Source organism: Benincasa hispida, chromosome 2 (genome assembly GCF_027475165.1).
Source record: "Benincasa hispida cultivar pf3 chromosome 2, pf3_genome.v1.1, whole genome shotgun sequence".
NCBI lineage: Eukaryota > Viridiplantae > Streptophyta > Magnoliopsida > Cucurbitales > Cucurbitaceae > Benincasa > Benincasa hispida.
Window position 1 is genome coordinate 54,495,626 of NC_143479.1, and position 50,748 is coordinate 54,546,373.

The 50,748-nt window shown below is 34.3% G+C and overlaps 1 protein-coding gene across 1 annotated transcript; it reads right to left on the reverse strand.

The window, feature by feature from the left end:
* Positions 1-30,797: 30,797 nt before the first annotated feature.
* Positions 30,798-38,057, reverse strand: LOC120070567 (transferases/nucleotidyltransferase). The gene is made up of 13 exons (XM_039022357.2): positions 37,771-38,057; positions 37,532-37,627; positions 37,360-37,437; positions 34,427-34,507; positions 34,126-34,345; positions 33,993-34,051; positions 33,627-33,676; positions 33,430-33,517; positions 33,076-33,336; positions 32,876-32,968; positions 31,571-31,675; positions 31,295-31,411; positions 30,798-31,193 (listed from the first exon to the last, which is right to left on the reverse strand). The coding sequence occupies exons 1-13, from the start codon at positions 37,834-37,836 to the stop codon at positions 31,122-31,124; spliced, it is 1,386 nt and encodes a 461-aa protein (XP_038878285.1). The 5' UTR covers positions 37,837-38,057; the 3' UTR covers positions 30,798-31,121.
* Between the last annotated feature and the right edge of the window lie 12,691 nt (positions 38,058-50,748).

Here is a 50,748-nt window from a genome sequence, read left to right on the forward strand (position 1 = left end):
AATATCATTCCTATTCCTAGGGGGCATGCGATGCAGGTTAACAAATGGAGCTTATCTCGAAGTTCCCCGTTCTTGTCTATGCGTTCCAATCCGCTCTCTCGAGTCTTAGATTTAGGTTTTAGACTATCTCCCGAGTATGCCTAAATGATGAATGATGCGCTCATAGGACAAGGTAAACGCATGAACTTGGCTACCTAAGTTTATTCCTATCTTTAGTGAACAAAGCATACATTGCTTAATGCGACCAACCACTTACCCTCTCGGGCAGTTGGTTGTTGCTGACTTTACTCATAGATAAGCAATGCGTTAGCCTATAAACAGGCGTTGCTGTAGCTTCACACTAAGCAAATAAAGTTACTCACATACTCATGCAACGCACACCTCTCGGTAGGTTGCTACATGCTTCATATCCACATGACTAAGTATGCAATACACAAGCAATCTCACTAAGTGTTGCAATGAAAGTAAAGATGCTAAGAAAAGAAGATGGAGATGGAGTCGAAAGAACAGAGAAATGCATTGAAAACAGATTGTATTAATTCCTTAATTCAAAATGTCATACAATACAATATAGGAAAAGAAAGGAAAAAGAAATGACCGGCTGGAACCAAAGATTTGCTCCTAACAGATGTGCGTCAAGGCTACTGGCGGTGCCATGGATGGGCGAAGAAGCTGACTCTCTCGAGATCTAGCTCCAGTCGAAGGCTCCGGTAGTCACTCGGAATGGATGAATGAGGTGAAGAACTTTCAAGCGTCTTCTCATGCATTTTTTCTGGATCGCAGGAAAAATCCTCGGTTGAGGGATAATCTCCAGATAACTTGAATTTCAGTGTCGACTTCTATTTATAGAGCTTGGATCGTCGACAGCATTAATTGGACTGCTCTAAGTCTAACATTCGGCGCGTTAGTCCTTTTTTGAACCTCTGCCACCAACGGCATGGTAGGTGAAATGTCAACATCATCTTTTGAATTTTCTCGAGGTAGATGCGTTCATTCCACCTACCTTGCAAACAAAACTTTATTAGATTTTGCTAAACCACTTTTAAACCAATTAGTTTTGAAAAATAGTTTCAAGTACCCTAAGTTATAGACTTCTATTTTGCAATGATGCCCCAGTGAGTTAGGACAAACGCCACCGGTGGGGTGATCAGTTGCCTCTTCACTGGGATGAGACATTCTCAACCATTAGGCAGAACCAACTCTTGGAACTGAACCTAACAGCCACCATTTTTCGGTCTAGAATCGTTAACCTTTAACTATTCTGTTTAAGTGTAACCCCTCATTTTCGGTGCCAAAGTCCCGCCCTAATGCGCTTACCGTAGGGAAAAGACAGATTAAGACAAGAGACTAAGTTACCTTATCCTCTTTTAGGAGATCAAATAAAAAAACACGCAAAACTGCCATCCTTTAGGGGGACACTCTTAGGGTGCCTCGAGGCGATGCGCAGTAACTTTATACTTCCCGCTCCCACTTACTATGAACATTCTCTCCATCCACCTTGATATTAACCTACCCAAACACCATCCGTTGGGGGAACACGCCAAAGGTGCCGCGAGGCCGAGGATAGATCTCACGGTGTGGACTATTTAGGAGAAAAGTGAAAGGTTTAAGTGAAGCATCTTATGCCCCAAGTACTTCCCACTAAATGTTCTACCTAGGGATTCATTAACCTTGACAATTAGGCTACTGATTTAGTCTAAGTTGTCTTTTTAAACTCTACTCATAAACACTGTTTGTCTATGAAATATGAACAAGTTCAAGTAGTCACATTTATACTCTTTAATGGATTATTCTTAACTTGCTTGCATACATCAAATCTATCTAATTCACCTTTCCAGGTAAGTTCCCAGGTAGGGGTGTTATATTTCCGTCAACTTAAATACCCCATCCTAGACAGAACCCGCCTTAGACAAAAGGTCCCTTATAAATATATTTGCTACACTTTAACCTTTTATTAGCCAATTTAATCCTATTAAACTGATTAAAGGATTAAAGCCTTAGGGTTGCTAATCATATTAGAACCGTGATCTTAGGTCTATGTGATTCAAGTTTTAAACATTTTAAAACCATGAATTAAACCTAAGTGAGCATGTCTTTCTTATTTCTTTTAGTTCTAATTTCTCTTTAACTCTTAAAAAAAAACAAGTAAAAAAAAAATTTGCGCATAATGAGGCGTTTATAACATTTATAAAGTAACCTATGTGTCATGCTTCATGCAATGTCCGGTCATTACTTTATAACTTTTATATTATGCGTAATAACCAAGCAAACATGCTATCATTTACCTTTATACTATAACAATTATAATATAAAGATGATGCATGTCAATATTTTTTATGCATGCATAAATATAACTCGTATATTATATGATGCATGAGCATACTCTTACATAATTAAATCATGCTTCTCTAAATTATAATAAATACAATAAAGAGATGATGCATGATCATTGCATAACCTAAGGTGGAATTTACTATATGTGCATATCATATGACATATAAAACATACATCGCATGTAATAAACAAAGGATTAATGGACCATGATGAGCCTTTAAACCAAAAATTGGAATGAAAAACCCTATCTATTACATTTTTCATCGAGCAAACTGGTTCACAGGCGAACCGGGTCTTGAACTACCAGGAGGTCTTCATCGTGTAGCAAACTCCAGCAGGTAGACGATCGTTCAGCGTGCACTAAACGATAGAATCATTAGCAAACGATCGCGTAGACGACAACGAGGCTGCGAAGCCTGATCGTCCATGCGATCGTGTAGCGCGATGACAGGTAAATGATTTACCTTGAGTTACTAAGTGATCGTTTAGTCAGTTACTAAACGATAAAGCTTGTTGACCTAAATGATCGCCTAGCGCGCTTTAAACGATACGCGAGCTTCTCATTGTCTAACCGATGCGTGCAACTTAGTAAACGATTTACCTTGCGATGCTAAGCGATCGTTTATTCAGTTACTAAGCGATGAAGCTTGCTAACCTAAACGATCTTCTAGCGCGCGCAATTAAACGATACTCAGTGATCGCGTGCTCGATTGTCAACCCGATACGACTAACTCTTAATCTCATACCCCATCGTTTAACTGATGCGTTCAACCACGATCGCGTACTCCTTCATTTTCATGATGCGATGGACAACGATTGCGTAGAACTTCTTCTGCACGATGCGATCAACCCTAGATCGCCTCCTTCCTCGAAGAGCCGCAACGCTTGCCCAGAACTTCGACGAATGAATCAAGACTTCAAACACTTTAAATACAGACTCGATAACGATTATTTATGCCCAAAAATGCAGGGGCCTTTACAAACAACCGCAAATGTAAAAGGAATTAAACAAACCAAGGCGATTCATCCCGTAAACATCCATTAATTTGGCACATCCACAGCAGATTTCACAACTAAAACAGCACCCACCATAAATGTATATGTTATTTCGTTGCAACAGATGAAATCGAAGTATCAGTAACCTGGCTCTGATACCAATTGAAGGATCTCATACCGAGAGTTCCATGAGCGGGTTCAAATCGCTCCAATTTCACAGTGACCGAAACACAAAAGATATACATTCAACACTAATAGTTATGCATATAAACCTAATTATCGGCATGCTCAGAACACAATGAATAACAGGGAAAGGGTTCATACCAGTTGAAGACTCTCTTCGAACGTCTGAACCCTAAGCAGTGGAAACTCTCCAACGGATCTACCAACACTCGACTATTATGTCAACTACAACAGCACGATCAGTACGAACACGAACACTGCAGCAGGGACGACACCACCACAAGTGAAACCTAGGTATCCTCAGCGTAAAAACCCAAAGAGTGGGCTTTAGTGAGTTTGGTAGAGAGCGGAAGACAACGCGTCGTGTAGACGATAAGCAAGTGGGAGATGAAATTGTGCTATCATATAGCAAAAATGCTTATCATATAGAAGAGCTACACGATCGTGTATGGAAGGCTTAATGATCGTTTAGGAAAAACATATACGATCATTTAGACGAACGAGCTTCTATCGTATAGGTTCTCGCAATTGCTTTCACGAATTCTTTTGGGCACGGAAGAAAATATGAATGCACGATAGTGAAAAATGAAAACGATTTTCATTTTTAACCCACCGGTTACCATAACCAACGCAACCCACTTCCCACGTTCAAACGTTGATGAATTGGTTAATTATATAATTAATCAATTAATTAATAAATAAATATAATCATATTATATTTATATCCTATAGTTTGATATCTACTATGTATTTTCTCCTCTATTTGATATAAATCATATTTATATCTAATTTCCTCCAAAATAATGTATCTCATACATTTAGCCAATTATATCATATATAATTAACAAATCCAATTATATCATATATAATTGAACTTCCTCTTGTAAATTTGAACATTTCAAATTAACCCAAACATTGGTTCCCGACTTTATCCAAGCTACTCAGGTGACCTAATGGACCTGTGGCTTGAAGCTCCAACGGTATGTGAATAGCTGACTAAACTCTTTAGCCACGAGATCCACCATCCATTAACTGTCAGTGATTTCACTAAAGACCAATAGTTGAACTCATCGGATATAACCAATCATGAGTACAATGACCCTTCACAGATGCTCGTAAGTACAGCTGGGCCAATTTACCGTTTTGCCCCTGTAGTTACATCTCACTCCTTAAGTACCACTGATTCCTCTATGAACAATACAACATAGTCCAACTATGTGAGAACACCTCTCGGGCCAAGAGAAGGTGTGTGGCGCCACATCGTTCAAGCCTCGGAATCAACCCTTAAGGGAGCCATATATCTACTTACCCTTGCCTCGAGGAAGGAGTGAATTCCATCTTGTGTAACTGAGTTCCCAGCTCTCAAATCAGACGAATCCCCAAAATTGTAGGTTTGAATCGGCGACCTGGCCACTCGCACCCATACAAATCAAAGGACCGCCCTCAATGGCAGGAGTTCCCAACTCACTCAGGATTGAGGTCATGTTACCTATGGTCATCCTAGTGAACTGAAGTCTCTTTCATGAATGGTATTATATAACGAGACATTAACACTTCGTGGTCAAGTCTTATACAAACTCTTTGTATAGGACGCCCCCGCTCGCGTGTCCCCTACATGAATGATCAGGATCAGACCATCTGTGACACGATACAACACTTGTGACCATTCCACAAAGCGGGTCGCATCCGTAGCATTACCAGGATAAGGTTTCCCTCCTTTATCCGTTTACTACATACCACATTTTGGTTATCACTCAAGACATGATCTACTTGTATGTCACCACATACATGCTTGAGTCACAAACAGATAACCAGGGATTTTATGTTTATTGGTTTGTGGTAAAGAAAATAAAACAAATAACGGAGCAAAAAACAAGATGTGAAGTAAATATCATATATTAACAACACAGGTGTTCGTATATACTGTTTACAAACTACAGAACACGAGACTTTAGGGTATCAACCCCAACAAATTTCATGTCTGAAAGGTAACAAACCCTTCTTGGAATTTTGCATCGAATATTTGACAAGTACTTTGTCAATATAGGCTGCCTGAGACAAAACTAGTGATTTGTTCTTTCAATCCCTTATAATTTGGATTCCTATAACAAATTGTGCTTTACCCAAATCTTTCATTGGAATTGAGCAGCTAGCCATTCTTTAATGGTAATCAAGTAACCAACATCATTCCCAATGAGTAGGATATCATCCACGTACAACACAAGAAAAGCTATTGAATTGTTGATGATCTTCTTGTAAACACAAGGCTTATCAACATTTTGGTCAAAGCTATAAGATTTTACTGCAATATCAAACCTTATATTTCAAGATCGATATGCTTGTTTCAATCCATAAATAGACCAATTAAGCTTGCAAACTTTTTGCTCTTAACCTTGTTCAATGGATCCCTCTGGGTCATGTAAATGGTTTTGTCAAGATTACCATTCAAAAAGGCAGTCTTGACATCCATTTTTCATATCTTATAGTCATAATATGTGGCAATGGATAAAAGAATCTGAATAGACTTAATCATAGCAATAGGTGAGAAAGTTTCTTCATAGTTCACTCCCTCAACCTGAATATAACCCTTTGCTACTAGTCTAGCCTTAGCCTTACAGGTTTGCACCTTTCCATCTATACCTAGTTTCCTCTTGTAGATACATTTGCAACCTATGGGTTTAACTTCAGTAGGTTGATCTACAAGTTTCCAGATAGAATTAAAATACATAAACTCCATTTCTTGATCCATGGCTTAGATCCCTTCATCTTTGTCAACATCAACCTTTACCTTCTTGTAAGACGATGGATCCTCAACCTTATCATCTACTATGACTATTTTAGATTCTGTTAAACTCAAATAGCAATTAGGTTGGGTTACAATCTATGTCGAGGCTCTCTCAACACTTGAGAATGATGTGTTTGACTAGATGAACCAATATCAACAACTTTTGTTGAAGTTTTAGTAGTTTCTTTAGAAATTTCATTTAATACGATTTGGCTCCTTGGCTAATGTTCACTAATGTGGTTTTCTTTTAAGAAAGTAGCATTTTTCGATACAAATACTTTGTTTTCTTTTGGATTGAATAACAGACCACCTTTCGTTTCGTTAGAATAACCTACAAATAGGCATAATCTTGAACGTGATTCCAATTTCTTTGGATTTGACACAAGCACATATGTTGGACATCCCCAAATCTTGAGATGCCATAAACTAATTTTACAACCTCTCCATAATTCAAAGGTTTTCCAATAACACTCTTTGATGGAACTTGGTTTAAAAGGTAAGCTGCAATCTCCATTGTATAATCCCAAAAGGAGATAGGTAGATAAGCATAACTCATCATAGAGCGAACCATGTCCAATAGTGTTCTATTTTTCCTTTCTGATACGCTGTTTTATTGAGGTGTATCAAGAACTAAGAGTTTAGATGTGATTTCATGTTCTATCATATAGTTTTGGAATTCAATATCCATGTACTCTCTACCTCAATTTGATCGAAATGTTTTAATCTTTTTACCTAAGAAATTTTCAACTTCAACCTTTACTCTTTGAATTTTTTTCAAGTGTGTCAGACTTATATTGCATTAGATAAACATGCCTATATCCTGAATAATCGTCCGTAAAAGTGACAGAATATTTAAACCCTCCTCTAGCTTTTACACTCATCGGACCATAAAGGTCTGAATGTATAAGCTCCAAGGGTTCTATGGCTCTATAACCTTTTTCAGTAAAAGGTCGTTTTGACATTTTTTTTTCTAAACAGGATTCATATACAGGTAAAGAATTTTCTTCTAACTCGTTTAGAAGTCCATTCTTAACCAACCTCTCAATCCTATTAAGATTAATGTGACCTAGTCTTAAATGCCAAAGATGAGCATTATCTTTAGGAGAAATTTTTCTCTTCTTAGTTTTAGTAGTTGCAGTGTTGAACATTTCTATATTGTGGAGCATTTTAGATACTAACGGTCTTAGTACATATAAGTTGCTTTCGTTTGTTGTAGGACAAATATCAATACCATTTTTTGAGACAAATGGTTTATCTCAATTAAAAGATATATTAAAAGATCTTTCTAATAAACATGATGATGGAATAAATATACATAATGCAGAAGGAAACAGAATCAATAAGCACTCTAATTACACTTAATTTTAGTTTAAAAGCATGCAAAGACAGATTTACAAAAGAAAGGGTTTCACAAGAAGTATACCTTTGTTAAATCTCTTCAAAACCTTGTTGAATCCCACGAATTTGATCTTCAAATCAATAGTAGACTACCAAGAGAGTATTCTCTACTATTCTCAGCCTTGGATTGAGTGGTGGAAACTCTCAATTAAGTTAGGTTTCAAAGAGTTTGATAGAGAGTTGAAAGTGAAAGGAAATTTCTAAAATTTCCACTAATTTTCTGTTGCATCAATAGAAAAAAATCAAATAATGAAGCTTTTAATAAGCTTAACCATGTAAGCACTATACTTATTCAGCAAAGTGACACCTCAAAATGCACTAAATGAGTGGCCTAGGTGTCAAGAAATGGAAAATCCCACTAAAACTCTAATGTCGGACTTTTCCACTAACTAATTAAAAATTCAAATTTTTTATTTAAATTAATCATAACTATTTTAAATAATTAATTCAATTTCTAAAATTGAATTAAATTTGAAAAAATATTTTATTTAAATAATTAATTAAACAAATTTAGTCAACTAATTAAATAACAATTTAATATCAAATATTAAATTAATAAGAATATATATTTTAAACATGAATCTTATTCATGTAACCAATATTTAAATATTTTAAACTCTCCAATTTACGTTTAATTTTGACAAATTAAAACTTTTAATTATATTGAATATAATTATCCAAACCCTAAAAATAAATTTTGAACACTTTAAAATTTGCTTAATTTTTCTAATCTAAGGTGTTAAAGTTTTACAAGCTAGTAGAGGGACCTTATGGACCTACAGATCATGAGCTCTAACGATTTAATATTAACCAGTTAAACTCTTTAACCCGAGTTAATCAATATTCGTTAACCACCAAGACATATCACTATAGCTCGATGGTTGCACTCTCCTCACTATAGATATATTTCTGTCCACTTTATTTAATCATAATCAATAAGTTAAACCTTTACAGGTCGTTCGTATTTACAGATAGGTCAAAATTACCGTTTTACCCTTGTACATACATCTTGCTCCTTAAGCTCCCACTGATCCTATATTGAACAATTGGTTTATAGTCTAACTAATAAACCATGTCTCTCTCGGTCATGAGAGGGCGGAGCCCCTTTGTTCAAGACCAAGAATCAACACTTAAGGGAACAACCTATCTGCTAGCTCAAAAATGGATAGGAGTGAATTCTATCTTGAAGGACTATGTCCCTAGCTATCTATCCGGTCTTATCCCTAAAATGGGAGGCTTGTTGAGCAGTGTTGTTAAACTACTCTCACCTATGCAGATCAAAAGGATAATCCTGAATAAATAGGAGTTCATAGTTAGCTTAGGATTAAGATCGAGTTACCCTAGGTCATTGAATTGAAATAGTCAGTTTTAACATTAAACGACCGTTATAAAGAAAAGTGACTATTTCATGGTCTGGTCTTATGCAGAACTCTTTTGCATAGGATGCCCCTACTCACATGTCTTCACATGAACGATTTTAGCATTACGTCATTTGTATCATTATACAAAATAGGCCGCATCCATAGTGTCCCCAGGATGAAGTACCCAATCTCATCCATATACTTATAGACCTTTTTGGCTATATACTATAACTTGATCCTCTTTTATAGCCATGTATTCATTATTGGATTTTTATTACATAATGCAATTTCGATAACACTTTTATTGAATAAAAAATTCAATAAAACTTTCATTGATAAATAGAAAATGTTTCCATGACTACAAACTGTGAGCTTTTAGGACATTCCTAACACATGAAATATTGTCTAAAAACATAAACATTGATTCAAAAAACAACTTCATACTCCCAACTGCAACCGTCTAGACAACCTCTCCTATTCTAACCCATAGAGTCATCTCTCCTACTGCCAGTTGTTTTCAGGAACTAGTTTCATGCAAAGAAGTACAAACGTGGTTAGTGGCTCCTAAATCAAGTATCCAGGTACGGTTATCATTTTCCACCAAACACGTTTCCAGAACCAGTAAATCATATTTACCTTCTTATTCTTTCTTTTCCTCGACCAAATATGTTGGGCAATTCCTTTTTCAATGCCCATCTTGGTTGCAATGATAATAAGTTTCTTTTGTAGCTTTGACCTTTTTGCCCTTTTGGGTAGCAGTAGTGGTGGTGGCTTTATTCCCTTTTCCACCCTTCTTCTTTTTCCACTTCTTCACACCAGATGAAGATGGAGGCACATTTTTAGTTCTAGAGGTCGAACCTCTAATGAACTTTTTCTTATTGGAGAAGGCAACATTTGCCTCCCCATTATTTCTTTTGGCTTTCACTAAAGACTCAAAAGTATATAGCTTGTTAAGGAGGATGGTGAGGTTGTAGTTAATTTTGTTCGTAACACAATTGCTACGAATGTAAAAAGTTGTCCGGGAGCGATTTCATGATAAAGCTCACCTAAGTGGGTCATTTATGAGACTTTCATTCATCTCAGCGGTATTGAAATGGTTTATCATGTTAAGGGCATGTTCCCTAACAGACGATCCTTCAGCCATCTGCGCTCTAAAGATGAACTTAAGAGTATCATACATGGCTTGTGAGGGAGGTTTTCTAAAAGTTTCACGCAATAATTTCATGATCTAGTGTGCAATGATTGTGGTCTCATGCTTTTTGGCCAGGACTTCATATAAGCCTGCCAAAATATCGACCTTTTCCTTATCATTGGCTTTGGTCCACTTCTCATAAGCATCACGAACACTTCATGATGCGTTGTGCCTAAGAACTTGAGGGTATTTCTCCGTGAGAACGAATTTAAGGTCATCCACTACCAATTCATCGTATTTTTTTCAAGTTGTATAACTTTCTCCAGTTAATTTTCCGGCGCCAAACAAAGTAACGATTGAGCTAGACATGCTAATATAAAAACAAATTACTTATATTAGATACTTGAGCAAAAATTCATTTTTTATTTTAATCCAATTAGTTTAGCAAAAATTAATCCCAACATCATTGAATTTTGCAATGATATATTCAGTGATTTGGAATAAATATCACCTTAGGGTGTACAGTTATTCCTAATCACCGAAGTGAAACACCTCAATAAAATATTATCCCAGAATAACTCCTTATTCATATAATATTTAATTACCATTCGTTTGGTCAACAAATTATTAACTGTCTTAATGCTTTATTGTAAGTCTAACCTTCCATTTTCAATCTTATAACTCGCTCCAATCAGTCTGTCTCGGGGAAGAACATAATTGATGCAATTGGTTATAGCGGTCTTATCCATTTATGGAGTTTCTAATGTCCTTCCCCCATGCAAATACCTTCCTAAGGGAGGGTACGCCCAAGGCACCACGAGGCCGAGCATCAATCTCACCCTATGAACTCTTTAGGAGAACGTGGGTGAAAAACAACATATCATATATATCTTTTTCTCTCATTAAGTTTTCTACCTTTTGGGTTTATTAACTTAAAAAAAGTAAGGCTAAATTATTTTAACTAAGTCCTTGTTAAATTTGCTCAATATAACACTTATATTGAATAGTTTAACAATATATGTTTTTGTTCATAAAACTATGTTAATGAAATTAGTCACTTATTGCATGCTTATAAATTATTTGCCCAATTCACCTTCCAGGTTTGTTCCCAGATAGAGGTGTTCCATTTTCGTCAACTTAAAAATCTCAACCTAGAAAAAACGTTCCTTAGACAAAGGTCTCTTATAGGCAATTATTTTATAAATTTAATCTTTTAAACAAGTTCGTTTTAATCCTATTAAAACAAATTAAAAGATCTACCTATTTCGAATCTCATTAGAAATGCGTTTAATATAAATCTAGGTGAATCATTTTTAAACGATTGAAAAAAATTGAACTTATATTTACATGCAACTCTTGATTATCGATTTTAATCCAATTCGTTGAACTTATAACCTTTATAAAACAATGAAAATTTGTCCAAATCCTTTCTTGTTTGTGATAACTTTGATTTAATATAACAATGTCATGCTCAATGCAAAGTTCATTTTTCATCTAATTACAATGCTTATAATAATCATTCATGAAAAACAAATATGCATATTCATCATACATTATAACATTTATGATGCATGAATATGCTTACTCAAAACATGCATTCAAATAATATAACAGTTATATTATAATGCATAAACATGCTTATAGTAATCATGTAATCATATAACATTTATATGTTTCATGAACACGTTTATCCTAAGGTAGAATTTTAAAACTATATGGCATATATTATGCAATATATACAACATATAGTTAAATAATGCATCACATGCATACTGTAAAAAGCTATGATAGACTAAATATTAGCACCCTAATTTTAACAAAATTAAAAAATACAAAGAAAGTTGTCATCCTTGCGTTGGAAGAGACTCTTGCGATCAGCTATCTGCCAGGTAACTTCCATGACGAACAAACTGAGATGGACAAGGGGTTTCCACTGAACTCCATGCATGGCAGACGAAGTGCAAGATGCACGATGCCTCGCTTGATCAATGGATTTCGAGTACCTCATGCGTTGGATAATGAAGTTCATGCATCATCCCTCCGCACGCAATTGTGAGCATTGCATCCACCGCCCTAAGTCCCTTCACCGCATGGGCATCGACTCACTACATGGGTATGCTACTTGTCGCATGGGTTTGCATTCAGCCTTGTAAGTGTCGACGCATGGTATGCGTTTGATGCGCTTATCTTCAAGCTCCTCTGCTTTGCAAGGCCATCACCCCATCTCATGGAATGCATTTCGTCGCAAGCCATAGTCACATGCCAAGATACCAGATGCCGCGAGATAGAAGACAATCCTCTGTTTTTCTTTGAAAATATGGGCACTGGACAACTTTGTTTCTGACCCCAAACGACCCAAAAATGCAGATTCGATTGCAAAAATAAAATGCCCAAATAATAGGCACTTACATTGATTAAATCAACATAAAATTTTACAATCTATGGTGCCAATAAATGAAATTATCTACCAAGCAAACCACATACATTTTCAAGAAAAATGTAGAAAAATAATCCACCTCATGAACTTATTTTTGTTTTAGAAAACATTGGCTCTAATACCATTGAAGGAATCGAATTCTGCAGAAGCGTGTGAACGCCTTGCATTTAGACATTCATTTTTATGGAAACAAAAACAATAAAATAAAACATGCATTTGTAGAATAAACATTCAAACAAAACTATAAGCATGCTAGAAAGGGGGAAGAAGAGAAGAAATCAAAACTCACATTTGTTGATTCTTCTAGCTTTCCTCTTCCACCGTTATCAACAATCTCGAACTTATCCAATGAAGAAGGACACCACCAACAAAGTTACCTTGCCATTCTCTAGGATTCCAAAGAACTTGGAAGAGTGGTTTCCAAGAATTTTTTAAGAGGAAAAGGGTGGAGAATTTTTAGAGAGAAGTTAGAGAGAAGGTAAAGGCTTGAAGGCTAGGTTTTTGTATAATAAAAAACTTGTTTGACCTAAATAGGCTATAAGGATATATTTATATGGAGAAAGATTAATCCCTGATCCAAGAATTTCCCTTTATACCTTTAGTGCTAATTAATTAAATAACCCTTATTTAATTAATTAACACGTTAGTTAAATAACCATATATTAAATCCTATTTAATATACATTTAATTAATTATCATAAATATCATATATTTAGACTAACCTCCAATCTCCATTATTTCTTAATCAATTAAATTAACCATTAATTAATCAATTAAATAATTATATTAAATCATATTTAATATGAAGTTAATTAACATAAAAATATCACATATTTATATGTGTGCATCTCTTTATGAATCCAATTCATATAAATCTAATATTTGAATCTTATTTAAATATTCTCTCTTACATAATTTGGATTATAAATCATATCTATAATTAACCATTATATATTAATCTCATTCATATAAAATTCCCTCGTTTGATTTGAACAATTTAAATCTTTACAGTCGTACAGAAATAAGCAGTTATACAATTAGTACAGAAATTACAGCATGAAAACTCAAATGAACAAAGAGAATACTCTACGAACATTTGAAAATGCGTCTCCACGCTCCTTTGCGCACGATTGCTCAAACAACAGCAACCTCGAACGCTCGATCTACACGACCACAACACAGCACGAACACTTCGTGCTTGTCCTCAACGATCGCCTCGATCGCGAACTCCTCAGCAACAACACGAACGACCTCCACAGCACCTCGACGGTATCGAGTTGAGTATGACACCACCAACAAGGCTACCTTGGTATTCTCGGTGTGAAAATCCAGAGGGTGGGCTCTGTTCGGACTTGGAATGCAGCAGACGAAGGAGGAAACATCGATCGTGTACACTGCTTCGGGAAAGGAGTGAATTCCATCTTGTGGATTGAGTTCCCAGCTTCTAGATCAGACAAGTCCTAAAAAAGGTAGGCATGTTAAATTGGCGATCTGGCCATTCTCACCCATACTAATCAAAGGATCGCCCTCAAAGGCAAAAGTTCCCAAAACACTCAGGATTGAGGTCGTGTCACCTATGGTCGTTTAGGTGAGATGTAAGTCTCTAGTATCAATGGCGTTATATACAGAGTCTAGTCATCTTGTGGTCCAGGTCTTATACAAACTCTTTGTATAGGACACCCTCGTTCGCACGTCTTCACATGAATGGTCAGGATCTACCATCTATAGTAGTTTACAACATTTGCAAATCTCTACAAAGTGGGTTGTATCCGTAGTGTCACCAGGATCAGGTATCCCACCTTAATCCTTATACAATAGACTTATTTAGGTTATCACTTAAGGCATGATCCACTTGTATATCACATATACATACTTAAGTTCACATAAGATAACCAAGGAGTTTTGTTTATTGGATATGAGTAAATGCCAGAATTAAATAACACTTATTTTATTCATTAAACAATGTGTATCTTTACAAAACAACGAGACTCCGAAAGAATTAGGACACCAATCCCAACAATCTCCCACTTGTCCTAATGACTCGGGAGAATAATGTACAATACAATATAAAAATGTAAAATATATAATAAACTAGGGCATACCCCAGTATCATCTCTCACTTTTCCTAGACAAAATGTCGCATGTCCCGCAAACCCAGACTCTCCAGGTGACCCTCAAACACTTTAGCCGTGAGGGCCTTTGTAAAGAGATCAACAACGTTGTGCTCCGATGCGATCTTCGTGACTATCACATCACCGCGATGCACAATCTCCCTAATCAGGTGATATTTTCGTTCTATGTGCTTATCTCGACGATGACTTCAAGGTTCCTTCGAATTTATCACAGCCCCGCTGTTATCACAATAGAGTGTGATATGCAAATCCATATTTGGAACAATTTCCAAATCTGAAAGGAACTTCCTTAGCCAAATAACCTCTTTAGCTACTTCACAAGCCGCTACGTATTAAGCTTCCATAGTGGAGTCCATGATGCATTCTTGTTTGATGCTTCGCCAGACTACAGCCCCTCCATTCAGAGTAAACACTGACCCCGATGTCGATTTACGAGAATCTCTATCGGTCTGAAAGTCAGAGTTCGTGTATCCTGTAAAGATCAGATCCTTATCTCCATACACAAGCATGTAGTCCTTCGTTCTCCGAAGATACTTGAGGAACGTCTTGACCGCCATCCAGTGATCAAATCCTGGACTGGATTGATACCGACTGACAATCCCTACTGCATAGCAAATGTTGGGTCTAGTATACAACATTGCATACATCAAGCTTCCTACAGCAGAAGCATAGGGAATCTGTCTCATCTTCTCAACTTCTTGAGGTGTCTTAGGACATTGATCCTTACACAGAATGATTCCATGCCTTAAGGGTAACAAACCCCTCTTAGAATCCTACATCCTATACCTGATCAACAATTAATCAATGTGCGATGCCTAAGACAGAGCTAACCGTTTGTTCTTGCGATCTTGAATAATCTGGATCCCGAGAACATATTGTACCTCACACATATCTTTCATTTGAAACTAGGCATCTAACCAACTCTTAATGTCAGTCAAATACCCTACATCATTCCCAATGAGTAGGATATCATCCACATACAATACCAGGAAAGCTACTGAGTTGTTGATGATCTTCTTGTAAACACAAGGTTCATCAACGTTCTGTTTAAAGCCTAACGACTTGACAGCAGTGTCAAATCTGATGTTCCAAGATCTAGATGCTTGTTTCAGCCCATAAATGGACCTATTAAGATTGCAAACTCTTTGCTCTTAATCTGGAACGATGAACCCCTCTGGTTGAGTCATATAGATGGTCTCCTCAAGATTACCATTAAAAAAAGCAGTCTTGACGTCCATTTGTCATATTTCATAATCATAAAACTGTTGGGGTTTGTGCCCTAAAGTCTCGAGTCCTGTAGTTTGTAAACAACTTTGTACGAACACTTGTGATGTATAATATAAATGATATTTACTTCACTACTTGACTTTGCACATTTAGATTTTACCACAAACCAATAAACTTAATATCCCTGGTTATTTGTATGTAACTTAAGCATGTATGTGGTGACATACAAGTGGATCATGTCTTGAGTGATAACCAAAATGGTCTGTAGTATATGGATATAGGAGGGAAACCTTATCTTGGTAACGATACGGATGCGGCCCGCTTTGTGGATTGGTCACAAGTGTTGTGACTTGTCACAGATGGTCTGATCCTGATCATTCGTGTAGGGGCATGTGAGTGGGGGCATCCTATACAAAGAGTTTGTATAAGACCTAACCACGAAGTGTTAACGTCTCGTTATATAACACCGTTCATAACTGAGACTTCATTTCACTAGGATGATCATAGGTAACATAATCTCAATCCTAAATGAGTTGAGAACTCCTGCCATTGAGGGCGGTCCTTTGATTTGCATGGGTGTGAGTGGATAGAATGTCCACTCAAACTTACCATTTTGGGGATTCGTCTGATTTGGGAGCTGGGCACTCAACTACACAAGATGGAATTCACTCCTTCCCCGAGGCAGAGGTAAGTAGATAGATAGCTCCCTTAAGGGTTGATTCCAGGACTTGAACGATGTGGCGCCAGAGAGGTGTTCACACATAGTAGGACTATGTTGTATTGTTCATTAGAGCGATCAGTGGTACTTAAGAAGGAAGATGTAATTACAGGGGCAAAATAGTAAATTGGCCTGCTATAATTACGAGCATCTGTGAAAGGTCATCGTACTAATGATTGGTTATATCCAATGGACATAGAAATATATCTATGGCAAGAAGAGTTCAATTTTCGGTCTTTAGTGGAATGCCTGGGAGTTAATGGATGGTGGATATCATGACTAAAGAGTTTAGTTAGCTATTCACGTACCGTTGGAGCTTCGAGTCATAGGTCCATAAGGTCCCCTTGGTAGCTTGGATACAAGTTAAGAGTCAGTTTTGGGTCAATTTGTAATGTTCAAATTGACAAGAGGGAGTTTGATTATATATGATATAATTGAACGAATTAATTAAATATGATATAATTAACTTTATGTATGAGATACACTAATTTGGAGGAAATTGGATATAAATATGATTTATATCTAGTAGAGGAAAAATATTATAATTAATATATGATATTAATTTATAAGTTATGAATGTGATAAGATCACATTAGTTGGACGGTTATAAAGGAAATGGGAAGGCACCTCTTTGTTCTAAATAATAGATGAGTGCATTATAAATAGCAAGCGGTGCGTTGATCTTGGTGTGCGCGTATATTGTGAAAAAGATAGCATCATCGTTTAGAAAATCAGTGTCTATACGATAGTGACTGCACGATCGCTTACATATACGATATTGCTAAGCAATCGCATACCGATTACAACGACACGTGCTATTATCTAAAAGATCGTTTACCTTTTTCCTAAGCGATCGTTTAGCTCCTAATATTTACTAAACGATTGTATAGACGATTGCTTAGTTTTTTCTACGCGGTCGTTTGGAGGATTGCTCACCCTTTTCCTACATGATCGTTTAGACGATCGCTTACTTTTACTATACGACATATACTTCACCTAAATGATGAAGCATATTGTCTATGTGATAGATGAGCGCATCACCCACTTGTTTGATCGTTGTGTATAGTCTCTCTTCCTTCTTCCTTCTACCAAATCCGAACAATGCCCACACTTTGGATTCTTACTCCAAAAATACTGAGGGCTCTAAGTGGTGTTGTCTTCTCCGTTTCCTTATGTCCGACTGGTGATTTTTCGAGGTAGACGATTGGGCTTCAGACTCGCTATGAAGAAGAAATCTTCATCTGGTATGATTTTTTGATCCTTTTAGCATTATGAAAGTATGTTTGAATGTATATGTGGTAATTATGTCACAATGAATTGGAAAGATCCGCTTCCGCTCATAGGTACTCTTGAATAAGAGTTCCTTAAAAAATGTGGCTATGGACAAGAGAATCCGGATAGACTTGAGCATGACAACAAATGAGAACGTTTCCTCATAGTTAACTCCCTCAACTTGGGTTAACCCTTTTTCCATAAGTCTAGCCGTAAAGGTTTGCACCTTTCCATCTACACCTCTCTTTCGCTTATAAATCCACTTACACCCAATAGGTCTTATCCCATCAGGTAGATCAACAAGCTCCCAAACATTATTGAAGTACATAGACTCCATTTCCTAGTTCATGGCCTTAACCCATTCATCTTTGTCAACATCCTTCATTGCTTTCTTAAAAGACAATGGATCCTCGACCCTATCATTCGTAATGACGTTTTGTACTTCAGTCAAATCCTTGTAGCGATCCGGTGGGTTCATAACCCTCTCACCACGTCGAGGCAGTCTCAACTCTTAAGCCGGTTGACTAGACGTCCCAACCTCAACAACTCTTATTGATCTATCGGTTTGTTCAACAACTCTTGTTGAACCCTCAGCAGTCTCAGTCTCACTAGAGATCTCACATAAAACGAGCTTACTTCGTGGCTTATGATCCCTAATGTGATCTTCTTCCAAGAAGATAGCATTTGTGGAAACAAACACTTTGTTCTCACTTGGATCACAGAAGTATCCACCTCTCGTTTCCTTGGGGTAGCCTACAAAGAGGCAAACCTTAGAACACAGTTCTAACTTATTTGGGTTAGTCACTAGCACATGTGTCGAATAGCCCCAAATCATGAAGTGGCGTAAACTACCTTTATGGCCTCTCCATAACTCAAAATGTGATTCAGAAACACTTTTCGAGGAAACGTTGTTCAGGATATAACATGCAGTCTGAACTGTATAACCCCAAAACGAGTCTAGAAGATGAGTATAACTCATCATAGACCAAACCATATCCAACAAGGTTGTGTTTCTCTTTTCTGATACACCATTCTGCTAAGGTGTACCAGGGAACGAGAGTTGGGACGCAATCCCATGTTCTATCATATAGTCTGGAATTGGAGGTCCATATACTCTCCACCACGATCAGATCGTAGTGTTTTTATCTTCTTACCTAACAAGTTTTCAACTTCAGCCTTATACTCCTTGAACTTGTCAAAGGTTTCAGACTTTCGTTGCATTAGGACGAGATACCCAAACCTTGAATAATCATCTATGAAAGAGATAAAATATTCATACCCACCTCGAGCTCTAACATTCATCGGACCACAAAGGTCTGAATGTAAAAGCTCCAAGGCTTCCTTGGCTCTGTAACCTTTTCCAGTAAAACGTCATTTGGTCATCTTGCCTTCGAAGCATGATTCACATACCGGCAAGGAGTTTTCTTCTAAACTCTTTAGAAGTCCATTTTGCACTAACTTCTCAATCCTATTGAGGTTAATGTGACCTAATCTTAGATGCCAAAGATGGCCATTTTTCTTTGGAGAAACTTTTGGTCTTTTAGCTGTTGTTTCCGTACGAAACATTTCATTGTTAAACAAGGCTTTTATGACTAACGACCTTAGTACATATAAGTTATTTTCCATTGAACCATAACCAATCTCCATTCCATTCTTGAAAATAAACACTTTATTCTCAGAAAAGGAGACGATATAGCCTTGTTTAATGAGACAAGAAACCGAGATTAAATTCCTCTTAATATGAGTACTACAAAAACATTATCCAATAACGGATAATGTTTCTTGTCAATAAATAACTTCAGCCTGCCTACAACAACAACTAAAACAACCTCACCAGTACCGACTTGAAGATCCATTTCTCCCTGTGGCAATGTTTGCCCGGAACTGAATCCTTGGTAAGAGGAACTGACATGATTGGTAGCACCTAAATCAAGGATCCAGGAAGAATCATCATTCTCTATAGATATGTCTCCAAAATCAATAAATCATATTTACTATCTTGTCTCCTCTTTTGGAGAGTAGTGGGATCGAGGTCATTTTCCACGAAATTCATTTCACACGATTCTTTCCACTGTAAATAGTCGATCATTTTAAAAGCTTTAAATGGAAATACTAACGATTTGCCGAAAAGAAAAACACATCGACCTACGTTAGGTTCTAAGAAAATACCCGTTGTATAACAAAACAATATCCAATAAGGTTTTGGCAAAACTAACATAAACCCCGTGTAACATCTAGTTTCGCAATAACGCTTCAAATGTTTAGGACAAAAGCCACCGAAGGAAGGTCAGTTATCCCTCCTTTGAATTGAGAAGTTCTCAACTAGGCATTAATACCAGAACAACTCTTGCTCCTATAACGACTAGCCATCATTGATTTGGCCAAGAGATCATTAACTTATTTAACAATCTCCTGTAAGTGTGACCCGCCATTTTAAGCCCTAGAGGTCCGTCGCAAAAGGCCAATCCGAAGGGAAAAATCATTTTGGGGCAAAACCTAAAGCGACCCTATCCATTTCTGGAGTTCACCTTGATATTGACCAACTACACAAAACTCATCCGATGGGGGACGCACCAAAGGCGAAACGAGGGAGTATATAATGATCTCACGGTGTGAACCAATGACAGGGACCATAGAACGTATTGACACACACCCTTCACCCACTTACTATAAATACTCTCTCCGTCCACCTTGATATTGACTCATGCAAACATCATCCGAAGGGGGATGCATCCTGGGCACCACGAGGCCAAGCATAAATCTCACAGTGTGAACATACAGGGAGAAACATGAGTGGAATCATAGACTTATCTGATACGCCTCTTCCTCCCACTGAGTATTTTATAACCTAGGGTTTAGTTTACTTAGAAAAAGCACGGCTAAGGATTTTAACTAAGTGACTTTTAGGTTTTCCCAAGAGTAACTTTTACCTTGGATAGTGAAACACTTTTAATCATCATCCATTAAACTTTTTAACGGAACCTTTGACCAAATCGTCGCATACTTGTTGAAAATCTATCTAATTCACCTTTCCAGGTAGGGGTGTTACATTTCCGTCAACTTAAGAACCCCAGCCTAGCCAGAACCCGCCTTAGACAAAATGTCCCTTATAGATAGGTTTACAACAAATTTAATCTTTTATTCAACCAATTTAATCCTATTAAATCGATTTTAAAACATTAATCTAGATTACTAAACTCTTTAGAACCACTTGAACTTAGGTCTATCTCAATCCAATTTTAAAACCCTTTTAAAAAACTTAAGCTCACTCTAAGTCCGCATGCAACTCTGAATTATTGATTTTAGGTCTAATTTCCTTTATAACACTTATAAACGGAAACAACCATCACAATGCGAAGCTAACACATGCAAAGCATTCATAACGCTTATAGACAGCCTAAGTGTCATACTCAATGCATTGTCCATTCATTGCTACTTCTTTTATATAACACTTATACAAGGCCGCAATGAAACAAGCAAAACATGCTTCCATTCACCCTTAGACTATAACACTTAGAATAAAAGGATGAAGTATGAGAATGCTCACTGCATGCAAAATATAACTCTTATATTTCATGATGCAGGCGCATGCTTTCAAGTAATTTCTTCATGCAATATTATAACATTTATAATACATGATGCATGAATAATTGCACAACCTAAGGTGGGTTTTAACTATATGGCAAACACTTTGGCATATAAGTACCATACATCACATGTATAAACAACCAATGTTGATGAACCGGGTAAAATTGCCTTAAAATCACAAAAATAAAGCCAACTATTATAAAGACAAGGAGTCTCCAGTTCAAACAGGCGAACCGGGTCTTGAACTGCTCGGACAAAGCATCGCTTCTCCAACCATCGTGTACTAAGCACCTCGCAATCGTCTATACGATAAAACAAACACTTTTCTCTATCATTTACCAGCGCTTCCAAAGCTAAACGATCATTTAGCATTTACTATACGATCGTCTAGACAAATCTAAACGATCGTTTATCTATTACTACACAATCGTGTACCTTTATTAAGCGATAAAGCCTGAAGTACACGATCGCTTAGCGTGCTCCGCACAACAACCGCCTTCCGCGATCGTCTAAACGACTACGATGCCACGAAGCATCATCGCCTAAGCAATCGCTTAGCTAGCGCCTCCGTATCGCATATGCACGATCACATAGGTAGTAACTAAGCGATGAATCTTGCTAACTACATGATCGTCTAGCGCGCGCCTTCTACTAAACGACTAGAATCGCATGCTCCCTACGATCGTCTACATCTAGCGCCTATGTGATCGGCAACCAACGCTACTCGATATGGTAAACGATTTACCCCATCACTTAGCATTAGCTAAACGATCGTTTAGAAAATACTATACAATCATCTAGAAAAATCTAAACGATCGTTTACCTGAGGCTACACGATCCAACCAACACTTGGTCTTCTTCTTCGTTGAGAACCGCATCTTCATGCGCCGAAGCTTTATCACGAACGACTCGACGAACTCAAACTTTTTGAAATACAGACTCGATTGCAAAGTTAATTTCACCCAAAAACACAGGGGGCTCTTACAATTAATACTTTATAATACCGAAATTTTTAACACAAAGGAAATTTAAACCTGAAACATTCATCAACGCAGCCACCGATGTAGAAAATGTTAACCACAAATGCAGAAACCCATCGCGACTGTAAAATGAGTTCAATTCATAATTGTAATTTGGAATATCAGAAAACCTGGCTCTGATACCAATTGAAGGAAATCGGACTCGAGATTTCCATGAGCAACAAAAATAAGATAATTCCAAATTACAATCATGAATGAACAATACATTTACAGTCGTACAGAAATAAGCGGTTATACAATTAGTACAGAAATTACAGCATGAAAACTCAAATGAACAAAGAGAATACTCTACGAACATTTGAAGATGCGTCTCTATGCTCTTTTGCGTACGACCGCTTGAACAACAGTAACCTCGAACGCTCGATCTACACGACCGCAACATAGAACAAACACTTCGCGCTCGTCCTCAACGATCACCTCGGTCGCGAACTCCTCAGCAACAGCACGAACAACCTCCACAACACCTCAACGGTGTCGAGTTGAATATGACACCACCAACAAGGCTACCTTGGTATTCTCGGTGTGAGAATCCAGAGGGTGGGCTCTGTTCGGACTTGGAATGCGACAGACAAAGGAGGAAACACCGATCGTGTACACGACTGGGCAAGTGGGAGATGGCAGAGACCTATTGTATAGGTCGATGCCCAATCGTTTAGCTAAAGCTATGCAATCGTTTAGCTCATCGTTTAGCTCAGTATGTTACTTATAGACACTATACGATCGTTTACTTTGGGTAAGCGATCGTCTAGCAAAAGTTATGCTATCATTTGGTAAATATTGTACGATCTTTAGCTCGCCACTGCATGATCATTTAGCTTGCCCTAGTTGTCGTTTAGTAAATCTATATTTACTTGACAACTCCGTGAGATCCTTTTTGCGAGAGAAATCTCAAAAAAAAACTTTTCAACAATTTGTAAATCTTACTAAAATTAAGAAAACTATTTTCTTTTTATCTCACAGTTACTATGAAAATCCAATAACCACCCACTTAATTGGTTATTAAAAAAAAGAATTAATTATCCAATAATTAATATTATTATAAATATAAATGATAACCAACTTATCATACTATATTTATAACCTATAGTTTTAATATTTCATCTCATGAAACATATAAAGCATAGTTCTTTTTCTATTCCATGATACTTAATGTAAATCTCATTTACATCAATCCTCCACTAGATGTATCTCATACATCATACTGATTATATCATATATAATCAAAATATCACTTGTCAATTTGAATATTTCAAATCAACACCAAGAACTGATGTAACGATCCGACCCCCTAGGACTTAAGTTAGGTTGTTACTAAATACATGCATGCATGAAACTCAAAATGGCACTTGATTATGGCGAAATAAATGCTAATTAAATAAGGTAAGTTCAAAAGTCTTTCATTAAATTCAAATACTAAAACAATAGTAGGGTCCCCATAAATCATAAAGGACAATAAATAAGTCTGAAAAACAATTCTTAAAAGTAAGTTTTAAGCATCAAAACTAAAAGTTAAGAGGAACATGAAAAGAACTTTAAATCTCATGAGCGGAAGCGTAAAAACTAGTCCCAGTGGCTCGATTACGAATTCCGCTTGTCCATCGCCGGTGCATCTCTACCCTTACCTGAAACAACAACATGAGAAAGAATGAGTATAAAATATTCAATAAGTAACCCCACTACTGGGGTCAGGCTGGGCATCTATGTCCTCTAGATACCCACCTCTGGTGAAATATATAAATTGCTCTAGTCCTCATGGGACACATATACACATGAAACAAGAAATGGGACTGAGTCCTATACTATTGTAGTTAAGTATGTCCACTACCTTTAGTAAATTCCGTAGGACCCACAACCTCTGGTGAATCCCGAAGGAAACACAATCTCTTACATACACATGGTTATGTATACACCTCTTTCGTATATACATAACCCACTTAATGTGTACCTCTTTCGTACACATGGTTACGTTATATTTTCTTCCTTTTTTATGGTCAATTTAATATATTTTGCTACTAGTTGTTTAAATTTATTAATATTTTAAATTAATTTTTTGTTTTTAAATAATATCCGACAATGGATTCTAAAAATATTTGGAAGTCTGATTTTCTAGAATTATGAGGAAATTAGTTCTATGGGAGTTCAAGATTGACCTCCAATATGCTTTATTAAATTTTTAATATCTTTGTAAGTATCATTGTTCATTCATTTATTGCTTTAAATACATTGTTAAATTGTATACCTTGCCAATGTAGCTTTGCATATTTAAATTAGTGTTGTTTATCTTTAATAAAATTTCTCTAGCATTTTCAACACTTTTAGGTTTATTTTCAAATCTTTGAAATCAACTTCTTTTGAGTTTTATTAAAGGGGTTTTAATCTCTTTTCTTAAATATTTGTTTCAATAACATTGTTCTAAAATTCGCAATGATGGATTCTAAAAATATTTTGGAGTCCAATTTTCTAGAATCTTGAGGTGAGGAAGTCGATTATTCAGCAATCTGAGATCAATTTCCAATATATTTTTATTAAAATCCTAACATGCTTTTTTTCATGTTTGCTTAATTTATTATAATGATTCCTTAATTATGTTTTATTATGAAGTCTTACTTGATTTCTAATTAAAATTTCTCAAAGTTTTAAAATCCTTCTAATTTTAATTTCTCTAAGTTTTAAAATTTTTCATAAAACTTTTTTTAAATCACTTAAAAATTTTCTATAGAATTACATTTTTTTGTGTTTTCAAACATTCAAAAATTAATCTATGATTTCAAAAGGTTCTTAATCAATGTTTGTTAATAATTTGTTTTCAATACCGTTTTCTTTAAATAAAAAAAAAAAAATCCTATAACAGAATCTAGAAAATTTGGGAGTCTGATCTTCTTGAATTCTTGAGGTGGGGATCACATCTTTTAGAATCCAAGATTTGACCCAAGAGAAAATGAATTTAATTAATTTTTTTTAAAAAAATATTATTAAAAGGCTATTTCTATAATGAATTTTGAGAAATTGTAATAATTCCTTGCATTCTTGAGGTGAGAAATTTTTTCTCAATTGTAATATAGTCTTATCGATGGAATTTGTCAACTTATTTTATGGGATCATTATTTCAAATATTGGAGTAATGAGGAGTGAAATAAGACATTTATTTTAAAACTTTTTATCTGAATGAATTTCTCAAAAAAAATAACAATAATAATTTTCTATTCAAGATTTAAATTTTGGTCACCGATGTTGTGAGGTGCTAACTCATTCCCCATACACAAACGACTCCCAAACTCAACCCTAGTTTTTACAAAATTTAATTTTATTTAAAAAATATTTATTTTATTTTAGTCTCCAATCACACCGTAAAAAGAATGGGTGGTGACTTTTTGTTATTTTCTTTTAAAATTAATCTTTTTTAGGGCGTTGGTTGTTTCGCATTGTCTCAAGCACGTGGCAACATACATAGTAAACAAATTAGGATGATGGGATCCTTTTCCTTTTGGGAATGAAGGGAGTGGTTACACAGAAGAAGAAGATCTTTTCTGTAAAGGTTGTGAGAGTTTTTCTTGGGAGAGGAATGGTACGATCAAAAAACTCTTCTCTCCCAATTGCATTATGCATATGATATAGGGAGAGGTGAGACGGAGAGGGAGAAACACCCTCTCCCACGACCACTACTCCTCCGCAACTGCAGGGGAATTTTTCCTTCCAATTAAATAAAATAAATTTATTTAATAAAAAATAATAATAATGAAATAAATTCAATTTAAGTATCGTATATTCAAATCTGCATATCTCTTTCATAATTTCACATTAATTTTAACTTATAATTTTTAATATAAAACTTATTTGGATTATTTGAATATATTATTCTCTCATAAGGGTTAATTTTGAATTTTTTTTCTTTTTTTAGAAAGGTTATATATCACTAAAAAGAGGGAGGGACTTCACAACCTAAGATCAAGGCACAAACAAAATACAAAAACACTACATCCCAATAACCAAACTAAAAAAGGAAACATCAACTAGACATGGGGTAGACAATCGGTATCCAACAGATCTAAGAAACAAACCAATGAATCATTTTCACAACGGTCGCCAATAACTAGGTCCATCAAAGTTCCATAATTAACTTTATAATATTTCTATGTATAGTAATTGTATCTTATACAACTAAGCCATATTGCTTTCATACAAAACAATTCAAATTATTTCAAACTTTTGATCCTTGTTTTAACCCGTTAATGAGCAAGTAAGGGGACCTAATTGACCTACATATTAGATATCCAATGATTCGAGATTAATTAATTAAACTTTTTAATTACATTAATGTATTCATTAACTGAATCACTCCACTAAAAATCCATAGTTGCACTCTTTGCACTAGAGAATGTTTTTTGTATCCATTGATTAATCGTTATGAGTAAGTCGATCTTTCACGAGTGTTCTAATTCAATATTTAGTTATAAGATATTTAATAATTTTAGTTTGACGATCACTTAAGTAATTAGGATGATGATGCATGGTTTTGAGTGATCTAAGCTGCCGATTCAAAACGAAGACCAAAACAAAAGTAGTCATATATTTCCATTGGGGATTTGATCCCTTCAGCTACCATTGTTAGCCAATCTCCATGATGTTGGACAATACTCAATTTTTAAATATTTATAATTAAAATTATTATTGATTTTTAATCAATTCATTGTTATCAATATTGAATGATATTAGACAACTAGAGCAACCTAGAGTTCAACGTCGACGATGACAATCAGCTTGAAATCGAAGATGTTCAGCTTGTGGGACACATTGAGGTTTTTTTTGTATGAATGAAAAACATTAAATTAGTTGCATTGATATAGACATTTTAATTTACATTTTATTATTTTCTCATTATAAACAATAGTTTAAACCTAAAAGAAAAAAAGATACCCCTCATTTTAATAAAATACACATCGTTTTAATGAAGTGTAATGTAGAGAAAATTTTCACTAATACAAATCTAATAATAAAAGAGATGATGGTATACTTAATATTAAAAATAAATGATTGAGTTTTTGTTATTTTTCATAATATCTCTTAAATTTAGAACAGCTAAATATGAAAAAACCAAACTGACTACCATCCGTATCTTATTATTAATAAAAATACATTCTAAAATAAAATGGTTAATTTTTATAAAGTACGCTTTTTTCTATTAAAAAAAACAAAAACAAAAAAAAAACCAATAATTGTAATCGTAAAATAGAAACTGATACATTCTAATGGGGTTAATTAGTAATATCATATGATTATTTTTGAAAAAAAAAAAAAGATAATTGTAATTGAAGCAAATATGCTAAAAAGGTTATCATCCTAACTCGCACATAACTAGGGACTTTTTTACGAAAAAAACAATTGGCCAAAGGTTGAACGCTCAATCAAATGGGATCTTTTAACATTTTTTTAAAAAAAGAATAATCGGTCGAATATTCAATACTCGACTAAATGATGAAAAAAAATCTCTCCACAATCTCCAAATGTACAATATTTTTTTAAAATAATTTCAAAACTATAATAATTCTACAAATATTTTTTAAATTTACCAAAATTAGATCTCGTGACAATGACCTAAAATGATATTAGGAAAATGTGGTTGGTTTGAACAAATTTAGGAAAAGAGGCTTGAAATTTTATCCGAATGAGTTTCTTTAAGAAATGCATTCCACATTTTTATTATTATTTTAATAATTTTCTCTATCAATATCATGCCATGACGTCACTTTTTTTTTCCTTTTTATTTTTTTCCTTCATGTGGGCGTGCATACCTCTCTCCCTTTCTTTCATTTTTTTTAAATATTTCAATGCTATGCTTAATAAACAATTTTTAGTTATAAGTTTTTGTATTGTTTTTTTAATTAAAAAAAAGTTTTTATATTATTTTTCTAAATAAAATAAATATGTAAATTTGTTTACAATGTTCTTATATACTAAAAGAAGGAAAATACATTAATAGTTTTGTTCAATTGTTATTAATTTTAATTTTGAATAAAACAAAATTTATTAACAGTTTTTTAGTCAAGATATTATTTTTTAAATAAAAACATCATAACAATTATTAATATTTAAAACAAATATTTTAATGAATTTTTGTTAAAAAAACTACTATAACTTTACCACTATGTTACTTTCTAAAAATAAATTTATAATTTATTATAAAAAGTTGTTAGCAATTAAAAACTAAAATTGTCAATAAGGTTTCTAATTTTTTAGGATGAGAGCACATAATGTCATGTTTCGTTGTTCAAATACAAAAGAATTTGAATTGGATGCGTAGTGTGAGAAAATTGGTAGTAATTCGGACCCTTTTAGTCAATTAATTACTTATTTATCAGTCCATATTAAAGTTAGTTGCAATTAGTTTCTTAGACTAATTTTAGGAATCCTTGCATGAAATTGCATTCCATTAAATAAAATTGCCAAAATTTCTGTAATAACTAAGAGAATCAATAACGTATATAGTGTAAACGTATTTGTACTATTTATAAGAAAAATACATTAACAATTTTTGTTTTAGATATTATTTTAAAAAAAAAAAATTCATATAGTGTAAATGTTTGTTTTAAATATTAACAACTATTGATGAGTTTTTAATTGAAAAATAATATTAACTTTAAACTGTTACTAAAGTTTGTTTACAAAAACAAAATTTTAAATTAAAAATATTGATGAATTTTCAAAAATAAAATTGATAACACTTGCACAAAACTATTAATGTATTTTACTTTTTTTAAACATTAAAAGAACATTATAAACAATTTATATATTTATTTTAGAGAAAAATATCTGGTTGGTCCTTAAGTTTTCAATCTAGTTTATATTTATTCATTAGGTTTCAAAATGTCAAACATCTAGTCCTTAATTTTAGAGTTTAGTTTCAGTTTAGTTCCTAAGTTTTAAAATTCTACAATTTTGTCCTTGAAATTTGAGTTTTGTATCAGTTTGGTCTTATGTTTCAAGATTTACATTTTTAACCTCGATTTTTCACTAAACATTCACTTTCGGTCTTTAGAGTTATTTTATATTGATAAATTAAAAATCGTTAAAAAAATTATAATTAATTTAGTTTCACTATTTTATCACTTTAAAAAAATTAAAATTTCACTTCATAATTATTTTTTACTAATTAATATAAATTGACGTCAGTGATTGAAAATGAGTATTTAATAAAAAAATTAAGGTTAAAAATATAAAACTTTGAATCTCATAAACTAAATTGAAAGAAAATCCAAATTTCAAAGGTAAAATTATAACATTTTGAAATTTGACTAAATTGAAACAAAACTCAAAATATAAGGCCTAAATGTATAACATTTTAAAACCTAGTTACTAAATAAAACCTAAAATCAAAATGACACAAAGACATGATTTTCTTTATTTTATTTAAAAGAAACATAAACATTAACTAAAATTGGTGGTTAACTAAAATGTGACATCATAGCAGAAAAAATTATTAAAATAATGATAACAAAAAAAGTAGAAAATTTTCGACCCTCTTTTACTAAATTTGTTCAAAAGACAATCTATTCTTCCTAATATTTTCCCAAAAAGTTCCTTATTTATCCAAGTAACCCCAATTTCCATTTTAGATTACTGTCACTCCAATCTAGGGTACTTTTGAATATAAAAGATTAAAAAAAAGAAGAATATATTCTAACAATTGTCTTAAAACGTATGTGATTTTGCTTTGTTTTTAAGTACAAAATTACAAAATATAATCAGACCTCGAAGCATATGATCATTTGGTCAAGAACTTATTATTATACACAAAATTGGAAAATTTAAGAATCTACAAAATATTCAAAATTTAAGGATTTATTAGACAGTTTTTAAATTTTAGAAATATATTAGACACAAATAAAATATTAGAAACCTATTAAACACTATTATAACTTTAAAGATCAAATAGATACAAACTTTGAAGTATGTAAACTAAACTTGTAAATTTAACTTAAAATATAAAGAGTAATACTTGAGTAAATGCACCCAACTACATGCATCCTGTGACAAACATGAACTAGGATAAGTACAATTCAAGATGTACTATGTAGAAATAAAAATAAATAAGGAATAAAGTTATGTTAAAATTTTAAACCAAGTTTTATGAGACCAAAAGATGAATTTATGAATACCAAAGAATAAAAGCTGAGATTTTAGAAGTTAAAAGAAAAGATTGAAGGACAAATCAAACTAACACAATTCTAAAGATTAAAAATGAGAACTACAAACCTCTTTCTAAGTAAATGCGGTCTAATGTGAATAAAATATGAACTACAAATAGAATAAATCAAGAAGAATACAAGGAAATGATGCCAAAAAAGCCAACAGGAAAAAGAAAGATTGTGATTAAATGATTTCAATCACTGCTCCCTCAAGGGGATGATAACTCTCTCTACCTTCCAACAAAATTTTCATCTACCTCATTTATATTAATTCACACTCTTATTTTTCTTCAAAACAATGTCATTTTCTAGGCAAATGTTATCTCTTCCTAACTTCATTTTTCTTTTCTAGCCAAGGCTTCTCCTTTATACTCACAAGCAGCAGTCACCACAAAACCTGCTCCTACCTGGAAGGAAAATTGAAGTAATGTAAGGAGGTGAGAAGAGAGAGGAGGGGTCGATGTCGCCCCGAGGGAGGGAGTGCGTGTGAGTGATTATGGATAATTACTTGACAATCTCTTAAAACAGCACGCTCCTGAAGTTGTACGTTGCTGCAGATAACCGAACCTTGAATTGAACAACCATCACCAATGGTGACATGGTCCATGACGACTGAATTAGCAATCTGTATTGATGAGGGTCGTAAAACTTAAGTTAACAAGGTTCTTACATTACAACCTAAAACCAGATTATAAAATTTAGTTATATGGGATATAGACGATGAAAGGTATAGCAGAACAAACTCTTAATTTTATCCCAAATCAATAACTGATTCTGTGATTACCTTTACATTGGAACCTATCCGGCAATGGCGGCCAATTACTGACCGTTTCACGCTACATTTGTCACCCATCTGTGAACCTTCTCCCAACATACAATGGGGTCCCACCTGAAACTCTCCTACTTAGTACAAGGGAAAGACCAATATAACAAAACAACATTCTGAAGTACAGATATTTGATTAATTCAGGAATACCAAGGAAATTTTCTCTACAGATGTTTCTCTTGTTTTCTTTGTTTTTGTTTTTGTTTTTTTTTTTGGGGGGGGGGGGAAGAAATCAATGAATAATGAAATATCGAAGAATATACAAAAGGTTGCGACTTTCAATAGCTTGTATGTTTTTACATCAACAAAAAGCATAGAACTTGTGGTTTGGCCCTCTCCTGAAAGATACTTGTGTTTCTCTCATCCCATAATTTCCACAAAACAGCTGATGAAATGTTACTATCCATAATTGCTTCTTGTTGGCTGTGAAGGGGTGATCAATGAGCAGCATAGGAAGCCAATTCTGTGTATTGTCAGGGGAAACCGTGGACCTATTCAAGGCTGAAAATAATTCCGATCAAATATACGAGGAGGTGGGGCATTTGAAGAATAAGTGATTGATCGATTCATTGCTATTTTGGCAAAGACAGCACAATGAAGGAGACAAAGAGATCCATGGTGTTGAGGCAAGTTTTAGACTTCCCACAGAAAGATTTTGACTCTTTTGGGGAGGAACACTTCCATATTGTCTTGTATAAGTCCTTGTCCAAAGCGGATCTGCTGGAGGTGAGATAGGTGTATAATGACTTTGTAGAGAAACGACCATTTGTGTCAAGCTTCCAATCCATGCCCGTGTATCACATCTTTCGACAAACCAATATTGGGACTGAGGTGAGTGAAAACAGCCCACTCGGTAATCTCCTCATCCTTGAAATGTCTTCTAAAATCTAAGTTCTCGAGGATTTTTGGAGGAACCCTAGAATTTTGAGAAGGGTTTAGAGGTCTTGAAAAGAAGTATGGTCTCTTGCTAAGTTTATTGTATCTTTTTGGACATCTCTATCTAAAAATTTTTTGTAATTATCAATTAGACTTTATTCTTTTGGATTGAAGCCCTTTCTTGTTTGGTTATTTTAAGTTTTGCGTGGGCTCATGTTCCTAAATGATGGTCATTTTTTGCTCTTTTATAGCTTACTTTCATATTCTCAATTATTCTTCAAAGAAAAAAATAAGGAAACTACATCGATAACCTTTTACTATACCATATATGCCACAAGTATCAACATTTGGAATTATATACTAGAGATGAAGGTATTTATAACTCACGGTGGTTTTTGATCCGAGTTGTGCAGAAGGTTGAATGATGTTATTTTGAGCAGAAAAAGAGTAACCTGAAAGATGACTTGCCTCTCCAATAACCTTACAATATTAAATCAAACTTCAGTCAAAGAAATACAATGAAGTCAAGAGAACCAATAGAACACAGTAAGAGCTCAAGAGAATTTTAATCGATACAATAAACTTACATCCCGATTTATGTCGCTGTATGACTGAATGGAAAATAAGCGAGCACAATAGTTGCTACTAGTGGGAATATAAACACAACATTTATGTGTTTTTCGAACAGGAATAGATCCATTAGCACCACTTGCATAAAGATCATGAAAACTTGTAGTAGACGAATTAGAAAGTATCTGTGACAGCAATACTTGGATCTTATGGGAACCAACTTTCTCAATCCCATTTTCTTCCGCTCGGGGTGTTCCATTCGATAAAACTTCTGACCTCTACATTTATTTAAGGAATTAATCCAGTTCAGTAAATTTAAATGCACTTGCTCTGTTGACAAAATAGAATATGTTATGGCATTACGAACTAACCAACTGCCTCCGCACAAGATAGGGCAACACATCTTGCCTTAGGCTTCGGAAAGTATCTTTTTGATCTAGAACCTCTTGCAAAGCAGATCTGGGAGAAAATACAAGGGAACATGAATGAGGATATAAGCTTCTTCTTTTCTTTTCTTTTATTTTTTTGGTAAAATGTTAGCACGCTAGGAAGATAATTAAATTGGGACCTTTTGAACGCATACATATATGCATCCATGAGATCAGATCGGATATCCATCTACATTAAAGAAGAGATAAAGTAAAATTAAACCCAGGAAAATTCCATTTAACATGAATAAGTCATATTCTTCCATTTAAAACTTGGATTCATAAAATGTAAGAATCAAATTCGAACCATAAAAAAGAAAAGCAATTCGACCACATGAAATAATTGATAGGTTCATACGGAAGCAAAGCAAGAAACCTCAAAGGGGTCTAATGTGGTTGTGGTAAGATAACTTTAATCAAGCACATTAGTAATCAATAGAAAGACAACTAGGTTTTAGAAGCACGAAATTTTTTACCAAACAAAACCATATGATAGTAACAATTACCTGACCAACTGCACGGAGTATGCTTTTCTGAATTTTATAGTCTTTCTCAATTTCAGCACCTGGAAGGAAATAAAAAATGACATAAAGGGGACGCGTTGAGTAAAATTCTACGGATGTTCTATAAAATGCTAACCGGTTGCTATGTATAGTAAAAATTGCTTGGTAGGATCAAGTCCAACAATGTTGTGGACTACTGCTTTCTTGGTCTTGTCTTTTCCACCAGCGGATCCAGACTCTGAAGATCCACTGACTGGAACAGAGCAGAGCATAGCAGTAACTACAGCATCATTCCGTCTATGTGTAGCTGCAACTGCACCAGGAGGAACATCAGAAACAAGATCACCACTCACAACCTGCAGAAAAGCATAGGACTCGTGACTGTAAATAAATATAGAATTACAGATCATATGCTGTTTAAAGTGCTCAAGACTAACCAATATATCATTTGCTGTTAAGTGGCGAGAGATGGCCCGAAGTGCACCAGCGGTTCCAACATCCTCAGGAACAGAAGTAACCTACAAATCACAAATTTAGAACTTTTAGCACTATTTTTCCTTGTAGTTGAAGGTAGTAATGGGAGTTGTATATGTTAGGAAATCATCATTCTGACAAAATTTTGTGAAACCAACACAGACAAGAAGGGTCATTAATGTATCACCAACCCATCTTCCTTTTTCTAATTCATATAACAATTTAATCAAATGGAAAAGGAAAAGGAAAAACGAAAGGTTGTGTAGAGCAGGAGCATCAATATTGAAAACATGAAATCATGCAGAGTCCATCAAAACATCAAATGATTTATTGACTAAGATAGCAACATAAACTTACTGCATGCTTCTAACACGCTTTGGCAACATACAAAATGAATGTGATTGACCTCATGGGACCACCACCTAACCCTATAACATTTGGTTGCCAAGAAAACTCTTAGGATTTTAACATCCTAGGCAGGAGTTCTCCATGTTTAAACTCATTCCCTCAAAGTCATTTTACATGTTCAACAACCCCAAGGACCACCAGGCAAATTTACAGTGGTTACTATACAAAATGAACATTAGTCGTATTATGATACATTTTCTACATAAACAACTTTTACGTTTAACTATAATTACAGAACTTTTTAGAAATTTTTAAAGATCTGACATGTCCAAAAGCAGTTCACAAGTTACTGGTTATCTTAAATACCAACAACTTTCTAGAAATTCTTAAATGTCTGACATGTCCAACAGCAGTTCACAAGTTACCAGTTATCTTAAATACATTAAAAGAAATGCCCTCGCATTGCATCATTTAACCGTGTTAAAATTTACACTTTCCCTACTCCAGACCACAAAGATTCTCTCATATTATTGCATAATGAAATGTTTCTTGATGGGGATAAAAATACATTTGTGTGTGTTTCATGTTTCATCAAAAGAGTGTACAAGAGACTGCAACACAAAACATACACAATTTCCAAAAGAGTGTGTTTCATGTTTCACGTTAGTCTTCGATTTTGAAGGTTTTTTGTAATTATTCTATTGATATAATATTGTATAGTTGGAGTCCCTTCTTGTAGAGGGAGTCCCCCTTTTCTGTGGGCTGAATTCTTGTTCGCCCATGTATTCTTTCATTTTTTCTCAAATGGAAGTTATTATAAAAGAAAAAAGAGTTGTTTTGAATATCAAAGGGTGAAAATTATAAAACAAGCTAGATAAAGAAGACCACCTAGAGGCTAGAAGATACAAGGAAATCAAATCAACCATATTCTCATTTTTTTTCTTTCCTTGGAAATTCTTATGACTTCAATAAAGCTTGATTACCCAACAAAAAGGCATAATAGTGTGAAGAACCGAGCATTCTTCTGGCTCCATTAGGGTGAAAGAAATAGTTGCCTTTTTAGGATGCTTACTCTTCTTTGATCTCTTAAATTCTGAATGGATAGAGTTTTATCTACGGCTTTATTTTGGTGTAAATCAAATCACCCTTTTCCTCATTATAGACTATTTTATTTAATCTCCAATTGGGAAGCTCTATTGTAATTCACCTTTAGGTGTTTGGAGTTTTTCTCCTCTCTGTCATCAATTAATGAAATTGTTTCTTATTGAAAAAAATGACATGAATGAACTGAGCTTTAGCCTTGTCTCTAAAACTACAATCTGAATCAATATAGATGATAGAAAAACTAATATGAGGAGAAGCCTAGTTGTAGTTGAGAGTTTGAAAGACCTACCACCATGATCTCTCAAACCTGTTGGGCCTTTATTGAGCAAAAGATACAAATATAAGGATTAATTACGGAAAAGGGTGACGGTTTGATCTGATCAATGGTGTTTAGGCTTCTAAGCAGCAAGAATAACAGTACACAAAGGACCACCCTTCCTTCTGTGTTTTCAAACACTAAACCCTGTAATGTTAGACCACTGTTATGAGGATGGCATAAAGGATTTGCAAGTAAAATCCCTCAAAAGGTCTCTAGTTCTAGAATTGAGTCTGCCAACAATAAACCTCCATGAGAATCTAAGCACACAACAAAGTTGACCAACCCTGAGTTTTCCACCTTTTCATTTTTCTTCTGAAGGTTAATCTTCCTCAGGTTTTCAAATCCATGGACAACAAACTAAATTCTTTTGTGTTTTCCACAACAATCCCCAGTATCAAGTTAACACAAATGGAGTTTCAAACCAGAGGCTAGGCATGCCTCAAAAGAAGTTCACCCATTAAATGCCCCTTCCCCTAGTAACATAGGATATCAAATTCTTAGAAAGTCTAACCGCAAAAGATTATTACCAGCAAGAAAGAAACTAATGACTTCAATTTCTTCACACCAATTTAAATATCAAAATTTCCATTTTCATAATATAAGACCATTTACTCAATAGTTGTCTGTTCAGCTACAATTTTATCTTTTTACATCAGAGAAAATTATTCAAAGATGAGATGAGTATTATGATGTAATGCGTAAACTAAATTTTAATAAACTCTCGATATTCTTTGCCAAGTCTACCATTTAATCTATAAATATTGACATTATCATCTTTTATTTGATCATTGAATCCTGGAAACTTATGTCCCAAAAGCTTAAGGGTTCTTGCACAGGGTTAGTCCATCAAAGGTGAGTCAGGACCTAAGATCAGGTCGAAAGGCATAGCTAAAGGATAACATGTGATATCATATACTACCCTAGTCCGGGGGGATGCAAAGGCTAAGTTAAAAGGATGGTTATTTCTCCTAGTTTTTTAAAAACAAGAGGGCACGCCCTAATTCTCCTCTACACTGGGAAAATGAGGGTAAAATGCAGCCTCATATTTCAATTTTCATCCAGCAATTCGATCAAACAAAACACTCAACCATCTGCATAGCCAAGTATTAAGAAACAACTCAGTACCTCTACACGTAGACGATCATCATAAGCCCCTGATATCCAACTCCCTATCCGAAGAGCCACATCTTCACCTTCAGCAACCTGTATACACATAAAAACATATAGGAATCAAAAACCCTATACCCCACAAAGGAAAATGCAAGAGTACATATTCGAGTAATAAAAGGAACCATACAACAATGATATCCTTAAGGTTACTGAGTTCTAAAAGCTCCAAGACGTACGAGAGGACCGGACGATTAGCCACCGGTAGTAGTGCTTTGGGAAGCTCCTATTAGTAAAAACCATTAGTCATATCGAGGAAACCCATAAGAAGAATAGCAAATTTCAAAGTGCAGATTGATCGATTCTTGAGAAAATTGAGATGAATGAAGGAGAATTGTTGATGTTGAATAAATGATTCGCAAGTAAAACCTTGGAAACAAGAGGGACGAGGTTCTTTGAAGTGCCGCCGGCTAACACCACCACCTGAAAATCCATGGAAGAAGATGGAGAGAGGTGAAGTGCTCTGTGGGAAGTTCTTCAGCTTCCTTCAAAATTGATTGCGCTCGAGAATGGGAATTCTTCTTCTTCTTCTTCAAGCTTTTTTTTTCTTTTTTTTTTTTTCTTCTGTTCTAATTTCGCAAAAATCACTCTCTAATGGAAATTTCGCAAGGTTTGTGTCTCATCGAATAGGCGAAAAAAGGAACGTAAATGATGATAATAATAATAATTTGATTTAAAATATCATTTTTATTTTAGATAAATTTTAAATTTAGTCGGTAAAAAATAATTCTTCTAAAAGGTAAAAGATTTGTTTTTAAGGAGATTTTCAAAGATGGAACAATTTTGATAATATGAACACTATGCCATTTAAACTATATTCTTATTGGCTCAGAACTATAATGCACATCTTTTTAAAAATTCTAATTTCTATCACTTTCTATTTTTAAAAATTCTAATTTCTATCACTTTCTATCAATGATATAAGTCTATCAATATTTTTTCTATTTCGGATAAATAATTTGATATTTTTTCTATTTGTAAAATTTTTTCTTCTTTTTTAATCAAATTTTGTTTAATAATAATAACAATTTCCATGCTAAATATGTTTTTAAAAATTAAAGCAAAAATATTAATAAATAATAAATAGTTTTTTAATTAAAAAAAATCAACAATAAACTACTAGTATAAACTAAGTTTAAGATTTATTGAAAGTTCAAGAACTAAACTAAAACATCCAAAAATACATAAATTAAAACTAAAGAACTCTCAAATTAGAGGGAACAAAATGGGGTATTTTAACTTCAATTTAGTCCATTATGAATGAGAATCAAACTTTCAATCTTTTAAGGAGAGTTCATGGAAGAATGAAAAAAAAATCTTTTAAACTTGAGTTATAGTCTACTTTAGAATCGTTTATACCTTTTCTTGAAATCACTAGATCAAATCCTAAGGAACTATTTGGGGCTTTGAGTTAAGATAGGATGTTTGGAGTTCATATGTTTGTATTTGGGGTGCAGAGTTATTTGGTCTGAATTCGTAGGTTTGTGTTTGGGATGCAAAGTTTGGTTCATATGTCTGGGTATCTGATGCAATTTTTTTAACTTTAATAATATGCTTTTATGATTACTATTTTTATTTTGAAACTTTTTTATTCAATAATTCTACCTATATTTGTTTAAATAAAATATTGATTGCAATTTTTTTCTTTTAATTTTTAAAACTTTTCTTTCTTTCTTTCTTTTTTCTTTCTTTTTTAGACCATGAAAACAATTAACCCATTACATTTTGTAGAATTATGGTTAAATAAAATGAGAAACTAAAATGAAATCAAAACATTTGATTATAGTTAATTTTTCTCCATAAATTTCATTATCATCTTATTTTTTTTCTTATTCTTCCTATTGTTACTCCGAATTTTTTTAAATTAAATCTCCTCCATCATCGTAACCACCAATGAAATATCACCACATTTCTTCAATAATTTCACTTTCATTTCCTCTAAATTTGGAGAATCATCAAAGAACAAAACTCTATTTTTCACTAATTATTGCTGGAAAAATATTTCAGGAAAAAAGTTCATTTTATGATTTTTTTTTTATTTTTTTATATGTTACATATTTTTCAACTACATACATACTTTCGTCTATTCTTAACACTTATTTGATATGCGAATTCATTACGTATAGATATTACACCTAATGTAGACAAATTAATATTTTTTTATATATATAATTAACAACCCTACAACATACTTTAACAGTTGTCAGTTTTATGGTGGTCAGAAGTGGTTGTCGAAATTGATTATCGAAGATGATTTTTGCTGGAGTTTGTAGTCGGAGCCTAAAGTTGGTCGCATAAAGGTGTATTGGAGTTGTTTGACGAAGTTTGTCATTTGAGATGGTTTTCAAATTCCAAAGTTGGTTAGGCGAAAGTGGTCGTTGAAGTTCATCATCGAATATGATTTTCGCTGAAGATTGTAGTCAGAGCCTAAAGCTAGTTGCATGAAGGTGGTATTAGAGTTGGTTGTCAGAGTCTGTCGTCAAAGCCTCGAGTTGGTCTTCGAAGTTGCTCGCTCAAAGGTGATTTTCATCAGAGTTTGTAGTCAAAGGTGGTTTTCGGAGCCTACGAAGATGGTTGTCGGAGTTGGTCATCAGAGTTTGTTTTCGGAGTCAATTGGTCATCGAAATTGGTAGCGCAAAAGTGGTCGTCGGAGTTAGGTCACCGGAGGTGGTTGTCGGAGGCCATAATTGGTTGTCGGAGCTCAGAGTTGGCCATCAAAGCTGTTATTGAAGGTGGTTGTTGGAGCTCAGAGTTGGTCGTCGAAGCTGTCATCGGAGGTGGTTGTCGGAGCCCGGAGTTGGTCACCGGAGTTGTCATTGCCGGAGCCCAGGGTTGTTGTCAGAGTTTTTATCGGAGATGATTGTCGGGACCCAGAGTTAGTTCTCGAAGTGTGACAGTGGTCGATGGGTGGAGCCACTGAAAATATGTAAATAATGGAGAGTTGAGGTGAGTTTGTAAAATATACCAACTCAACTCCACCAACATTTAAAGTTGATGGGCTAAACAATGAGTTGGTATATTATACCAACTCAATTCAACTCATATTGGTGAGCCAAACACACCCGTCTCATTTCTTGCATTAAAAAAAGGAAAAATCAACTTAGCTAGTCGTCGTGCTTGGCCTTATAAAATTATTACAATATTAAAAAATGCATAAACTATAATGTTTTTTATGATTAAATACTCAAACTATAGAGTTGTTCCAACTTAATTTAGTTTTTTAACCCTATAAATTTTTAAAAGTATAATATTTATTGTCAACCTAAACATAGCTCAATCGATATATAATTCGACCCATAGGTTAGAAATTAAAAAACTCATCCATATTAACACATGAAACTTATAGGGGCGTTTGGGGCAAAGAATTGGTTACTATAGTCTAGGTTATTGTAGTTAGGTCATAATAGTTTGTGTTCTGGGTATAGATTATTTTAATTTGGATTATAATAGTATGTGTTTGAAGTGTAACCTACTTTAGTTTGAGAATGAAATAGTAAACACTATAGTAAATAACAAAAAAATTATGAATGTAAAAATGTAAAAACTGTAGCAATTGAAAATTTTAAAATAGTATTGACCAGCTAATTGGAGAATACAAAATAGTATTTACTATAGCAAGAGGTGGTTATTATAGTCTTAGGATAATTTTTGCCCTAAACATACCCAAATATTTTCCATTTAAAGAGTTTGTTTTTGAAATCTGAATATTGTCTTGGTTTAGAAATAATAAATTGACGAAAAAATTGAAATTCAGAATTTGGTTTTCAAAATGATGTTGAGTCGTATCTTAATTCAAGAAAATAATAGATTGATGTAAAAAATTGGAATTAAGAATTTAGTTCTCAAGTCAATGATGAACAATACATTGATGCAAAAAATTGTAATTAATTATAATATGTTGTGAGCTTGAGGAACGCAACTAGAATACGGATACCAAAAAAATATAATACTAAAATAAATATAATATCATATATAAATAAAGAAAAGAAAAGAAAAATATGAAATTAGAAAATTCTCCAAAATTTTCCACTTTCTTCATCTTTCTTTGAGATTTCACTAATGTATGTGTGTTTTTCAAGCTCCACCAAATGCCTAGGCAAAGTAGCAAGTAGGAGGTGGTTTATTTGGATACTAAAGAGTGAGTATTTACAAGACACAAGGCAACATACATGAGGTATAGAGAGAGTGACATTTGACACTAAGAATGCGTGTCTATTTTACACATAATTTGTGATATTTATAATACTCCCCTTTAGATACCCATTATATATATATGAAATATTCATCGTTAAAACCTTACTAGAAAAAAATTCATTGGGGAAGAAATCCCAAGGAAGGAAAATTATTACATATTTCATATAAAATAATACTCTTAAAAATAATACAATATATTTACTCCCCTCGTGGGAATATCACTTGAGATCTCTAAGTCGCCACATTCCAATGTTGTGCACTAATTTCTCAATGGTTGTGGTTGGTAATGATTTTATAAATAATTCTGCCAGGTTATCCTTCGAACAAATTTGTAGTACAATGATGTCGCTATTTTCTTCAAGATCATGAGTGTAGAAAAGCTTTGGTAAAATATGTTTTGTTCTATCTCCTTTAATATATTCTCTTTTGATTTGGAATATGCATGTTGTGTTGTCTTCGTATAATATCGATGGAAAATTTTTACTAGAAGATAAACCACATGTTCCACAAGTGTGCTTAGTGTGCTTGGTCATTGATCTTAGTCATACACATTCTCGAATAGCCTCGTAAATTGCAAGAATTTCAACATGATTTAAGGAAGTAAACGTTATAGTCTGTTTCACTGACCACCACGATATAGCAATTCCTCCAGATGTGAATAAATAACCTGTTTAAGATCTAGCTTTGTGTAGATCAGATAAGTATCTAGAATCTGCATAACCAGATAGATCAAAATTTGATTTATTTGAATAAAACAAACCCATGTTGATCGTTTATTAGAGATAACAGAGTATATGCTTAATTTCATTCAAATGTCTTTTTGTTAGAGAATAACTATATCTTGCTAATAAATTTACTGAAAATGTAATATTTGGTCTCGTATTATTAGCAAGATACATAAGTGCACCAACTGCACTAAGATATGGTACTTCAAGACTAAGAAGTTCTTCATTACCATCTCGAGGTCAATATATATCTTTCTTCACATCTAGTGAACGAACTTCCATTAGAATGTTAAATGGATGTGCTTTGTCCATATAAAATATTTTCAAAACTTTTTTTGTATAGGTTGACTGATGAACAAATATCTCATCTGTTAAATGCTCGATTTGTAGGCCAAGGCAAAATTTTATTTTTCTGAGATCTTTCATCTTAAATTATTTCTTAAGATATTCGATTGCATTTAAAAGCTCATCGAGAGTTTCAATTATATTTAAGTCGTCAACATATACGGTTATAATAGTAAATCCTAATTGTGATTTCTTTACAAAAATACACGAAGATATTGGATTGTTCTAATATCCTTCTTTCAACAAATATCTACTTAGGCAATTATACCACATTTGTCCTGATTGTTTCAATCCATATAGCGATCTTTGTAACTTTATTGAATACAACTTTGGAGAATTTGATTTATAAGTTTTAGATACCTTAAATCCTTTTGGGATTCTCGTATAAATATCATTATCAAGATATTCATATAACTATGTTGTGACTACATCCACGATGCATATCTAGACTTTCATACACAGTCAGACCTATTAAATATCTTAGTGTAATTACTGTTGAAATTTTAAGTCCTAAAACTCGTGGTTTGTACATATTAGAACTTATTCTGAGAATTCAATAAAGTTGTTATTTAATATATATTTTTTTAGAAACCCAATAAACCTAAGTCCCTTGACTGTTATATGAGTACTTGAACTTTATGTAGAGACATACAAGTGGATCAGGTTCGAGTAAATAGTCAAAATGATCTATAGTATATGAATAAGGTTGGGTACCTTATTATGGTAACACTATTGGATGTGGCCTACTCTATAGTTGTTACAAAGTGTTGTAAAGTGTTACATACGAAGTGATCCTAATTCGTGCATGTGAGACATGAGGAATGGGGGTGTCCTGTGCAAATGAGTTTTATGCAAGATCGGACCACGAAACTTGTCACTTTTACTTTATAACGTTGTTTACTGTTTAAGACTGACGATTTCAAAGCGATAACCTAGGTAACTTAACCTTAATTCTGAGCTAACTATGAACTCCTGTTTGTTCGGGATTATCCTTTGATCTGCAAACAGTGAAAGTAGACCAATTGCCTCTGCTCATTAAGCTTACCATTTTGGGGATAAGACCGAATGAATAGCTGGGAACATAGGGTGTCAGAGGGAATTCACTCCTAACCGATTAGGGTTAGTAGAGGAGTTGTTCCCTTTAAGTGTTGATTCTGGGTCTTGAACAAGAGGTCTCACCCTCTCATTGGCCTGAAAGGGATTCGATTTTTTGATTGGATCACAAATCAATTGTTCATTAGGGGATCAGTGGAACTTAAGGAACAAGAGGTAATTTCGAGGGTAAAACAGAGATTCGACCCTGTCGTTATTACGAGCAACCTGTGAAGGGTTAACTTACTAATCATGGTTATATCGAGTAGACATAATATATCTACAATGAGGGGAGTTCAGTTATGGGCTTTAGTGGAATCACCCATTAGTTAACGAATAGGGGTTAGATCGGTCTAATGAGTTTAGCGGAATAATCTCGGATCATTGGAGCCCATGATCTGTAGGTCCGCGAGGTCCCCTTACTAACTCATAAATGGGTATGCTTTAGGGTAGCTTGAGAAATTAATTTGAAACGTTCAAATTAAACAGAACAAGAGAATAAATATTTAAATATGATTTAAATATATAAAGATGATAATTGTGCAAAAATTAATTTAATATTTGATATTAAATTAATTAATTTTTTAAATTGATTTATGAAATTAATTTAAGAAAATCAAATTTTAAATTAAAATGATTTAAAAGTCATTTTGTATTTTAAAAAAGAAATGGAAAAATCGTTTTTGCATGACACGTAATAGAAAAAGAGTATTTTCCATCATCATCATATTTTATGTTCACATACAAACCATGATCTTCTCTACCTTGATTCTCCAAGCATGAGTTGCAACCCATGCACTCCATCTCTTTGCATGTTCATCTTGATATATAAAGAAGTTTGGAGTTGTTGGAGAAGAAAGAGGAATACAGAATTTTGAGAGAAAAATCATGGTGAAGAAGAAGTTATCTTCTTCAATTTGCTGCTGTGAGCTTCCCTTGTTTCTCCACATCAACAAGTTGTTCTTGAGTCCCACAACTCTGTCTAAAGCTCCAAGAGCATAGTAGGGAAGACTTTGAGGTCGTTCACGTTGACATCAAGTGAAGACAGCAGCTGAATAAACGATTTTCTTGAAGAGTTCTTCAAAGGTATGTTTTGAAAACCCATTTTTATAAACAACATGATTTAGTTTTTGCCAAAATTAATGAATTAGAATGCTTATGGATCCTTGATACTTTTGTTGCGTGTTGTTGAACTTTAACAATTGGTATCAGAGCATCTTTTAAACTTCAATTCGGTCTAATTTTGGTAAGGTGGGTGTTTTTTCATGAGATATATGAAACTGTTATACTATTATGGTTCTCTCTATTTTGGTATTTTAATTCTCTTTAATTTCTTAATTAAATTTGTAATTGGCTGATGAGCATTTATATGTTAGCAAGAGTCTGTAATTTATTTGGAGTCATTAGAGTTGAAATTAAGATGTAATTGAAGAAACAAGCAAATGAGGTCGAGCTGCTATTCCAGAGTTTTCAGCTTCTACTTCAATCTGTTGCTGAGGTCCAGTTGCTAAAATATCGTTTAGCTCCAGACGCTACACGATGAGAAGAAAATTTATACGATCGTTTAGTAATATGCGCTGGTCGTTGTGATGTTGAACGCTAAACAATCGTCTACCTATGGAAGCTAAGCGATGCGTTTATTTGATATACGATAGCATTACGCGATCGTTTAGTTTCAGTCGTGGGAACTAGATGATTCGTTGATTTTGCTAAACGATGGCGCTATACGATCATTTAGCAACGATGCGATGAAATACTACGTGATAGCACTGAGCATTCTTTTGGTCGTGGAGCTAAGCGATCGTGTAGATAAATGTTATACGATGCGATGATGTTCTATACGATGGAGCTATGCGATCGTTTAGCTGCGGCGGATAATGAACGATGACTTGAATGCACTGAACGATGGTGTTATGCGATTGCTGAGAGCGAGATCGTTTAGTACATGCAATAGAGCTAAATGATTACATTGCGATGAAACTAAACGATCGTCTAGTCCTATGCGATAGAGCTAAACGATCGACTAGCTTCCAGCAAACACTATGCGATCGTGTACTTCCTGTCAACCGAAGGTGACAATGCTAGACGATTATCTCCAGGCGCTACACGATCGGCCTTAGCAACATATTGAGGTTGGACTGAGAGCAACTGGTTCGACCGATTTACTCAAGGTCAATCCAATTCAACCTCAAATGGTTGTGGTTGGTCTGGTTCAGGCTTTGTTGGTCCAGTTCAAACTCGTATAGCCTGGTTCAAGTTGTTTTGGGTTCGATTTGGAGCGGTTCAAGTGATTCAAAGACGATTATGAAGCTGTTTGTAATAGTTAGCTATCTGTTTGCTTGTTTATGCCAAAACAAAAACTATAACAGTTAGTATTTAATTGTTTATGTATATGATAATTAATTAAACTCATGTATATGCATACAGTATGGCATGTAGATTTAAAACCCCATCGTAGGAAGCATGTTATATGCATTGACAGTAATTGTTATGATATACAGTATGCATGTTATATTAGATACCTTCGTTGTTTGTCGTGGATGTTTAGCATGTCTAAATTTTGTAAGTTGTTATAAAATTGGTTAGATGTTTAAAATCCATAACAAAGAACACCTGCATGCTCACTTAGGTTAACCGCTTGTTTTAATAGTTAAAATAGGTCGTTAAACTTGTAAAAATATGGTTATAAACTCAAGCGGTATATAATCCTATCGAAGGCTGGGGGTATTTAAGTTGACGGTCTACAGAACACCTCCTATCTGGGGATTATAGTCGAATAATTGAGCGTTAGTAATTGGTTTTATAAGCATTCGTGAGCAATGTAAGTTAATAAAATGGTTTATCACCTAGACATTGTAGGTTAAATCCAATTATAAGAGTTATATTTGGATAAACTACTTAGACTTAGGTTATATGAAATTAGCTGTCTAAACTAAGTATAAATATACCCAAACATTTAGAACACTTCAGTGGGAGAATAAAAGTTATTAGCTCTCATGTCCTCAAGAGTTCACACCGTGAGATCCATGTTTGGCTTCTTGTCGATTTTACCTCGTCTGCTCCATACGGAAAGTGTTTGCATGAGTCAATAACAAGGTGAATGGAGAAAGTCGTTCATAGTAAGTGGGTGAAGGAAATGTGTCAACATTGTCCTACGGTCTCCTCCATTAGTCTGAACCGTGAGATTCTTATGTTGCGCCTGTTGTCATTTTTCATGCAGCACTAGATAGTTTCTAACCGCGGCGATCCCTACGGAGGGTTGTAACATAGGATTCAGAACAACCTAGGCTTCGGTAAAATGAATAGGGTCTTATAGTTCCGTCTTGGGTATTGTCTTCTATTTCAGAGGCATACTCATATCATTCTATAAGATCTGAAAATGGCGGGTCTACACTTACAAGACTTACTAAGTGTTAGTAATGATCTTGACCGAAAACGATAACTAAATGACTATCGGAATATGAGTTATTCTGGAGATAGTATTTGGTTAAGAATTGTCTTGCTTTTGTGAAGGAATTCTTGACTGCCCCACGGTAGCATTTGTTCTAAATCACTTAAGTATTGTTGCAAAAATAATGATTATGGGTACATTATCACTTTGTTAAAACTTGATTGGATTTAAAAGCAATTCACTTATAAAATTTGTTTATAATTTCAGAATGACGAGTTCTTATACAATTGTTGGCTTCAGACAAACTGATTGGGGACAATTATGTAAACTAGAAATCAAATTTGAATACAATACTCACGATAGACGATTTAAGATTTGTCTTAACGGAGGAATGTCCTCCCATTCCTAGCTCAAATACCAACCGAACTGTTTGGGAAGCATTTGATAAATGGACCAGGGCTAATGATAAAGCCCGTGCTTATATCCTTGCCAATCTTCTGATGTTTTGGTGAAAAAACACGAGGGTATGAACATAGCCAACGAGATTATGGAATCTCTAAAAGGGATGTTTGGACAGTCGTCTTTTACCTTGAGGCATAATGCTATCAAATGCGTTTACAATAGTCGTATGAAATGAGGGGCTAATGTTCTTGAACATGTCCTGGACATGATGGTCCACTTTAATGTGGTTGAAGTGGATGGTGCTGTGATAGATGAGAGAAGTCAAGTTGGCTTTATTCTAGAATCTCTTCCAAAGAGTTTTTTGCAATTCTGTACCAATGCCTTGATGAATAAAATTGAATACAACTTGACAACTCTACTTAATGAGCTGCAGGCATTTTAGACCATGTTGAGAGCTAAAGGTATGGAATCAGTGCCAGAAGTAAATGATACTTCTGCAAAGAAAAGAAGAATGTCCTCCAAGCCTGAAGTTGCCTTGTCTTCGCAAACTAAGAGTATTCCAGCGAAGAAAGACAAAGGGAAAGGGAAAAGCCTGCTGGTAAGAAGAGCAAGAAAACCGCTGCAGAGAAAGGGAAATGTTTCCACTACAACGAGCTGGGGCACTGGAAGAGAAATTGCCCTAAATATCTTGCAGAGAAGAGAGCAGAGAAAGGCAAACAGGCTGCTTAGATCTTGGAGACTGGTTGCTCAGCTCATCTAGTAGGAGAAGTTGCTGATGAAGATGTAAATTACCTGTTTTTGTTAAATCTTGTAAAGAACCTTTTGTACATATTTTTGTGTTAAATGAAATGTTCATTTTCAAGAAATATGTTTGTTCTAACTCATAGCAACTTCTATTAATAATCAAATTGTTAATAGCAATCAACAATTATTTAGATATTTAAATGGCTAAGATCGAAGTATGATGAATTTAAGATTTCTAGCTCAGACTGTTAACAAGAGTTGTTAAGGCAGGTCAGACCATCTTAATCAAAGAGTTAAGTGTACCTCAATGTAGTGGGAGAAAAATGTGTTTCCTAGCCATTATTGAGAAAAAGATGAATTCCTCATAAGAAACCTATTTGTATATTAATATGTTTACAATGATTCTCTCAGCTAAAGTATTTAAGAATCATCTAGTAAGACTAGAAATACCAGAGGTTAATAACCTAGAGCAAGTGGGAGAAATATCAGGTATGAGATACCAAATGGCAAAAGCCATGGGTATGGGATGCCCTAGTTTATTGTATTTCTTTATAAAAACTCATAAACTCAATCTTATATATCGAATATATAAGTTACCACTGGAGTTTTAGTCCAAGTGGGAGTTTGTTGGGATTTTATGTCCTAAAACTCGTGGTTTATAAACATTAGAACTTATTCTGAGAATTCAATAAAGTTGTTATTTAATATATATATTTTTAGAAACCCAATAAACCTAAGTCCCTTGACTATTATATGAGTACTTGAATTTTATGTGGAGACATACAAGTGGATCAGGTCCGAGTAAATAGTCAAAATGATCTATAGTATATGAATAAGGTTGGGTACCTTATTCTGGCAACACTATTGGATGCGGCCTACTCTGTAGTTGTTACAAAGTGTTGTAAAGTGCTACATACGAAGTGATCCTAATTCGTGCATGTTGAGACATGAGGAGTGGGGGTGTCCTGTGCAAATGAGTTTTGTGCAAGATCAGATCACGAAACTTATCACTCTTACTTTATAACATTGTTTACTGTTTAAGACTGACAATTTCAAAGCGATGACCTAGGTAACTTAACCTTAATCCTAAGCTAACTATGAACTCCTGTTTGTTCGGGATTATCCTTTGATCTGCAAACGGTGAGAGTAGACCAATTGCCTCTGCTCAATAAGTTTACCATTCTGAGAATAAGACCGGATGAATAGCTTGGAACATAGGGTGCAAGAGGGAATTCACTCCTAACCGATTAGGGTTCGTAGAGGGGTTGTTCCCTTCAAGTGCTGATTCTGGGTCTTGAACAAGAGGCCTCACCCTCTCATTGGCCTGAGAGGGATTCAATTTGTTGATTGGATCACAAATCAATTGTTCATTAGGGAATCAGTGGAACTTAAGGAACAAGAGGTAATTTCGGGGGTAAAACAAAGATTCGACCCGGCCGTTATTACGAGCAACCTGTGAAGGGTTAACTTACTAATCATGGTTATATCGAATGGACATAATATATCTATAATTAGGGGAGTTCAGCTATGGTCTTTAGTGGAATCACCCATTAGTTAACGAATGGGGGTTAGATCGGTCTAATGAGTTTAGCCGATTAATCTCGGATCATTAGAGCCCATGATCTGTAGGTCCGCAAGGTCCCCTTACTAGCTCATAAATGGGTATGCTTTAGGGTAGCTTGAGAAATTAATTTGAAACGTTCAAATTAAACAGAACAAGAGAATAAATATTTAAATATGATTTAAATATATAAAGATGATAATTATGCAAAAATTAATTTAATATTTGATATTAAATTAATTAATTTTTTAAATTGATTTATGAAATTAATTTAAGAAAATCAAATTTTAAATTAAAATGATTTAAAAGTTATTTTGTATTTTAAAAATGAAATGGAAAAATCGTTTTTGCATGGCACGTAATGGAAAAAGAGTATTTTCCATCATCATCATATTTTATGTTCACATACAAACCATAATCTTCTCTACCTTGATTCTCCAAGTATGAGCTGCAAGCCATGCACTCCATCTCTTTGCATGTTCATCTTGATATATAAAGAAGTTTGGAGTTGTTGGAGAAGAAAGAGGAATACAGAATTTTGAGAGAAAAATCATGGTGAAGAAGAAGTTATCTTCTTCAACTTGCTACTGTGTGTCCCGCAACGCTGCCTAAAGCTCCAAGAGCATAGTAGGGAAGACTTTGAGGTCGTTCACGTTGACATCAAGTGAAGACAGCAGCTAAATAAACAGTTTTCTTGAAGAGTTCTTCAAAGGTATGTTCTTCAAAGGTATTTTTACGAACAACATGCTTTAGTTTTTGTCAAAATTAGTGAATTAGAATGCTTATGGATCCTTGATACTTCCGCTGCGTGTTGTTGAACTCTAACAATTACATCCACCACTGAAGAATATGTCTCTTCATAATCAATACTAGGTCTTTGTGGGAATCCTTGT

Coding starts and splice junctions, on each gene's coding strand:
- LOC120070567 (XM_039022357.2), bottom strand. CDS start 37,836: ATGGATTTTCAGGTGGTGGTGTTAGCCGGCGGCACTTCAAAGAACCTC. Junction 33,337..33,429: donor ATCTTGTGCGGAGGCAGTTG/GTTAGTTCGTAA, acceptor AAATAAATGTAG/AGGTCAGAAGTTTTATCGAA. Junction 31,412..31,570: donor GGATAGGTTCCAATGTAAAG/GTAATCACAGAA, acceptor TCATCAATACAG/ATTGCTAATTCAGTCGTCAT.